The sequence below is a fragment of the Coturnix japonica genome, chromosome 1, assembly GCF_054131305.1.
Source record: "Coturnix japonica strain WE chromosome 1, WE-NBRP24, whole genome shotgun sequence".
In the NCBI taxonomy this organism is placed as follows: Eukaryota; Metazoa; Chordata; class Aves; order Galliformes; family Phasianidae; genus Coturnix; species Coturnix japonica.
The window spans coordinates 19,524,457-19,596,412 of NC_140663.1; the positions used below are offsets into that span (position 1 = coordinate 19,524,457).

Consider the following 71,956-nt stretch of genomic DNA (forward strand, 5'->3'; position numbering starts at 1 on the left):
CCAGCTTTCCATCTCCTGCTGTGTTTCTGAGTTGAGAACAACACAGAGAGCAGAAACTGCTCCTATGGCTCCCCAGGCCCAACAGTGAGCACGGTGCAATTGGAACCTCTTCCTGAACCTCTCCTTGTGCCAGCTGCAGCCCGTGGTTGCAGACAACTCCAAGAGAGCATGGAAAATCATTTCAACTTTAAAATTTGAAGAAAATTCAGACTGAGACTGAAATGAGAGGTACTGTTGGGTGCTGAACCATAACACAGCTGTTTGGGCATGCAAAACTGTTCCCATACCACTCATTAGTAAAATTATCATATGAAGATAACACTGCAGATAAGATTACATACTGGAGAACCAGTCAGGTACTCGATGCATTTGAATTATCATAGGTCTACTGAATTCACCTTGTACCCACTACAGATCTATTTGATGTATTGTAAATGTTTACCATGGGAGGAGATTGCATGCCAGCTGCACTTTAAGAGCACATTTTTCCACATGGTTTTAAATTCAACTCATCTTGTATAACTAGCAGCAACATCAAAAATCCATGTGAGAAAGTAAAGCTATTCAAAACTGTCTAAGAAAAAGCCATACCTCTTGGAAGGCCCATCTGTCCTCAGGCAATAATAGCACACCCAGAGAGCACAGCTCCATTAGACGTCCAATTGGAGTCTTAGCTGGTGCTCAGTAGAGGTTATCATGGCTAATTAACTTTAAGGTCTGCATTGGCTAAGGGCAGATTCTGTTTCCAAATATTTTAAATCTCTTACTGCTTTCTCAGAAGCACTCGTTGAAATGCAGTTCACTTGTGTAGAACATTTATTGCTTTCTGTTTGTTTGCTTGTCATAACTTTTGACATAATTTTAGCTAAGCAGTTTCACTCAGTACAGAGGAAGTTCAGCAAAACACAAACTTTGAGCTTTTCTTAGTGACTGTGCCTGTGAGGTAGAAGGGAAAGTCGGAGCAGCCAGCAACTCACAGCGAGCAGCCAGTGCTCTAAACCAACAGAGAAGTAATTACATGTAGAAATGGAAACTGTGAATAAAATTATTGCTGATTGTCAATATTAGGAAGTGTGCACTTAGAATACAAAATTCCAATAGCAGTATTTTCTAATGGTGGTAGAGCCTCAGTTCATTTTTTTTTTTTCCTACTCTCCTCTCTCCTGATAGGTGCCACTCCAAACCGTACAGGTTTTGTGCCCACAAGTACAGCTCACAACCACCTTGAGATGCCCTCCCCCACACAGCTAACAATAGGGCCACATCTGAAGCAATCTAGAGGTAGTGATAGCAGAAGGGCAAAAACAAAAATTGGCTTGAACAGTGCCTTGTGCATGGGCAGCCGTGGGCAGAAGGATTACACCAGGAGCACTGTTTCATGATCTCATAGCTGTATGCCTTGAGAGCTGCACTGAGAGTTGCCCACCACCGAGGTGAGCCCAGCCCATGCAGTGCCCGGGGCACGGACACAGGAGTGTACACAGGACTTGAGTGCCCCCTGAGGGCTGGTGCTCAGCTCTCTGCTGTTCCAGCACCCTGTCCAGTGCCTCCACATCTCCATTTTTTCAGCATACTTTGTTTGAATCATTACAGCACCACCTATGATCTCCCTAATTTCCCCCTCTATGTGTATGCTGAGTTGGATGGCTGGCCCTCATATTTGCCAAACTATTATTTCTAATTTTGGAAAAAGCCATTTCCTATATTTGTACTTTATTTTTCTGTGACAAGACGGGTGTCTGCATTTTTAAATCATTTCTAGTACGTTTGCATTTTTCACTTATAAGTTAACCAGATGTTATAAGGGTATATATGGCCAAATTCTGCAGTTACGTGAGAGTAAACTCAGCATAAATCCAAATTTATAGCTACGGGAGATACAGCAAATGTTAATGAATCCACAAAGTTAATTTAGAGGAAATTGTTTTTCTAACTTTTGTATGTTTAAAATAAGCACCAGGCGGTATTCTGATAGTTATTTGCGTTTGACTGATACACTTATTTCAAATGAAGCTTGCAAGAAAAGTATCTTGCTCAAATGGGATACTGAAAAAAAAAACTGAACACCGCAGCTTTTTACTGATGTAACAGTTGCTCTGTTCCTGTGGGCAAGCAGCATGCAGATAATTGCTGCTGGCTGGTGGGTTCTGTACCATTAGATATCCTGTCTTCCTGATGAGATGCTGGAAGTCCTAGCCTGGCAATCCCCAGCCTTATTGCATTTGCGCAGCTACACTGATTCTCTACAAGCTGTCCTCTGAGATACTGCAGCTTACTGCCTCCACAGCCAGTGGAAGAAATCTGCCCTTCAGCGTTTACAGAAGTGTATTGTTTAATAGGATTACATTTAAATTTCTATAAAGGTTGTCAATCCAACGCTTATGACTCAGAATGGAAAATTCCTCTGAGAAAGACTTCATTTAACCAGTGACCTGCAGATGCTGAACCTGTGAGCAGAACAATGAAGAGAGGTTATAAATGTTTTTAAGCTAACCAGCTTTCCACTCTGGCTGCAGCGGTCTTCTTACCTTTTATGAAATGCAATAGAGATTGCCTATTATTGGAAAGTGCTGAACAGAATGAAAAAAAACTTATTGTCAAGTCCTGTTAGATGTATTTTGCCATCTATTTTCTATTCAGAACAATTTTACCTCTGCAGACTAAACAAAGACTTAAATTAATATTAGGCAGACTTGTTTGGTGGCTACTGTCCACTGCTCTCCAACAGACGCTGAATCATTTATTACTTTTATACAACTTAAGATGGGAGATTGTGAATTCATCCAGGGACTGCTTTTATTATTACTTCTTAGACGCCTGCAAAACTCATGAGAACAGAAAAAGTAAAGACATTTTCTGAATTACTGAGTCTCATCCTGTGGTGTTAAAAGCGACTCTAAAAGCGACTAATGTCTCAAGCTCCAGGTAAAAGGTGGTTTCATCTTTTTGCCCCCACTTAACTCTGCTGTAGAAATGGTACAGACTGTCCTCACAATTAGGAATCTGCACATCTCTGTCTATATATATTCATTATTGATTTCTTAACATTTTCTTTTGAATCAATACTGCCCTTTTCTTTCAAGAAGGTATTTCTTCCCCAAGATATTTCTCATAAAGTCTCTCATCTAATAAACAAGGATGCAGTCAGCGTGGATCATTTAATAATTACTTGTATCCATAGAATGGATACAAATGTAGACCTCTCCAAGAGTAATGCCTCCTATTTATACCCATGGAAACTACAACAGCTACAAAGACTATGACAAGACAATTTGACAGAGCACATTCTCAGCTACAGAATTCATCTTCTTGAAAATAGGCAGACAGAATCATATGTGTTATTTCCAGTCAGGTACATTAGGGCCTTTACAACTGTACTAATACTCCCGTGGCTTTAGCAGCAGTCTCTCCCCTTGAAGTCCACATGGCTTGCATTTGCCCACCCAAGTCTCTATGCTGGCAGCTCTGCATCATGCTCACTTTCCTCAGCTGAAACATTTAACCACAGCACTTCTTCCTACCGAATCTCATCTCACTCCTATGACTCATCCTCAAAGCCAAAGTGTTCTTTCTGTCTGATGTTCTGATTCTCCTCATATGTGAAGACAATAAATAATAGATAAAGACAGCTCATGTTGCAAAATTAAACAGGCTGCAGGTTATGGATTGCAGCACTTCTGAAATCAAACACGTGATTATAGAGACTCTGACAAACATTCTGTATATTCAAGAACAATATTACAAACCGAGCGTGCCATTATTTTGTCAAAAATATTATTCAGTGTAAGTATGAATCGATTTTGTCTTTTCTTTTGAAGATTTACAGTTCATGCATTTATTCCAGTCAGTCTACCTTATACCATACCTTAGGCAACCAGCTAACAAGGGATTAGCGTGAAAGACATCTCCATACAACAGAGATCTGCACAGTGCAGGCTTTCAGCCTTGACCTTGCATGCAAATGTAGCCAGAGAAAGAAGCACAGACACAGTGCAACAGCCAAACACACTTACACCTGCTCCAGACACTGTGATTCAGGAATACTTGGTTTGACATTTTGGGTGATAGAGCACCACAAAACTGACCCAACTGAGTTATGCTGTGGTTGTAACCATGAATCTGGAAAAAAAAAGTGTTTTTATTTCTTGAGATGATACACTGGAATCCAGCTGGCATTCACAAGCAGGAAAATGTAGCGACTAAAGGCTGCCTTCTCCTCTCACACTAAGGTAAGATTTCTCATATTTTCTGGTTTTGAGACATTTTAGAAATGGTCACTGTAGGTAACAGAAATCATAAGAAAAGCCGACTCCAATGTTGTATTATTAAAAAGGATACTGACTTATTCCTTCTAATTTGAACAAATGAATTTCTACCACAGTTAAAAAGAACTTAGTTGCTAGTGAGTTGAGGGCAAAATTAAACCCCTCTGAAGCAAACACCAGGCAGGCTATGCTTATGGAAAATTATTCTCACAGTAATCAGCTGTACATGCTGACACACTTGTTCTTTTCTGGTTGCCTAGTTGTCTACCAACCTCCCCTGGCTCTACGCCATGACCTCTGTGAAAGAGCTGCTACAGCAGTAGCAAATATTTTCCCAGAAAGCCTCATTAACCATGCTGTGGCTTCTAGCTCTCAAATAGTTCTTGGTCTTATTGCAATTATTGTGAAAGTGTTTTAAACGAAGATACTTTGTTTCCTTTTTAAATTGACACAAGAAAATTCAAGGCCAAGAAACCTGACTGGACAGAGCAGGTCAGCACTGTACGTTGTGCAGCTTGAGCAAACACCGAATAGAAGTCCGAAGTTACAGTTTCTTACACATGCAGTTCCAGCCCTCTTAAAATCCACAAAAATACCTCATCGTTGAAAAATGACAGGTTTGAAACAGATATTTTTTAACAAAATTGATGGTTGGCTTGAAGCAGTGTGGTGCCTGCAAAAAACAACCAAACAAACAGTACAAACATATCTTCCAAAATGCATTTGTTGCAAACAAGTAAAGGGGAAAAAAAAAAAAAAAAAAGAAAAAAAAAAAAGATTAAAGAAACCTAAATAAATGTCTCTACTTCAGTTTGTAGCCAACAGTCGGCATTTATCCACACTGGTTAGCTTTAAGAGGCAAGAGGCAGATGTTCCCCTCAAAGTTTGATACCTCCTTCCTTGACACACAGCCTCTGGGTTCTCATAGGTATTTGTGAGGCAGCAGACCAGGGCAGGGCCTCATGCACTACTGTGCTACAGACACAGCAATATTTTAGTTAGTACTCACTGAAAGAAAAAAATGAGGAGTTCTCATCAAGCAAATGAGCAACTTCTGATTCATTGCAAGGAGCACGACTTTGTTGGCAAACATGAATAAAGTGGCAGATATTCACGTGATGCACTGATACCATGTCTGTGTACCATGGAAAGAGTCCTTAATTGAATGTAACAATAGGGTAGGCAGAAAAATACCAATCAGAGTAGCTTATCTACCTATGTAACTCCAGATATTTCTTAGTTCTTGCAGAAATTTGGTTAATTTTACTTACCAGGAAGCATTCAAACATAAAGATTTTTAGACTTCTTACTTCTGTGGTGAAAAACATGGCAGACTGCACGTTGTCTTGCTGATGTATTGTATACATAAGCAGCAGTGAATTGCATATAGTTTTGGAAAACAATTTGATGGCTTTCATTCATCTTCTCATAACAGTTTGCTATACTTTCCATTTCATTTTGCTTCATATTGTTAAGCTTCTCTATTTGTTAAGTGTGTTCTCTTTTTCCTCTAAAAACAATTTGGGTCACCACACCAGAGGCTGCAGTTGGCCTGGAGCTGACATAAATAATCGTGAACAAAAAAATCAGGCTGATCAAGATAAGCATGTTCTCAGTTTTGCTTTATGAGGTGGAGCAACGAGCCTTCAAAAATGATATGTAAAGACTGCTGCTTTTTTTTTTTTTCCTCTTTTCTTTTTTTCCCTTTCAACATTTGCATTAACTAGCAAAACCACACAGGCAAGATGATTAAAGAAGCTTTAACACATAAGAGACAGCTTGAAGCAGTAGTGAAGCCCTAGGTCTGGATCTTTCTGCCAGATGAAGGCTGATCCTTGATGGAATCTGGCTCTTTGACCTTACTGGAGGGCAGCAGAACAACACAGCGTACCCCAGAGCTGCAGGGAGGATCTGGTTTTGTAAGGCCCAACACACCACCATAATGAACCAAGGTACAGTTCACGCTTATTCCTTAGGGTTGTTCAGTACAGGATACAGAATTAAAGGAATAAAGAAAAAATTAAAAATGAAAAGCTACAAAAAGCAAATAAATCATCCACCAGGATACAAACTGCAACTGCTGCTGAGTTGCATTGCATATTTGACAGTTGTTCAATGACAAACCGGGTGTAGAACACTGATCTCGAGCTAGCTATCAGAGGACAAATATGAACATATTTAGCTCTACCAGTGCCAGCAAAAAGGATGAGTTTCAAATGTACTTGTCTTGCTCTACCCTCAGCTCAGTAAGGATGAGGCTTCCTGATTACAGCCATGCTGGCCAGGGTGGGAGGTCAGTCACACTGCAAACAAGCTGACATTTCAAAGCCAGAGCAAAATTTCTGTTGTTAAGGAAATGTACAGCATGACTGTACAACAGTAAGGAAAGAAAGCATTTTCCTCTTTTTTTTTTTTGTAATAATTGAGGTTCCTGAGCTGTACAGTGGCTGGTTAACGGCTGGAAAGATAATTAATTACACTGAATTTAAAAGCTATCAGGAAACTTAGGAAAGAGAGGAAGTTCTTTTTAATACCTGCAGATAAATCAAAATAAACTGAAGTACTCCATTCATGTTTATTGTTGGGTGTAAATCTCAGGACATATCTCATCTAAGGTATAAGCCAAGCAAGAAGACTAAAGAGTGTTTCAACAAACCCTGTGGCGTATTGTTTTGAAGATGAGCTATGACGATAGCTAGGCTGGGGAAGGAAAAATGTGTTCTTCTAATTTTCAGAGCAGCCATGGAACTGTTCCACTGTTACTGCAGACAACAATCATTATACTTGCACAATAAATAGGTATTAAAAGGAAAGAGAGGGTGCCCCATGTTCCACTTTGGTCTTCCTTCTCCACAGCCTTGAAAAGGACAGTAATATTTTCCTATCTTTCAGGCCACTGAGGAGCTGTAAATTAGCTCAGGAAGAGCTAGAGACCGAGACCTGTAAATGATTTCAAAGTTATTATTATTATTATTTTTCTTTTTAATAAAAAAAACCCACAACATTGGTATCTGACACCAATATATACAAAATAAAATTCTACATCCAAAGCAAAACTAATGATTTATTTTGCTGAACAAAACAGAAGAGCACAAATTACTTTCTTTCATCCTCATGTAAACAATTTATGGCTGAAAAAGAGGTCTAGAGAAGATACAAGAAACAAAGACTCAAGTAACAGGCACTACAACTGAAGAAAAAGTTCTAGCTGGCACCCACGTCAGCATTTGTGCAAGAAATGAAAGAACATATTGTCTTGCCACGTGGGTTCTCAGGCTTCAGCTTGCTCACTCTAGCGGCAAGGATGTTCTTCTGCTGGCCAGCCCTCAAATGGAGGATTCTTCTACTGACACAACACTTCTGTATTAGCAAGGAGTTAGCAGAGGCTTCACTAATTAAAATCAAACTTAATTGTCAACTTTCAAACTCAGTTGTCAACTTGAGTCCTTCTGTGACTGAAAATTATAGGATATACATTTAAGATAGAGAACAGACATGATAGGCTTCAGATCCTCTTCATTCCAGGCTGTTACCCACCTGAAACAAATGATATAAAATCTCCGTGAAAAATGAAATACAGAGACCAGACCTGAAACGAGTTGTAACTTGATTACCCTGTTCCCTTCAGAGCAGGCTGGGATTTCTGAATGCTTCATGGTTCAGTACATAGACAGTAGAAGTGAAGGAACATCTTCTGAGTAAAATAGCTAATACGTTATTCATGACTGATTCAGTATTAATTTAAGCCCAATTCTCTTAAATGAGCTCTGTGTAGAAAAAAAATAATGCGGCTTACTGAAAAAGAGAACTTGTATCTTCACAGTTCAAAAACCATTTTCAACCACAATGAGAGTTCCCTTTTTTTGGTTACCACAAGTGGTTTCGCAGTGAATGGACTGGTCTTTTCTACAGGTCCAGCCAGAAAGGGTGCTGAGAGAAAGGAGCCTTTCCTATTTTTTTTGGTCTGTCCTTCTGCCGCTCTGTTGACATACTCTCTGAGTGCAGTGACACTAATCATACATTCACAGCTGTGACCTCCCCAGCCATGTTTATGTGGTTGCTGTAGTGATGTCTGTGCCTCTACCATACTGTTTCATTTGCCATTGAATGAGATTGAAGACAGAAGTTAGTTAGGATTTATTTTTCATTTTAAATTTCATTTCCCATTAATCTTGCTTGTTCTTCAATGTAATCAACTGTCACTTCGCCTTATGGAAAATAAGAGAATCACACTGTATGACCTGAGGAAAAGAAGAAAAATCAAGATTTGAGAAACATGGTGCTGCTTGGAAAACCAACTTATTGCATTCAGACAGTTCAGAAATTCAACAAAACTCTGAAAAAGTCTACAATTTGTGGCTCCAGGGCAAGAAACAGAAGCTCTTCCTTACCTTTTTATTTCATTTTCAATTGCAGAACATTATTTCTGAAATTGGGTTGATGGTTAAGCTCTGAAACTCAAAGCGTGTAACTTTAGACTAGTTATGGAATTCAATTTTCAGCTTGCTAAAAAAATTACTGAGAACTGTAGAAGGCAAACTTCAGAGAGACAAAATTGCTGTAAAATGTAGGTCTGCCAAGGATCATAAGATCTGTTCGTTAAATAGGTATCGATATTACAGACCTGTAAAATCATGACACTTGTTTATATTCATATGAGTATATCATTTCCAACGTACTTGTTATGAAAGTTAATAGCTGCTTCCCACAAGTTTAGAGGCATCAGGAGTGGGCAACACAGTTTGAAGCTTCGTACTACAGTAGGAAATTCAGAGGGAAGCTTAGGATAAACAGTGACAGCAATTTCTCCTAAGAGGCCAGAAAGAGCATTGCAATTTCTTCAAAATATAGTCAGATAATTCTGGCTTTGCTCAACAGAATTTTACTTAAAATTGGATATTTTATTCAGGAATAACAGCTTTTTGATGATACGACTGCAAATGTAAGCACTAAAGGCATAAACCTATTTTTCTTTGGGTCCTTCTTACTCATCACCAGATACTGATATTTCCATTTCACTTCAGGACTCACCGCTTTGCTGTGATACAAAAACAGAAACAGCTTTTGCATAATTAATGAAACACGGGATCTGAAAATAGTTCTTTTTCCTTCCCTTTCCTGTCTACCCCATTAAAAAAAGCAAACAAAACCCAAACAATAGAGCCTGAAAGTTGAAGGCCCTTAAGAATAGCTACAAGCCAGCTGGTGTCAAAAGAGCAGCATGAAGCAAAAAGCGTCACAACTAAAATCAGGACTCTGTTTGAATGGAAGGATCTACACAGTGAGAAACAAAAAGTTACCAGGGATGAGGAAAAGAGCAACAAATGCATTGGGGCAGAGACATGAGGATAGTACCTGCATTTACTGTTGAAAAGTGTATTATATTCTTAGCTACTGTAACCACCAAGACAGGTACTTACATTTCCTTGAAGCAGGATCTGGCTATAAAAATAATTGTTACGCAAGGAAAAAAAAAAGAAAATGCCTTGTAAAGTGCTTCCATGTGTTTTATCTCTTTACATACGTTTTCAACCAACGGAATGCTGCCAATATTCCTTAGCTAAAATATTTCCCCTTCTAGTAAAATATGCACATACTTATATAGTAAAGAAATGAAGACTGAAGAATCTGTATCTGATAAAAATACTTTGAAAGTATCAATTCCTACTGTTTGCTTTTCCTTTACTGTAAAGGCCCATGGCACTTCTGTGAAACCTTCATGCTGAGAAGTCCTGTATATATATATATATCAGGATTTTCTACTACTCATTCTTCCTCCTGTTTTGGGACATATTTACCAGCTCTTTTAAGCATGGGAAAAGGGGCTGCCATCTGTTTGTGCCTGACCTTTTGGAAGATATGAAGAGAAGTCAGCGGAGCTTCATACAAAGATTTGTGTTAGCAGGTTTTCCCCTGGTGCTTCTGTAGTTCCCCTCCTCCTGTGCTACTTCAGTTCTTTCAATACGAAGTATATCACCATGGGGGTGTTGCTTTGTCTTCCAGATGGACAATTGATTTATCAGAGGAGGTAAAGCTGACTTTATCACAGAACTGTAGCTGTAGGAAGGGACCTCTGGGGATCATCAAGTCCAATCCTCTGCTAAAGGAAGTTCTCTCACATTTGTATGGTACTTCCCGTGTTCCTCTTTGTGCCCATTGCCACTTGTCCAGTTTCTACACAAGGCTGAAAAAAACCCCATCCATTTGACTCCCACACTTCAGATATTTATAAGCAGTGATGACATCCCCTCTCAGTCTTCTCTTCTCTGGGCTGAAAAGTCCCTGATCTTTCAGCCTTTCATCACATGGGAGATGCTCCAACCTCCTCATCATCTTCTCTCTCTAGAAGTTCCCTGTCATTCTTGAACTGAGGAGTCCAGAACTGGACACCACACTCCATTGGCCTCATCAGGGCAGAGAGAGAGGATCACCTCCTTCAGCCTGCTGGCCACACTTTCTAACACACACCAGAATCCCATTGGCGTTCACCTTTGTCCTCAAGAAGTGTGAGCACTACTTCCATACAGTCAAAGCCAGGCTGGGCACACAGCAGCTGAGCTCAGTGTCTTTGAGCTTCGAATGCCTTCAGCATTCGATACTGATGTGTGGGGTGAAGCAGGGCAACAGCTCTGCTGCCAACAGGCACTGCCTGCACACGGCATTTCTTCCCAGCATCTTCCCCCTGGGAGCTCACAGTTCCCAGCGCTGCTCGCAGTGTTTAACCTCCAGCTGCACGGAGGGCGATGGCTGACACCCACTCCGCCCCCCATTTGACTGTGCAAAGAGAGGGAATTGCTTCTGTACAGCAAGAACGCATCATTAACCCCCAACGTAACACAGCATGCGGTAATGCAATTGATTATTTGCATGGTGAGGCACAAGGAGACATTCTCCTTCTAATGACAAAAGGTCACAAAGGTTTTTGAGTTACAAATTAAATCATGCTTCACTCTAAACTGGTCAGGAGCTCAGCTCTCGAGGTGCTGCACTGCATGAAGCCGGGCTGCCCCGAGTCGCCACTGTACTGTCGAACTTCACCTAACATTACTGCCGTTTGCTGACAGCTCCTAGCAGAGACCTCCTTTCTCAACTGAATGCACCGAGGCCCCGTTAGTGCTTTCAGACCCGAGAGCTTTTCAATCAGCGAAAGGCCCGGCCGGCTGCCCCGGCGGCCTCATGAGCACTGCATCCCACGGTGCCCCTATCTCATTCCTCACTCCTTCTCCCTCCTCCTCCCGTCGCACTCCCCGCCCCGCAGCAGCCGCCCGGCCGGCCGTGCAGGTATTGCGGGCAGGTATTGCGGGCAGGTATTGCAGGCTGGTATTGCGGGCAGGGCAGTGCGGGCGGCGCTCCCCGGCAGCTGGCGGGGCGAGGAGGGGCCGGATCGGAAGGCGGCGTTGTCCCGCACGGCGCATGGTCGCGGCGGCGGCGCTCTCTCGCTCTCTCTCTCTCTCACGGCCTCCCCTCTGGCTGCCGCGCTCTGTGGTCTCGCCCGCCCCCGCTGCCATGTTGGATTGTGCGGCCGCCGGAGCCGGGCCGAAGTTGGAAGTTTAGTGCCGCTCGGAGGGGCGGGAGCCATCGGCTGCGGCGCGGAGCTGCCTCCTGCTCGGTGCCCCCCTCCGCGGGCCGCTTTCCGGGCCCCCCTACCCCTCCGCCTCCCTCCTTCCCCGGCCTCGAGAGGGAGGCTCCGCGATGCGGCTGCTGTGAGTGAGGCCGCCGCGGAGGAGGAGGAGGAGGAGGAGGAGTAGGGGGCCGCGGGCTCCAACGGTCGCAGGGCAGCGCCGTGCCGGCCCGGCCATGAGCGGCGCCCCGCAGCAGGCCCCGCAGCCGCGGCGGGTCACCAACGTCGGCTCGTTGCTGCTCACCCCGCAGGAGAACGAGAGCCTCTTCAGCTTCCTCGGCAAGAAATGCGTGGTGAGTGCCGTGTCGAGCCGAGGGGCGGCGGCGCTGCCCGGCCCCGGCCCTTCCTACCCCGCGCGCGGAGGGCCGGGGCCGCGTGAGGACGGCGGAGGGTTGCGGCCGGGCGCTGCTCTCCTCCCTCCCTGCCCCGTTCCCTCCCTGCCCCGTACGCGGCTCTCGCACGGAACTTTGTCCGGCCCGGCCTGGCTCTCTGCCCGGTTGGGGGCTTGGCGGCAGGGCCCGGCCTCTGCCCGGAGCGTAGGGGACGCAATGAATGGCGGCGGGACCGTTCGCTCGAACCCTCGGGCCGGCCTCACCTCTCCGCAGGGCGCGCGATGGGGGCTCCGAGCCGCCTGGGCCGGGACTGCGGGTGTTGCGAGGAGCCGAGCTCCGCTCACCCCTCACACCGCGGGGAAGCTCGTTGGGGCGGCATGGGGGCTCTACACGGCCCCGGGTGCACCTGCGGCACGACAAAGCGCTGGAAGGCCCGTGTCCACACCGGGCCTGCCCTGCCCCGTACTTAGTCCGTGTGCTCAGGTGCTGCACCTCCAGCTTTAGGCTCAAAATAAATCAATAATCATAAGGCAACACAGAAATCTAAGCAGAAAAACCTTCTGGTGAATGCGTTCCCAAGTATGTCACTGAGTTCTGCATTTTTGGAATACCCTCTTGCATTTTAATGTAGAGTTGTACTCATCTGCGTTTAAAAAAGAGCGACAGAAACTGCTTGAAGCCTTTAAAAGTTAGCTGCAAGTTTTAGGAGAAGTACAGCTCATCTTAAACTTTCTGTGTTTTTTGAATAAATGCTTCTCTTTTACTTTCTTTTTTTTCAAATGGCCACTTGAAGCCATTCAGAACTGTGACCTGAATGTCTTCTGATGCTTTGTGTGCAGTGCTGGGTTACTAATGCCAGGCACCCTGATGTCCTGCTGTCATGCAGTGACAGGTACGTCATGAGCATGAGCTCGTGTCTCAGAGCAGGATATCAGCACGGCCGCAATGCTTCTGCATAACTCTGGACTTTGAAATGGTGTTGTTGATCGAACTGACTCCTGTAGGAGATGCAGTAGCTGAGCAGGAAGTAGGCGATGCTGACGTTGGGTGAGTTAAATAGGATGTTGTCGTAGTAATTACACTGGAATGGGTCAGAAGATGTGATCGTGAAACACATCAAGAGGGGCTTTTTTTTTTGGAAAGCAATAAATCTGTAAGAAATCTGTAATCAAGCTGTTTTTCAGGCACACATTTCATGTGTTAAATTCCTTTGCAGAATAGTAATAATAATAAAATAGTAAAACTCTAAATTACAAAAGCACATGAATTTGTGTGAGTTTGTTTTTCTACAACTCAGAATTTCTTGTCAATGGAATGCGTTATGCTCAGCTTTAACACTCACCTACTCAAGTTCTCAACTTTCTGCATAAATAGCACTTAAGGCAGACTTATATCAGCATAGTACCTGGGTGATGTGATCTGTGGCGTGTTGATAGCTTTGTAGATGTGACTCTCTTCATGTTTTACTTGAATTTATGCATCCTTAAGGCTTCCACTGAATTTTGGATGACATTCCAGTTAAAGCTTTCCTGATTGTCCCAGCCACTTCCCTTTTGTCCCTTGTCCCATGTAGTCTCCAGGTTAAGCATAGGCTCATGTTGTAGTTGGTCTCTGCCGTATCCTTGAGGGCTCGAGTCCAGAAGCTCCAGAGATCACAGAATCACAGAATGACCCGGGTTGGAAGGGACCTCAAGGATCATGTAGTTCCAACCCCCCTGCCTGGCAGGGCCACCAAACATACACCTTTACTAGATCAGGTTGCCCAGGGCCCCATCCAACCTGGTCTTGAACACCTCCAAGGATGGGGCATCCACAACCTCCCTGGGCAGCCTGTTCCAGGGCCTAACCACTCTCCTAGTGAAGAACTTCCCCCTAACATCCAACCTAAATCTTCCCTCTTTAACTTAAAACCGTTTCCCCGTGTCCTGCTATTGTCAGCCCTTTCAAAGAGATAAACCAGACTTGTTGGGCTGAGCCAAAAAGGCGGCAGTAGGGAAACTGATTCATGAGCAAATCTAGTCTCTCTATCACAGGGGTGGCAGCCTCTATCAGAACAGTGAAATGGGCACCTGGGGATGGTCTCTGCTATCGGGTTTGAATCCAGAATGTCAGATCAGAGTCTAATGGCACTCCTGGCACTATCGACCTTCTGACTTGACTGTATCTCAGTGTTAGCATGTTGTGCTGATGAGTGCCATCTTGCTGTAATACACGTGTTATTTGATCTCTTAATATCCATGCCTGAATTATTCATGAGCAAAACTTAATAAATGGTAGGGGAGGAACAATATTGCAAGTTTCTTAGGATGCTGCAAGTTCGCTTTCGCACAGGCTGGTCCATCTGTGTTCCCAGACTGCTGCAGGTGGTGATTCTGCTGGTTCAGGGCATGGGTTTGATGCTGTGCGTGATGTTTCTGCCCTGCCAATATCACTTCAGGTTACGTTTTATATAACCCTATGTTTATGTGACTGGGGCAATGAGTGCCAGAGGAGCAGTTGAGACATGAGGCTATGATACTAGATACTCTTTTTATAGTAATAACTTGTGGTGCTCTTGTGGAGGGCATAGTGCTGTAAACAGGCCTGAGGTTCTTAGATAAGAAAGCATGTGGCCCTCTGGACCTGATCTACTTCAGCAGACTTGCCTTTGGCTGTGTTTGACTGGTTACAAGGCCAGCTACATTGAGATTGCACTACTCAGATTTTATTCTGTGGAAGAACAGTGGAATTAATCATACCGACTGAGTGTCCACAACCTATGAAGTTCAGTACTGACATAATTTCAATGACATCTTAAGTCATTATGACTGATAGATGTGATGGAAGTGGGTGAAGAGCCATAATTGTGTCTGTGTGGGTGGGACTGATACCCTTATATGGAAGACTACTGGTACTTAGGGGGTCTCGTTGTTTAGTAGGCAAATCTATGTAAAGGTTACTGATCTTGGCTTTATTTATTTATCTGTTTATTTCTTTATTTTGCTGAGATATAAAATGCTTGTCTGAATTGGTAAGCAGTTACAGCATCTTTGAAAACCTAATTTGTCAGGGGGCTAAAACAAGCCATTGACTTGCAGTCATAGCTGTAGCTAATTTAGTTTAAATAAGCCAAATGTAGAACTGCTTACAATAGGTGACAAGCATTTAGGCAGCCAGGACTTTAGGAATGGATTTAAAGGTAAAATAGTAGGTGTCCAATTAATTCTTTATAATAAAGAAGACTCTTCATTAATTTGCATGGTTAATAGTGCTAAGTAACATCACTGATGAAGAGTTAGTGTTCATGCAGAAACAGTTTTATGCTTGTTAGAGACCTCAGGAAATTAAAAAACACATGACAATTGTGTAGTTGACAATGCTGGAAGCAATGGATGGGGCATGGTTATCTTATACTGCTTAGGAGTGGGACTGAACACTTGAATAAGAGCAAGCCTAAAGACAGCTAATTTCTAACATCTTTCTGTAGTTAACGTGGTAAACAGGAACTGGTAAAGAATGCAAAAAGTGAAGTGACACAGCAGTAAACCAAGAGAACTATTTTGGCTGCTTTTAAAATGCATGTGACCAGAATGAGATAGTATGTCAGAGCCAAAGGACGAGTTTCAGGAATGCTTCAGATAAAACAGAATTAAAATGTGAATGGGAGTTTCAGTTCTTGATTGATAAGAATTAGATTTCTCCAAGAAGGGACTTGTAAGATTACTTGTGCTTATGATAGCATGAACTAAGACTTGACAGCAGACTGCAGGTCAGAGTAACGTGAAGCCTCGTGTGGCAGGGAAGTACTGGGGCTCTATCACTTTGAGTTTATGCTGTGGGCTGCACATCCGTGAGGGTACCAGAAGAGCTGAGGCTGTTGTTTGTAAAGGAGTTATCTCTTGAAGAGGTGGGAGGAAGTTAGTCATATGTTTAGATGTGCTGATTACTTCAGGTTTGTATCTGGTCTTAAGTGAGATGTGGAAGGAGAATACAAAGGGTAAAGGGTAGGGTCCTGTGAAATACAAGAGTGTTGAGTTGAGCCTGAATTTCTGTGTGTCTGTCCTATTCTATCAAAAACTGTGACTTCTTCAGATGCTTCTTTAGTATCCACTCTAGTCATATCCCTAAGCAGCATGACAGGGCCAACCTTCTAGAGAGAATCACAGTGTATTTTGACTGTTCCCCCTGAACCAAATCTGTGCCTACAAAAAGTGATTTTCACAGGACTGGGTCAGGTGGGACTTCTCAGAGCAACTCAGTGTCCTCCAACTGCTTCCTTGTATCTACAGCAGAGATGTTTATCATCCAGTGTTTCTCAATCTTATTTTCCTTACAACCTGCTATTAAACAAGGACAGTGAATTATGTAATAAATAATTTACTCATGGCTGAGACATGTTTTGAGTCCACACGTGAATGCTCTACAAGATGTTGTGTCTTGTATCTGAATGTATTTGAGAGAAAGAATTGGTTCATAAAAAGTACAGTTTAGTTCAGGATAAGAGAAATTCCAGTGTTTGTGTTCCAGAATTGTTAGTGGCGATCACTGGGTCTTACCTAAACACAAGAAAATGATTTACAGTTGTGATCTGAATTGGTCTGTTTGGCTGTAGGCACTATAAATGTCTGTTAAATCATGCTAGACACCAAATATTAGGTGTCTTGATGTGCAAAGTGAGTCCTACTTTGTTAGGAAGTCTTGTGTTTGTAGGCATAGAGGAGGAAATCTAGTAAGATTTGACTGGATTAAGTATTGCAATCCACTAAGGCTTCAGAACTCTTGCGTCCTCTTCTGAACTACTTTGTAAACCTTTTCTCTTTCACCTTTTACCTTTTGCAGGTAGTAGAGTACCAGAAGTCTCCGTGATTACTCAGCTGGTCACAGATACCTGTCATACTCCTGATAATGTGCTCTGGAATCCTGTAGGACCCAGGCACGGCAGGATGAGAGCAATTTGTAGTCGCAAGCAGTTGTGTTGTAACTTAGCTGCCCTTTGCAGCTAAGAATCAGGTGGAGGAATTTGGATGAACATTCATAAGATGTTTTGACTACAGGATTTCCACCAGGATGTCCAGCCACTGCTTGTTTAGGAGGACACCTAAGGATGAGGTAGCTCTTAGAAGATAAGACCGAGTTTATTATTTCACGCAAATATGTAAATTGGAAGACTGTAGTTTGTTGCTGCTTTAATGATGAATTTGTGATTTCTGTGTATTATCTGGTCATAAATATTGTGTTGAATCTTCTTGTCAGAGTGTTTCCTCTGGGATTTTTTCTTTCAGGAGTCTAACATGAGCTGGATTTGTCGTAGGCAGAGTGTATAAGGTCCTTCTAAACAAATCTCTTGTCAGAATTGAAAAAGTATTCCTTGTATTCCTGGAGGTTATTCATGACCTTTATTGCTCGGCTGTTGGTGTCTCCACAAACTGCAGGAATTAAGAATTTGTTTGCCACCGTTATTGCTGGTTAAGAGCAGCTGCACATGGCAGCAGCCGCTGGTAGCTCAGCACTGAGCTGGTTGAAGTGGTTTGCATCTGATGAGCGATTGTCTCTGAGAAACCTTGTAGTAGTTCAGTAACCAGAAGGACAAAGGGCTTGATTTTTGTGTCGACTTGTAGGCAGATCTGCCTACAGTGCTAATAGCTTTGGTGAGCTTTTTGATGTTTTATTTGAGAATGTTTGCAATTCACTTAAAGGAGTGTGGTAACATTTACAGTGTCCTCTCTTCTAGAGAGCATGTTTCATAGACTTGTCTCTTGAGGAATCTTTGCAGTACAGAAATAAGACTTGGTGTAGTGCAGAGCACTCGTGATTTCATGACCTAATACCTAGATAATATAAAGGAAGTAACAGAAATGTGCCATGAGCACTAGACAGAGTGCTAATAATGCTTATTAGTTGGTTAGGGTAGGATTTCCTCAAGAACGGTTGGCATTGTTTTGCTTGGGTACTGAGGAATTTTCTTAGTTGGCCAGTTTTTCCTTGTAACAGTAAATCATACAAAGTGGATTTAGGGGAATTTGAAATGTGTCTTCATGGGTGGTTTTAAACAGGAACACCGTCAGATGCTACAGAGATGATTTCGTTTCTCAGTATTATTGTGGGTATGCTACCATGCTGAATCCTGTGGCTTCCAGTCCTGTTGTTTCTTTCTGGGTAATCAGTAAAATGGGCAAAGTAGCTACACGGTTACCTTCCTGAACTTTTCGGCTACATTCTAAAACTCTCAAGTGGGCTGTGATCTTTGTGTGACAGGAGCAGAAGGGCCAAGTGGGGAAAGATGCAATGCAGGCAGCTTTTACAGAACTGCTCCCTTTCTTAATTCTTCAAGTTGAGTTGGTACTTTCATCTACCTTTGAGTTAACGGTAGGTAATTTCTGATACCTCTTCATGTCTATGCAGCACATGGCACTTTATATATGCTTAACAACACATCTTACAAATTACTCAGTTCCTGTAGATTTAATGTTCAGAAAATATCATTGCTGGCAAAGAAACAGCAGCTGCAGAACTCCATGACATGCTGACAGATCTGCAGATTTCAGCTCACCGTAGGCACTTGCTTTCATACATGCATCCACATGTTGGTGAAGCACTTTTCTCTCTAACGTTTAATCAGGTACCTTTAAAATCCTTACTCCTGGCAGCTTTTTTCTTTTTAACTTTTCTGAGAAAGTGTTAATGGGTTTTCCAGTTCTCCAGTGTGTCTAGTTTAAAGCTGAAAGATCACACTGAGGCTTGCTAATCAAGGTCATAAGCGTTTCCATTTCTGCAAGATTTCACACACTATTTCCCCCTTTAGAACTTTATGTGTAATTCAGAATTCCCCTGCGTTCATCTCATTTCCCTTCAAAGTGAATGTGTTATTTTGCCTATTTCTCCCCATTTTTAATTAGCCACTGTGCAGCATAAGAGCAGTATAGTCATACAGGAACCTTTTTGTGCTCATTAAGCATGTTTTATATGCTGAGGGTACTGTGCCTGCAGTATGAGTAACACCAGCCTACTGAAAGAAAATACAGTTTTCTGCTCTTCAGACAGCTAAGAAAACTGTATTTCATTATCTGAACAAGAGTGGAAGGATAACTGTTGCCTCTACGTTTGCAAATACTTTCAAAATACATTTGCTTTTAATGTCATTGATGATGGCTTTCCCAAAGTTACCCAAGACAATTGGGAGTATTTACAAGAGAGATTAACTTAAAGTGTGGATTCCGAAATGACATACTCTGAATATTAAGTAACCAAACCTAATACTTATCATTCTGTCTAGCAAGAATATTTGAATATGCGAGCTTGTCCCTAAATAGTAAATGCTTGAAGTGACTGCCAAGAGATTTATTTACCCATATGTGATACATGGATAAGAAAAGAACAGAGTACTAATTTTTGTTTTAGTATCTTTCTAAGGGATAAAGAAAAGTGTAAAATGTTTTATAACTTAAGACTGCTTCTGTTGTAAGTTGTACTACCAGTGGCCTTCTTAAAGAAAGTATTTTTTCTATATAGGAAATCAAACTCTGTTAAGATTTTTATATAGCAGATTACTGCGAAGTTGTTAATGATACTTGAGACATCAATTTGGTGACTGTTGCTCTTGTAAACTCTGTTCTGCCGGTTTGCTTCAACATCCTGTGCTGTGACCTTTGTCCCCTGAATTTGGTATGTTTGCATCAGGGGCTCCTTCCATTCCCTCATTACAGCATTCTTTTCTTTTAACAAGATTTCTGCCTTTTTGTACCAGCAGGAAGATCTCCCTGTTTCCTCTTTTCCATTGGTACCTCGGCTGCTTTGTGAGAATACCCCTTTTTCCCTGCAGCCCCTGCAGCCAGAATGTGCACAAAGGCATCCTGACAAAAAGGAGAGTGTCTCTTCCTCACTGTTCTTCCCTCTGCTCCCTTATCACTTTGTTCTTTATTGCACAACTGCTTTGTTCCTGCTGATGAACTGGGTGTCTCATCTGGCATGTAGCCCAAGCCATACCCAGTGCTGGGCTGGACACAGTTTGTATTCTCCTAGCTCAGCAGAGCGTTGCATGGGGAGAGGAGACAGTCGATGCTAACCAGCTGTTCTCTGCTGCTTATGTACAATGCACTTCAGCCTGAGATATGCCCATTAGCCATTTTTCCTCCTATTTCTCATTGCTGGCCCAAAGTCACTGTTAGCATTACTGTAGCAAAGAGAACTTTTGGATGAGAGAAGGAAAAGTAAAACCTAACTGTGATATTCCTCAGGCTTGCACTACCCCACCCTCCAATGCTGTTTCTCCAGGGAGGACCAAGCTCTCCAGTTTGGACGCTGCTGTTTTAAGAAACTGAATGCTGGAAGATACAGCTTCAGCAACTGCAGACTCAGATTTGAAACCACAGAATTGCTTAGTGCTGCTTTGAGTGAACTCTCAGTTATTTCCTGTTCCTCTAACATGTGACAGCTCTCTCTGAGCACAACTGAGATGTGGTCATTCTTTGTAAGTAGACATTTTTCTCTCTTGCTCCCCCTCAGTCAGCCAAAGCAAACAGAAACATCACTTTGCTTATGACACCAAATATACACAAAGACATCCAAATATACTCATCTATGTAAAACTGTTCTTGATTTTTGTGGTTCTCAGACAAGAGAGGAGAGAACGATGAACATCCTGTGGTGGTATGTGTTGTGTGCAATGCTGCAGTCAAGGGCTTCTGCACGTGTCTGCAAAGGAGGAAGCTGTAGTTTTTAACAAACTAAATGTAGGGTTGTCTTTTCTTTGTCCTTAGTTATTAGCTTCTCAGGTATGAAACTTGTTGTATAAGTCAGCACACAGGACGATTAGTAGCTATTATTTTTTTAAAATAGTTAACTGCCAGATTACTAAAAACTTACAGGTTTGGTGCTTAATTTTATGCAGCTTTTTATCAGCCAGTATTTTTTGGCTGTACAACATCATTGTCATTTGTATCTTTCATAAAGAAGTTGACTGTGTTGCACTGTAAGTTGTTTTCAGTTTGGGTAACCGGGACTTTAAATTTAGAATTGTATAAGGTTTTAAAGTGTCATCACAACTGAAAATACTTGTAGCTTTTAATTTCTAAGAACTCGGGAGTGATTCAACAAACCATCTGTCTGTTCTTTAAAAAATAATAATAATAAGGTTGAGAGATTTGTTGTGTTCAGGTGCCAGTATTTACATACTTCAGCTTACACTTAGAGCTTCTAACTGCAAAAATCCTGCCCTTCTTGCCTTAATTCAAGGCTGTGCAAGGTGCAACATGCCTAGATGCTTTTTGGTTGTTTTATAAGCTGAGTTTAGTGCCGAATGTTTTCCTATGTTATGGAGCTCTTATATCTTGGCTTTCACTTCATCTTTTTATGTCTTTTAGGAGATTTCTCAGTGTTTTAATTCTTAATTGAGACATTTCCTTAGCAGATTATTGGAATATCTGTGCCCTCTGCTGCCTGTAGACAATGCATCTGGTCTGTTCCTCTGTTCTCTATTTATAGCATTCAGAATGAGGTTTGATTATTGAACAAATGTTCTGGCTGCAGCCTCAGACTTCACCCAATGTAACCATCCCTCACACTGGCCATGTGGATGGTATGTGGTCCATATATTTCTTTCCCTGGGAGCCAGAATGGCAAGCTCAGATGTAAGATACCCATGCAGGATACATAGGAGCTTTGTGCAAGGAAAATGCATCCTGTCCTTTCCCTCACCTCTGGTCTGTCAGTCAGCCGTGCTGCTTTTATTGATGCTAACAAAACCTAAGTAGGGCAGTAACATAAACTCAGGCGCTGTCCTGTGATTGTCTGTTGTGTTTAATTTGTTGGCATGCTTCCTGGCATAGATTTAGGTTATACTAGCTAGTACTCACCCAAATTAATGAGCATGGTTTTAGGAAAGGAATGATGGTATAAACATGGTTTCTAGTAGTTGGTATGCATACGGCAATCTTTGCCCAATTAGTGCTGTGTTGGGAGTAGCGGGAGCTCAGCTGTACAGTGGTGAATTCTGCTCTACCATTTGCCATCAGGTCCAGAAAGTATCTCTGATCCTGGCTGGTGCAACCTCCAAAAGCTACCAGGAGGCAAAAGCAGTGGTAATCAGGAGAATTTAATGTCATGTCTGTTCTAGTACATCTGTTAGCATGTGTATTGTAATGGCCAGCTCTGCTGCTCTCATAAGTGTCCTGCTTTGACATCAAGTCAGAGTACTGGGAACAACAAAATTCAATCTTCTCTCTGCTCTCTGAAACTGCTTTTGGAAACCTGAGAAAATGTAGGTGACTGGAAGTTTCCAGCAGGTGAAAGCTTGCCTTTGCATGTAGCAAGCGACTGCAGTAGCTAGACTATCAAGTGCATCTCACATACTGTGAACACAAGCTCATAAGGCTCCCGATCCTGTTCTCTGATTTCAGGGAGGAAAAAAAATAAATATTTTGCTTCTTGTAACAAGATCTGTCTAACTTGTAGCTGTTCTGCAGACTACATTAGGTACAGCAGGGATGACCTTAAGGGCTGCTGCATTTCACTTACTGTACTACTTGATTACAAAGCACAGGCCTATCAAGAAAACAAATTCCCAAAAATTTCTTCTCAGGGCTTTAAATTAGACCTCACAGAAGAAGGGGGTGTGCTGCTGAGAAACAGAAGAGTCAGGGAACACTGTCACTTTAGGAGGCAGTGGAAAGAAACCTCAGATTCTGAGAGGATTTCTCCATGAAAGTAATGCATCTGAAAAAACAGCTGAAGTGCCTCTAAACCAATAGCAGGAGAAACTGGAAACCATGATGCAGTCATCACGCTCGCAGGCCCTCATCCTGATGGGGGTTTTCAACCACCCAGATATCTGCTAGGAAAACAAGATGGTGAGCTGCAAGCAGTTCAGGAGATTCAGGAGATTCTTTGAGTCAATTGGTGACACATTCCTGGTTTGAGTATTGGACAGACCTATCAGAGTTGAAACATTACTGGATATGGTGCTCACCAAAGCCGAAGAGATCATAAAAGAGGCAGCTTGGGCTACAGCGACCATGTCCTGCTTGAGTTTGTGATCTTGAAGAACACAGGCCTGGCAAAGAGCAGAGTCAGGACCCCAGACTTCAAGGAAACAAACTTCAGGCTGTTTAAGGAATTATTGTATGAGATCCCTTGGGAAACTGTCCTTAGGGACAGTGGATCAGAACAGGGCAGGCAGCACTTTAAAGATGCGTTTCTGAGAGTAAATTGCTCTTCATGCCCTAGGATAAGAAATCAGGCAGATGAAGCAGTGAATCAGCATGGCTGATCAGGTAGGGGATAAAAGGGTAGGAACAGGCAGCAGAAGCCAGGATGGGTTTCCTGGGAAGAATATATAGATGCTGTATAGATGTGCAGGGTTGGAGTCAGGAAAGCTAAGGTACAGATGGAATTGAATTTGGGGAGGGATGTGAAAAACAAGAAGGGATTCTTAAGATACAGTGAACAGAAGAGATAAGCGAAGAAGAGCATCTCTGATAAATGAAATGGGAGAACTGGTCTCGCCAGACATGGAGTTGCTTAATGAGTTCTTTACCTTGATCTTCATCTTCAGTCAGGGAACTACAGGATGCTGAGCCTCACCTCCATGCCTGGGAAGATCGTGGGGTGGATCTTACTGGAAAAGATACTTAGGCACATGCGAGATGAGGAGGTGATCAGAGATAGCCAGCACAGCTTCACCAGGGGCAGGTTGTGCCTGACCAGTCTGGTGGCCTATGGTGGGGTGACGACATTAGTGAACAAAGGAGGGACAAATGATGTTGTCTGCTTTGATCTGTGCAAGGCCTTTGAAGTGGTCTTGTGCCACATCCTTATCTCTAAATTGGAGAGATATGGATTTAGAGGTTGGACTTGGATGGTTGTTGCCAACAGCTCTATGTCCAGGTGGAGGCTGGTCATGAGTTGTGCCCCCCAGGGATCACTCTTGAGGCTGGTGCTCTTCAGCCTTGTTATCTGTGATGTAGACAGTGGAATCAAGTGTACCCTCAGAAAATTTGCTGTTGACACAACAGAAGGATCAGGGCAATGCCAGGTATAAGTACAGGATGGGAGAAGAACTTATGAGCAGCCCTGAAGAGAAGGACTTGGAGGTCCTGGTAGATGAAAAGCTGGATGTGAACCATCAGTGTGTTCTGAAGCCTGGAAGGTCAAGAGTATGCTGGGCTACATCAAAGGAGGAGTGGCCAGCAGGGCAAGAAAGATTATTGTTATGAGCCTCATCTCAAGTACTATGTCCAAGCCTGGGGCCACCAGTACAGGAGGGATACAGAACAGTTATAGCAGGTCCAGAGCAGGGTTACAAAAATGGTCAGAGGTCTGAAGCACAGCTCCTGTGAGGGTGGGTTGAGGGAGTTGAGCTTGATCAACTTAGAGAAGGCTCTGGGGGACCTCGTGGTCTTCCAGTACTTCAAGGAAGCTTATAAGCAAAATGCAGACTGACTTTTTACACAGTTTGATAGCATTAGGGGAAGGGGGGAGAGTGAAGGGCTTTAAACTGAAGGAGGGAAAACTTAGATGTTAGGAAGGAATTTTTTTTGCTCAAAGCACGGTGAGGTGCTGGAACAGGCTGCCCAGGGAGGTTGTGTGTGCCCCATTTCCGGAGGCATTTCAGGCCAGGTTGGATGGGATCCCGGGCAGCCTGATGTAGTAGTTGGCAGCTCTGCTTATGGCAGGGAGGTTGGAACTAAGTGATCTTTAAGGTCCCCTCCAACCTAATCCATTCCATGATTTTCTGATACGTGTAGTTATAAGTATTTCAAGAAGAAAGTTCCATATGTCTTCAAAGACTCTGGAGATCTGTGCTGAGGTCTCTTGAAATCTCCATTGTGGTTGCACTTTAAAGAGTTCCTGCAGCTTTCTGGAACTCAACTTATTCCCTACTTGAGATCCAGAGACCGTGCTAGGGAAGGAAATGGCATCATTAACGACAGCTTAATCACTGCACACTGTCTGTTTTTGTGTTCCACCATCATCTTTTTGTTCTGACAGGGTTGTAAATGCGTGTATGGCTTCTGTATCCACTAGGTCTGATGTTAGAAGATGTTAAAGCTGAAGTACCTAAACTCTTGAAGTTTGTAGTGTTTTCTCTAGTGTCCTGTGATTCCCGTGATTGCTCTTCTTCCCCCTCACTTTCCTTCCCCAACCCAGTCAGTGCCTGCCGTTATGTCCGTCCTGGCAGGAGCCAGCCCCCTGGTGATACTTGGTGCTGTACAAGCAGTTCTGCAGCAGCAGGCTGTCTTTGCTTCAGAGTGGAAGGGAGGTGATAACCCATCATTTATAAGCTGAATGCTTTTCGTCTTAATGTTACAATGGTGAATTGCATTTCAATTCTGGCTGCAGTAATTGCTATAGAAATGAAATGTGCAGGTATTGGTACAGTGCTATTGTTGCATCTCATTAGGAATAACTTCTGCAAGGTCACCACATGCAGGCAATCACAGATGCAGGTCTGAAATAGCAAAAGGTGTTCTGTAGTTAGCTTGAACCTAACAAACAGACCAGCCATAAATGAGATTGCCTGCTGTGTGTCATCAAGGCTGTTTCTCATATCAGATGTATTGAATACTTTATTGAAGTGCAGCACGGTATGTGCACTGTTAGAGTATTCTGATCCAAAAGTGAAGGAGCTGACATGTCACCGACTATGGAATTCTTCAGAGGACTGGAATGTCTGTTGCAGACACGCAGTGCGTGTGTGTGTGGGGATCAGCAGAGGTAGCAGTCTGAGTTCCAAATGAGCCCTGTAGAGCTCTGCAGTTCTGTGTTAACATTGCATGTCTCACGGTGGGCGGCAGAAGCCTTCTGAAGGATGCATCTTCAGTTAACAAAGCTGTTCTACAGGACACATTTGTTAGTGAAGTTGTGTGAATCTGCTTCATCTTCTGTCTTTAGTCCATCTGCCCAGGAGTGGAATTTGGTCTGGAAGAAAGGAGGGTTTTTCCACCTCAAATTCTATCAAATTCTAGCCCTTTTACTGGCATAGCCCCATTACCAGCTTTTTATAGGAAGATCAATGTTTTTACCACAGTGTTTCTGGCAGACTTAATCTAATGTTTGTAATACTGAACCTCTAGCAACTTCTTAATGCACTGATATTGTGTAGGAACCACTCTCATAGTTATTTCTTCTAACAAACTGGAAGAGATCCTATTTCTATGTGTATACCAAGGGTTAGGCTGTTTTGGGTAGGCTGCTCTATCTTAAAAGAAGTTGACTATCTGATTTTCTCAAAACTGTGTACTCCTGGGGCTGATGGTATTTTTCATAAATATCAAGAGCATTCTGTTTCTGTGCTAACAGATTGAGGCTGTTAAGTACAGAGAGCCACTGATGTGGTTAGCTGAACATGAAGGGAAGAGATATTCATGCAGAACCTAGCAATCCAGTGTCAGCTCTGGCATGAGGAACTGCTTTCAGTCACTGGATCTTAAGCTGTATCAGTGCCATAATGAAGGATTGTTGCATTTCAAAGTGTGTTATACTTCTCGAAATATGTCACTGTCATTAGTAACCTTTTTTTTTCTGTTAATTGGTTACAGCCAGTATTAATGAGCATTTTTATTCTCTTAGCAGGCATATCATTGTACTACGCTGTCTTTATACTATCATAAAAGTGCTGTAAGTGATTACATAAATGAGAGCTTCTGAAAAGTGGCAAATGTTTGACCTGACAGAAAAGCTGCTGCCAGTTGTTTGAGGCAGAGACGTTGAGTTGTTTGAGGCAGTGACGTTGAGCTGTTTGAGATAGTGATGTTGAGCAGGTTCACCTTATTGTCAGTGATCCCAGAACAGGTGGAAGGATTTGTGGAAAAAATGCAAACTGAAGTATGTAACACTTCCAATCCAATGCTTGATTGGTGATAATGGCTGATGGGCCTACCAGTGCTATACAGACCTGTTGTCTCAATATTTCATTTTCATTAGGATCAAAAGCAAAGCCGTGTTAAGGTCTTTTCCATTAAGACATTCTTTTGTTTCAACTGGCTCTATTTCAGACAGGGATCTCTTGGAAAGAGTCCAGCGGAGGGCCACAAAGATGGTGAAGGGCCCGGAGCATCTCCCCTATGAGGAGAGACTTAGGGAACTGGGTCTGTTTAGCTTTGAGAAAAGAAGGCTGAGAGGGGATTTGATCCAGGTTTATAAATACCTGAGGTGTGGGAGCCATAGTGGTGAGGCTGGTCTCTTTTCAGTAGTGCATGGGGATAGGACTAGGGGTAATGAGATGAAACGACAGCATAGGATGTTCCGCACGAATGTGCTGAAGAACTTTACGGTGAGGGTGATGAAGCACTGGAACAGGCTGCACAGGGAGGTGGTGGAGTCTCCTTCTCTGGAGATATTCAAGACCTGCTTGGACGCCTAACTGTGCAACGTGGTGTAGAGAAACTGCTTTGGCAGGGGGGTTGGACCCAATGATCTCTAGAGGACCCTTCCAACCCCTACAATTCTGTGATTCTGTGATTAATTCAGACAATGATCACTAAGAAGGCTAATGATCAGTTTCTGTCCTCCTAAAATGTTCTTCGAAACAGATTTTCTACCCTAAGATTTGAAAAATGTTTTAAACTGCTGTTTTAATGTAAATTGCATTGGTGACTTTAGAATCCATAAACTCTTATACTGATCTAGTCTAATACTGATAATCATTCTTGTAAGCTTTGCTTCTCATGCAACATGCAGCACTACTTACCTAATATTTTGGGTAGGGTAAAATTATATTATCTGCTAATTCAGACAGGTACATAGTTCTAATATGCAACTTAATATATTACTGCTGCTAGACAATGTTTAAAAGTTATACTTAAGAATGGGGAAGCAACAATGCAGAGGGGAGAATTATCCTCAGGTTTTGTGGAGTTGCTCTTCTGGCCCAATTAAACACAAATATTGAAGAATAAAAGTCACAGTGTCACTATTCCTCAGTTCTGCCTGTAGTTGCTAAATACAGCTGCTATGTGTAAGGTTGTGCTGACGGCCCGCTCCTATGATTTTAAACTGGGAATTGGTGGATTTCCTTTGAGGAGAAGAGTTGAGTGCAGAGGAGAAATCCATCCTGCTGCCCTTCCTACAAAGTTTTTGTTGTATGAATGAGCGTATTTCATTAGCTGTGAATGGGTAGATTCTTTACAGTTTTGCTGTTGTGGTTTTGCCTAGCAGAGCAGACAGCCTCGTGAGAACTGCATCTGGCACCCAGAGGAATTACAGGGGAAGAGTTGAAGCTTATGGGAAGGAGCTTTCCCATTCAACAGTCATCTGCACATTTATTTTTGGATAGTAGGTAATAAGTTTAGAAAGGAAATTGTCAACTCCATTGTCAGCAGGTTTCTATTTGCAACTGTCTTTTGTTCTTTTTTTTCTTCTTTTTTTAAGTCCTGACTTGGCAGAGGTCACTTTCATCCATTTCTTCCCTGCCCTGAAAACTGAATATTGCAAGCTCAGCAGCTTATCTTTCCTTAAGTTTTTTTTCAATCAATAAACTACACCCAACTGTTACCTTTATACTGTTCATTTGGGTGGTCCAGAGGGAACACTTAGCAGACGTACAAGTTGTGCAGGGGGGCCTTTCTGACATGGTAGAAATGTAGGGTTTGTAATACTGAGTGTGAGTGTCACAAAGAAAATCTTTAGCTGCCGAGCCCATGCTATAGCAGATGGTGAGGGTAAGCTCTTAATGCAGTTTCTAAGAGGTATTAATAGTAATGCCCAAATCCAAACTAAAATATCCCTGTATGTTTCATGCAGCCTTTTTCTTAAGAGGAAGAACCGAGGTGTATGGGGAAAATGATTACTTGTATTGAAGGGCTGTATTGGAATTAGCCTGCTCAGTTTTAGAAACTGCTGCTATCAGGTGGCTGACTAGAAAGAGATGGAAATGAATGATTTGCATTCAGGATGAGGTCTGTGTAGGCTATTTTGTGATACCAATTCAAAACTACTAGAATTTGTTTTCATTCAAGTCAATTCAAGCTCATTTTATGCTCCACAGTGCATTGGCAAATGCAGTGCTTTGAATCTGCAAAGTAGAAACTCTTGTAAGTAATGAAGTTGTAACTGTTAGCTGTAATAAATGTCATTTTAATCAAGGGTGTCCTGTATGGTGAAGGGATATCTCCATTTCCTTGTCTTCATGGTTATAGTGTATCTGAGACTTTCTAAAACAGTGAACGGGCTATCAGACAGTAATTGATGTTAAAATAGTTGTTGATATTCACACACTGTGGAGAGAAGTTTCACATTACTAGTGTAGTCAGGCATTGGAATGCACTGCCCAGGGAGGTGGTGGAGTCACTGACCATGGGAGTGTTCAAGAAACGTCTGGATGTTGTGTTGATGAATATGATTTAGCTGGGAAGTATTGGTAATGGTTGGATTAGATGATCTTCTAGGTATTTTCCAGTCTTGATAATTCTGTGATTCTGTGTTAAACTGTTTTAACCCTTGCTATTAGCAAATTAGATAATGTAGCCTTCCTCTCTACTCCTCACCCCAAGTAATGGATTTTGATCTGGCAGCATTATGCTGTTTTCATGTGCACCCTATGGAGGTGGAGGTCACGATCTCTTCCGTAATACAACCGAGAAAAATGAAACACAGGGGAGAAGTGAAGACATAGGTCACACTACTGGCTATTGGCAAGACTGAAATTAAAATAGCAGCATCCCAAGCCCTTGTTGGATGCTTTTGTAATTAGGCATATCCTCTACTGTGAAAGACCTTAGCATTGTATCCCCCAATTCAGCTTCAAATTTGGCTGAGTATCCTGCAACCATTCAATCTTCATGCTTTTTTCCTACCTAGTAGCATACCTACTTTTGAAGGCATCGAAGTGGGAATAATTTCTTTATAGTAATTACACTATTGGGCCCATGCCAACCTCATGAAGTTCAGCAAGGCCAAATGCAAAGTCCTGTATGTAGTTAAGGCAGTCTCAGATACAGTCTGGGTGGAGAATGGCTTGAGAGCAGCTCTGAGGAGAGGGATTTGGGAGTGGCAGTTTTTGAAAGATTCAGTGTTAGTTGGCAGCTTGTGCTTGCAGCCCAGAAGGCCAGCTGTACCCTGGGCTGTATCAAGAGAAGCGTGACCAGCAGGTCAAGGGAGCTGATTCTGTCTCTCTGTGCTCTTGCAAGACCTTGAGTGTTGTGTCTGCTTCTGGAGCCCCCAACACAAAAAGGACATGGAGCTGTTGGAGCAGGTCCAGAGGAGGGCCACGAAGATTATCAGAGGGCTGGAGCACCTCCCCTACAAGGACAGTCTGAGAGAGCTGGGGCTCTTCAGCCTGGATAAGAGAAGGCTTCAGGGGGACCTTATAAGTGGCCTGCCAGTATCTGAAGGGGCCTACAGAAAAGCTGGGGAGGGACTTTTTATAAGGGCATGTAGCTGCAGGAGGAGGGGAAATGGCTTTAAACTGGAAGAGGGTATTAGGAAGAAATTCTTTACTGTGAGAGTGGTGAGACACTGAAAAGTTGTCCTGTGAGGCTGTGAATGCCCCCTCCCTGGAAGCACGCAAGGCCAGGCTGGATGGGGCTGTGAGCAACCTGGTCTAGAGGGAGGTGTCCCTGCCTATAGCAGTTGTTGGGACTAGGTGATCTCAAACACTGCTTCCAACCCAAACCATTCTATGATTCTATGATTATTGATGTAAGAAAGTAAAATAAAAATCTTATTCACAATTATACGGTTGAGTTTCCTTATCTGACTTGTATTATTGTAACTGTTCTGTTGAAATGTGGACTGCTAAAGGAGCAACTAAAACATGCTTTTGTGGCATGGGGAAAATGGAAGGGGAGTTGCATCTCAACATACCCTTATATAAGTGGATTGTGTGTGTTTTAAGGGGCAGGACTCCAGTTGTGCATACCCAGTTTCAAGACCAGTTGCTGGCTATTATTCAAAGAGGTTTTACTTTTAATAGTCTTTTCTCAAATTTGTTTATATTTTGAAGGGAGTTCTTTGTTTCGTGTGGCACTAAGTGGTTTTCTTATGTAAGAGACTTTCTTTTACAATTTAAACTGTTTTGTTTGTGTTCTCTAAGCATCTCAGATACTTGTTCTACCTTCACTTGTAAAGGTCATAAGGAGAGTTCACCTGAATCATACTCTGCAAAGCAAGCTTTTTCTTTTTTAATCTGAATATGAACATTACATTTAGTAGATGCTAAAGAAAATTTTCAAGGGCTCATGAGCATTCCTGAGCTAGGATAATTCAGGAGATCCTGAGGCTTGTTCTGCAGATGTTCTTCAATCAATGTAGCTGTTGCTTTGAAGACTCTTATTTGTGGAAGGGATGATGCATATACCATTGAGTGTCTGTAAAGAACTTCTATAGATCTAACATGTTTTTAAAGCTGCCTATTTTCCTTTTTGTGAATAAAGGTTGGAACTCTAACTGTCCCTCGAAGGCATTGACATATTTTCAAAGTAGATATGAAGATCTTCTTCTGAGAGCCTGCATTAATATGAAACTGAGTATGTGTCCTCTGGAAAAATGTTAGTATTTAGAAGGTGAAATTGTTGGTCAATGCTGAAGAAAGAGGACCTGAGTGCAGGAGAGCAATAGCTGGTAGCAGAGATGAAAATGTTGGCTCAAAGCAGCTGGTTCACTTTATAGCTGGATGGGCTGTATTACAGGGCAAAATGGATTTGAGCCACAGTTATCTCCCTCAGGCTGCATGAAACTCCTGATTCTTGCCATCAGCTTATAACGCCAACTTGCAATTTCTGTGCAGGAGTATGAAATGTTCTTTTGGGAACCAGCTAATGTATGTATCTGTGCAATGTTTTATTATTTATTTATATTTACTATATAAATTTATATATTGTATATTTATATGCATTATCTCTGTAGTCTTGGAAGTCTTTATTGATTTCAAGTGTCTCAAAAGAGAGACACTGAAAAAATTCCCCTGAACTTTGACCAATATATGGCCTTGCTGTTTGGTTCTCTGGTGAACCAAAACTGAATGGTAAATGCCTGCCTTCTGCAGTGAGCGGTAATACAGGGACCGATTGATGAAAAGTCTGTGTACAGCATGCTTTCATTTGTTCTGAAGATAACTGAATGCACAGTTCTGACTACAGAACTCAAATAACTGTTTTGTTGTGTGCCTGCTGCTTGCTGACAGGCCAAGGTTTCAGTGGAGTTGAGATGCAGGCCGCAGCTGAGTAAGCCAGTAATAAGGCAGTGCAGGCAAACAGGAAGTATCAGTGTATTGGTGGCTCAGCAGTGGAAACTCCAGGTTGTATGTCATCTGGTACATCAGCTGCTCATCTGAGATGGACCAGCCTGTGCGGTGTGGTTGTGGTTATGTCATCCCTCTGGAAGGCTGAAATCTTGCATGTGTTGCTTAAGTATATGTTGTAGGATATAAAAGGTATCCTTACTGTATCTGGTAAAAGCATACTTTGTTGTTTGTTTTTTTTGCTGTTTACTTAGGTTTTGTATGCTACATTGCTTACCCACAGCTCAAGTCTCCTGCGACCCACAGCTGGACAGTGAAGGTATAGGAAGCCACCAGCTGACTGTGGCTGAACTCACGGGTTCTGGGAAGTATGAGAAGCTGAAAGATGTTCAGATAACTGAGTTATCTGTAATTGGCTGACCAAGTATTATAAGTGAAGGATCTGCCATCAAATTCCAGAAGTTCACTATTTATTTCTATGGGAAAAGGGTATAAAATCATGTCTGTAGCATCTGAAGTTGACTTTTTGCAATAAACAATTGCCTTCGGAAGTAAGTTTATAAGTATTTCCTTAAGTGTGTTTTTACTAGCTCTGATAGCTTTGAAAGTTTAAACGATTGCCTTTTACCCAGATTGCACAGAACACAGTATCCAAATCCCCAGTGAGTGAATGTTCTCAAGTGTAAGATGCATTTCTGAAGCTTCAGGAGACATCCTAGTGCTTAGATGTAAATTCTAAATGAGTCTCGGAGTTGCATAAATCTACTAAAATTTAATGCCTTAGTCTAAATATTGTAGAGCTCTTGAAAAGTATTTTTGTCTACAGAGAAGTCCATATATGGACTATCAAGGTGATATCACACACAGTTATTCTATGAGGCCTAGGAATCTGAAGTAGCCTAATCAGTGGCTGTTAAGGAATAGAGTATAAAGGTAGTCAGAATGCATCTGTTTTACTTGTCCCAGCATCCTCTTTATAAGAACTGCAGAAGTAATTTGCAGCTGATAATTGTGAATATTAAAGACAACCCCAAATTGTAGAGGCCTCAACTCTTGTGCTGCCTGAAGTGGACCTAAACCATCATAGTAGTCCCATGTGCTTGAGAAGTGGATCGAGTGCTGTCCTGGGCTTATGAACACAGCAGGCTTCTTTCTGGACTTAGCTGAGGTAAAGTTCTTAGTGTTTCTGTGGAGGAGCCAGTAGGTGTTTTCATCTAGAGTAGCAAATACCTCTGCTAATGACAATGTAGAAATTACATACTTGCATGTCATTTAAGTGGCCTAAGTAGAGATCATCTTCAGAGAGAGGCTCATTCAGTTCATTTAGGAGAGTAGTTGGGGGAGTTTGCAGAGCATGCTGTCTGTAGGATTACTCAGCGATGAGTGCGTTCACCCTGGAAGTGGGATATCAGCTCTTCCTAGCATGAAGGGAACACACTGATCTCACATGGCAGGGGACATTCACGGTGCCAAGAAAACAGCAACATTTGCTCTTAAAACAAGAAATGGAACTGCCAGGGAGTACGAGCAGAGCTGTGTCCTGTGTGGCACCAAGGGCCTTCCGTTGAGAAGGGAGGAGGTTCCAGCAGCCACTCTGGTGCAGCAGGTGTTATTTATTCTTTGTGTTAAGAGTGACGAAATAACGTGTGAGCCATGTGGAGCATAACGCTTCTGGAAGCTCCAGCTATTTCTGTCACTAAAGATGAGCTAATTACAGATTGACGTGAAGGTATTGCCAATGTCTAACTCCAGTTTTGTTCACTTTGAATAACATGGGCTTATTAAGGTGTTGACATTTAAATGTGTATTCTCTTAACCATTACTTTTTGGAGGTAAACTAAGATTTCAAGCAATGTTTCTGATCGTTTCTTTTTTCCCTGGGGAAAGATATGTCAAACATTGAGTTCTGTTAATTGCCATTTTTTTCTGTAGATTTCTTGTACTCTGTTTGATTTCTTGTAATTAGCTACCCTGCATTCTGGCTTCTATGTCTTTCTCTTTCATGATTCTTAGTGAGTTTCTTCTCCTTTTTCATGACTTGATTAATACTTGGCTAATAGCAATTTCCTCAGTAGTGAAGCTTCCTGTCCTTGCCGTGGTCAAGACTGAAGTTACACCTCACTAAGCATTTTCCACTTTGAAGTGGTACTTGACTTAGCACATCTCTGTTCTGGAACGCTGCCATCTGGGGAAGCTTGTCACTTCCCACTGTGTTTAGGGCAGATCTTTATTCTTTAATTTTAGAAGCAAACTGAATGCTACCTCAATGATCTGGCATCAAAGAAATTAGTGGCATGGGCGCATCTGGCATTACCTGGTCAAGCTTCAGTGTGTTGGCTTAGATATAGTAGGGGTTGCCACCAAAGTAGGTCTTCAGATCTCTTCAGGTACCTGCTCACCAGTCACCAGTAGTGTTGTTGATCAGGATGACTTCTTCAGATGCCTATTTTGGGGAGGGGAGTGGAACCCAAACATTTCTGTTGTTGGTTTTGGATTGCATACAACTAGCTATGTGTGAATTGCAAAGTTCGCTATAGCACTTCTCATGGAAATCCTAAAGGAGCTATTTGTGTGTGCTATGACTCGAGCTGGAATTCTTTTGTGTAGCCTCCTGCGGAAGCTGAGGGTGTCACACCAGCAGTCTTTTCCAAGATGTTACTGTGCTGGGAAACAAACCGCAGCCAGTTGTGTTCTTGCATTATAGGGTAAGGTTGTCTTTCAGTTTTATTTGCAGGATGCTTCCAGGAGCTGAGAAGGGGAGCTAAGAAAAGCAAATCTGTCACATGGGATTCAATTAATTCTTTATATATGGCTCTTCACTTTGATTTTCCAACTCAAGATTTTTCTAAGAAATGTTTTCAGTATTATTGTTAATGTGTAACACAGTGCTGAATCTTTAGAAGGATACATTATAGTTAGTTGCATTTTTACAGGCACTAAAATGGGAGTGATTCAGTGCTGAAACAAGCTCCCCCAGAGGTAATTAACTTCAAGCTTAACTGGACAAGACCTTGAGCAACTTGAGGCTTTGTAATTACCGTTGCTGTGAGCTGGAGGCTGGACTGGAAGACATGCAGAGGTCACAGGCAACCAAAGTTTCCCTGTGGTTCTTTGATGTGAGCAGCACTAGCAGTTGTTAGCTGTACATGAAGACTTGGAGATTGGTACCTCAACAGGGGATTCTTAAGAGCTGCCTAGTGTGATGGTTCTGCCTTGTTATCTGATGTGCTGCTGGCTGTTGGCTTGCTTTACAGTTTTTGAGACACACTGAGTTACTCTGAGTCATTAATTTGACAGGCTGCTGCAGCAAGTGTTCATACCAGGAGCTGATCAAAGTGCACAGATAGCTGGTGCCCAGCTGGAAGCCCTCAGTGGCTGGTATGATCACATTCTGCAGGTGTGCAGTGACTAGTTGTGGCCTTCTTTTGCAGGCAGAAGGGGCTTTTACAAGCCTTGTGCAGGTACCTCATATCCCACAGCGTGTCCAGGGATGAGACCAGCGCTGCCAGAAAGACGGACAGTGCACAGCTGACACCACCAGGGTTACTGCTTCAGAGCTAATTAGTCGTTGGGGTGTGACAGCTCTCTGGAATCAATGGCATGTCCTCCTGCAGAGTGTTGGCTGTGGCATAAATAAAGGGAACTGAGGAAGGTTGACACTCTTCTCATGGGCATTCAGTTGGTCAGCTAACTTCTTGTTTCTTGTGCACCTTTATAAAATACGTAGGTATATAAAAAGGACAGAGACCTCACCAAAAGTGCTGAGCACAGCAGTTGTATCAGCTTCAGAGTCTTTCTACTAGAAATACAGCAGTATCTTTGGGTATTAAGTAACAGATGCTTGATGAAACTCAGAAAAAACACAACACGGTAATTACTTGAAGGATTTAGTGGCACTCCCATTTGGTTCTATCTGTGAAGTCAGTGGCATGTCTTACTGTGAAGAAATACTTATGTACAGCTTTAAAGAACCCATACTTTAAAATGCAACATTATCTGCAAAATGTAAAATGATCTGCAAAACCGAGCTGTATTAATTGGCTTCAACAAGCATTGAATGTGAATGCAGAAAATGCTGTTGAATGCTTAAATTGCAGTATTTGCATAAATATTTTCAGGTGCTGCAGTTCTGCAGTTAGAATTGAAAAGGTACCGATTTGTGAGGCTTGGATTCATAACGAGTGCCAGTGGATGAAAGAGTAGAGACTGAAGTAAAATGGATTGGATTTTGTTCTCTTTATACTGTCTAAAATACAGCTTGCTTTTCTTTTTTCTGTATTATTCACTTAAATATATATATATATATATGTATATATATATAATGGAATTAATGACTGTTTTAACATGTGAAAACCTCACTGAGGTCTGTCAACATTAAGAATTTGCACAACACTAATTTTGGTAAAGTTTAAATGTAATTTAATTCTAGACTTGGTAGGCCTCAACACAACACCTTCGTTAGATTGAGTGAAGTAGTTCTCTAGCTTGCAAATTAAGCTCTAATCCTAGAGGTTGCATGAGTAAATTAAACAGATTGTGATTGTACAGAATGACAAGATGCTGGTTTTTTTGTAATACCCAGTCTGTTAACAGGGGCTTGATGCTTCAAGGTTTTATATGCAGATCTTATGGAGTCACTACAGGTACAGATTCACCAAGATAACCCAGTTGGTGCTTTTGCTGCTGGATGGAATAGAAAGCGATGGCATGAACCCCTTTCTGTTACACACTGTTCTTCTGAGCTTTGAATCAAGGTGCTGTGCCCAAAACAAATCCTTTATCAGTTGCAGTATAAGGTGAAAGTAACTTCTGTTACACCTGCAACATGGTTTGGTGCAGTATCGTGGCTAATTCAAGGTTCCCTTTTCCTCGTCTGGCAAGTTGTGATTAATTTATATAACTCTGTAGGTTCTGGGGAAGGAAACCTTGCTTTACATCCAAGGAGGGGGCTAGAAAGTGATTAATTTTCCAGGTGGATATCAGAATGGTGAGAAGTCGATCTTATTATGTACTTCTGAAGAAATGGTTGTGTAGAGGAACAGAATTATGTTTTGACTTGTGAAAATTACATCACCGTTCTTTGCCAAAGGTTATGAAGCTTCCCAAGCGAGTAGCTGTCAGTTTGGCTAATTATTTTGACTCTATCTGAACGAAACTGAAAGCTTTTTGATGAGAAAATCCCATGAAGATTAATGGATTCTGTCAGTTGTTGTAAACCAGCTGAGAAGTGTGACATAGATGATGCTGATACTTAGGTGTCAACAGATACTGATGCAGCACAAGATGTGCATTCTGGATAAGCCAGCTGTTTTGGCAAGTAGTGTTGATGAAGGTGAAGTAACACTCGTTAGAGCAGTTAAGGAAAGCCTAATATGGAGCCTGTTGCTCAAGGTGGATATTAGGAAAAAATTCTTCTCTGAAAGAGTAATCAGGTGCTGGAATGGGCTGCTCAGGGAGATGGGGGAGTCACCATCCCTGGAGGTGTTCAAGAAACATATAGATAGTATACAAAGGGACATGGTTTAGTGAGAAATATTGGTGGTATGTGGATGGTTAGACTGAATGATCTTGGAGGTCTGTTATAGTCTTGGCAATTATATGATTCAGACCAGATACCATCTTCCAGGAGAGTTCTGGGAACTGAAGTAGATACATGAAAACATCAGCTTACTGTCCCTTAGATGGAAAGTAATAAACCACTTTGATTTACAGGGAAAGTAGGAAGCAATATTACTGTGACATTTTGTTGAGCAGGCTAAGAAACTAGGTGCATACATTATAAGACTCATCCCTAATCTAAGAAGGATGTATGTAGTAGTATGCACGTGACAGTCAAGAGTAATCAAAGCAGAGATTGATATTTCTGCTATTAATTTTTTGTTGTTACAAGACCAACTTAATATTAATTCTACCAAAAGAGTAGAGTAAATGCTATGACGGAATAGTTAGAAAAGCATTTGCAGCATGGAGAGTCAAGTAAGGAACCACTGGCACTCTCTCCTGGTATTAGAACTTGGAGGGATGGTCAACTAAAACTAGCAGGTGGAAATCCTTTTAAATCAGAGGAGCTGGTTCTTCACAAAGTACAGAAGTGAACCGTGAAATATAGTCCTGTACACTACTGCAATGCCCAGAAATTCACATGGATTCAAAGAGTGGTGAGAAATTCATTAAGGAAAAACATGCTGGATAAGGAGGGCTTTGAGCTTCAGCCTGCCTTGCTGTGATGGTACATTCCCCCTGGTGTACTGTTGTACTGTTGTATTATTTCGTACGCCTCTGCTACTGTTAGAATGTAGATTCTGGGCTAGATAGCCTCTGACCTGTTACATTACAGAAACAGTAACTTCTCATCCTTATGAACTGGCTACAAAATAAGTACTCCTCTTCAGAGGCTCCAATTTTCATTCCCTCCTAACTCTCTTACAGTAAAACACAAGTTATATAAATGCTAGAAAATAAGTTCAGTAACACTCCCAAGCACGGAAGGAATCTGGTGTAGAATAATCTTAATCTTTTAATAAAATCTCTCAATTTAAAAACAGGGTTATTTCACTTTGGCAGCTGGGAAGGATTCTTGTCCTTACGCATTTTCAAGTCATGTCTAAGAATGTTCAGATGCTTGTTGGCATAGGGCAGAATCATGCCAGAGACCAGTTTAACAATTAAGCAATATAAACAGTTGCATTCCAATACCTAGGAGAGTTTCCAGGCACTGCAATTTATAGTTCCAGCTTGAATATTGCATTTCTATTCAGTTTGAAGTACTGAACAGAAAAATTCAGTAGCACAGTAGGGCTGCTGTGTGACAGCCATATTTACTGGTCTGCCTCTTACAGGCAAATTCTTTTTGCTGATTTTATGATCAAGAACAAAATGTTCCATTAGATTCCTAAGCCATCTAAATCTTGGAGTGCGGGGGGCGATAGCACAGAAGTAATTTGGGGTCATTTGAACTTGCCTGCCTTACTACCAGGAAAATCATCGTACTTGCTGCCTAGAATGAGAAACAAATGTAAGAATTACTTTCCTAAAAGATGAAATGTAAAATCTGTGTGCTTTACCTTAGAAGTAACCACTTGTTTTCTTTTCTAGACGATGTCTTCAGCTGTTGTTCAAATATATGCAGCAGATCGCAATGCCATGTGGTCAAAGAAATGCTGTGGTGTAGCTTGCCTTGTAAAGGACAATCCACAGAGGTCATATTTTATCAGAATATATGACATTAAGGTAAGTTTTTCCTTTTCACTTTGTTGTATTCATTCTCCATTTTGAATTGAATTATTTTCAGTGATTGCAGTTGCACACTTGTACAGAAATCCTCAAATAAATAGCTGTGCGCTGAGCAGTGCACTGACTGCTTATTAATAGGCTGCACAGCTTTCTTATATTCTAAATTTGAATTATTTCATAGATATTAGTTCTTACTGATCAAATAAAGATCAGATACGGTTTTCTTACAACTTGCAGAAGTAGTTCTCTACTAATTGGATTTGTGAGACTAGTGAAAATGAGTGTAGTGTCGCTGATACTGATAGCTGTGATAAGTTCAGCAGGTATTAGTACTTGTAGTAATTGGAACTTGAAGTACTTGGCTTGTAGTAACAACATAGATGCTGTGTTTCATAGGGATGAAAACAAGAATCATTTTTTATGGTGAATGTGTTTGTACGTATGAAAACTTCAGAGTAAATATACTTATTTCATATAATTTCTTTCCCACAATATGTAGTTTCATACTGGAGACCTCTGTCCTATTCTGTTATTTCGCTCAGGACAATGGGAGCTGGGAGCTTAAGTGTTCCAAGATGCATTTCCTTAATAAAATAATAGCACTGTAAAGCATATCCTACTGACTTTAACCATGGAAGCTTCTGATTCCTCCTTTAGCTAAGAGCAGCTCAGTACCTGTCAGCATCCACTTTGTGAAGTCACAGATATATTCAGGAAAGCCAATTGGTGGTTGCATTTGTGATTTGATCACTTTGTTATTAGACTTGGTGAGAAACCTGTCACTTGGGTGCTGAACCATAATGCCATTTAAATATCTGGAAGATTTTTGCTCCCTTGAAATTGATGGTTGAAATTAACTCCCTTGAAATTAACCATTTTTAGGTCAATCTTGAGAAGATAACACTGATGGAGCTCTCCTTTATTTTTACTATTAACACTATCTTTCACTGCTATCACTGGTCAGAGCTAATGCTACCAGTATAACCATAGCAGGATTATGAAACTTGAAATATGTTTTTTAAAATATGCAGGAATTAGAACAGAAGGTAGAGTGATGAAACAGTCTAATTTCTCCACATGTTCCAATATACTTGGGCTGAGCTCATTCTTGGGTAAATGGCAAATGCTTAACAATATTCAGCTTCAAACTCTTGATAGGTTCTATTATGAAAGAAGCTAAACTACAGTTTGTCTCCAAGTGTTCTATACTTACAATGCTTTGTCTATTTTTTTCCAGGATGGGAAATTATTGTGGGAGCAGGAGCTGTACAATAACTTTGTATATAATAGTCCTAGAGGATATTTTCATACCTTCGCTGGAGATGTGAGTCTCAGCATCTTTGAATACCTACCTTACAATGCCTTTTATTTGAATGGTTGCTTCTTGTAATATAATCAAGATTTCCATTTCATTCTGTGAACTCTTTTAGTGTAATATCACTTTTCCTTTTATATTTACTTATCAAAAGAGCTTTGGATTTCAGCTAGAAAAATCAATCCATTAGAGAAGGGCATTTTACATTTCTCTTTTTTTTATTTCAACTCTCATTAATAGAATAGTGAAATTGTTTTGACTTGGGTGATATTTCACAATCATCATTTATTTCTTAAAATAAATTTTCCTTCCCTCACATTTGATTCCAAGCTACAGGATTTTCCTCACATTTGTTAGAGTATGAGCTGTAGAAATCTGACTAGGAAACTGACTTTATTAAGTTAGATTATGTTTCACAGTAAGATGTATTTTTCCAGATTTACAATGGTGATTTCTTTTTCTGATTATATCTTCAGAAGTGTAAGAAGGCATGTAAGAGGAAAGCCTTTGTAACACTTTCTTAGTCACGGGTGGGGGGATATGTATTTTTTTTTCAGGCATGTCAAGTTGGTCTTAACTTTGCTAACGAAGAAGAGGCTAAACTGTTCCGCAAAACAGTAACAGATTTACTTGGACGACGGCAGAGGAAATCTGGTAAATATTCAGATTAATCTTGAATTTGGGACTGTTTCTGTTGTTCTGAGGGGAGGCAAGAAGTTATTTGTGTCTGAAAATGACTGGAAGGTTTTGCTGCTATATTTATATTTAGAAGTAATTGCATTACAAAAGTGTACTTCATCTCTGTTGTGCAAAAATATCTCCTCTGAAATAGCTTGATGCTCCTTGCTGTAAGTTTCCTAGTAAGCTGAGACTCAAAGGACGTGGTGTTTGAACATACAGAACAGAAAGAAGCAGAAAGGGTAACCTATCAGTGGGAAAACAAGAAATCTTCCTGTAAGCAATTTTCACGTTTGAATAAACCCTAGTTTAGCTCTGGGCTGTTTACAGTGAATTTGTTTAAATTCAGCCCAATTGGATTGTAACAAAGATTTTTACCATCTGGTATATTAAGTAGTTTGTGTAAATGAATTATTGGCATTGATCCAGTGCTCAGCAGAGAAATATCTTTTATTCAATACTAATGATCTTGACAGAGGCCAAGTACGTAAGACATAATGTACCTATACTACTGTCCTTAGCAGCACCAGACTGTCAGAAGTACAGCGTGCATTTTTCCAGCTTCAGAATGCCTTAGGAAAATAATCGGTGTTTCAGAGGTAGTTCAGGCTTCCTCCAGATCTTCTCTTGGTCCTTTTCCATTGAACTCATAAACAACTCGCTTGTCTGACGTTCATATGACCATGAAGAGTAGGATGATAAAAACACAGGTTGGATGCACATGGGTGTGATCAGGGTTGAAACTTGTCTCAGCTACAAGATAGTTTTTGTTGTCTGTTTTGGGATTGAATTGTACTAGCAGTACAGCATAGAAAGGGAGTGTAGTAAAGAGAAAGGCATCATAGTAAAGGGAGGAATTCCTTGGAATACCATCCTTGCAAGTATTTCATTCACGTGAAGTGGCGCAGGCACAGAGCATTTGTTCCAAACCTTGGTTGGCTTGTTTAAGACCATCTCTGCTTAGAATATGTTCATGGGATTTCTCAAGAAGTGGCATTAGTGGGTGACATTACTGGAGTAAAAGTAATCATATTAGTTTTCGTCTCATATTCTTGAAATCTCATGCTATTACACTTCTAAAACACAGTGCTGCAGTGCACCTGTGACCTGGGAGAAGGCAAATACATATTTGCATTCTTGGCCACAGTGGTTTGTTTCAAAACAGTGGTTCAGTCAAACCTCCTGTTCACAAGAGGTTCTGCATGGAGTTGTTTGTGTTTCGTCTTTGTGCAAATAGTGTTGGTTTGTTGCTCAAGTTCATACCGTAGGATGAGATTACTCCATGCACTCTTTAATATTTCTTAAAAGGAAAATAACTTTATCCCCAAAAAATGTATAACTTGAAGGCAACTTTAATTTAAAAATATATGTATAACAATTGATTTTCTTTTAGCTAAGCCATGAGATGGAGTTCTGTGTTTGTCATTGATAGGATGATATCCAATTGTGCTTCTGTAATAACAGGCTTTGCATTTGCCCAAATCAAAACTGATTTGTCGTTGGAGTGTATGTATATATTAGGCTTATCATCATCTTTTTAATATCAGACTGATCAATTAAGTTCTCAGCCTTAGATTAGGAAGAAATTACAGTAATTAGTTAATTTCTCTAGTAAGCTTACTTAAATGAGTCTCTCCCTTTACTACTTCAACAGACCCCAAATGATAGGGTGAGCAGTGTTTCCCCTCTCTGTGAGCGCAGTACATTCATACTTCTGGTATACCTTAATGTTAATACTATTAATTTTATATTTATCATATTTATATTAATCTTGCCTTATAAATGCCAAGGTACGTAAACACACAAGTATCCTCTCCACATACTGAGAGAACTTAGCCTGATTGCTAACTGCCTTTCAAAAACAGGTTTCAATTTTTTGCCTAATTCTTAGGGGCAACTTGTAGCTCATAAAGCAGGTTTCAGTTTTTGTCTAATTTTTACAAGCTTGTAGCTCATGGCTGGGAGCTCTTTTCCAGCCTTCTGAAAGCAACTGTTCCTCCAACAAGCTTTTAGCTCATGATGCCCCTCCTAGTGCACTTTAAGCTGGATGCAAACAGGTTTTTGGTTTGTTTGCTTATTTTTTACATGCAGATGAGAGCATTTTCATAGACATGGGCAGCTGGTGAAGTTGATCAGTAGATATACCTATGTCTTCAGTCAGACCTCTGGTCAGGTCATCAGCACTTTGGAAGAGGAGTTCTTATTTTCTAGCCTGAAGTGGAAACCACAGAAAAACAAATCTAGTATATTTTGGCCGCAGATTATTCTTATCTATACCCAGCAAAAATTGCAGGAAGTGTTTAAAATGTCTTGTTTTGTTCTCCACTGTTTTATCTCTTGAACTTTTTCTCCTCATGAAAGCTGTAATAATTCCCGTGATTTGGCACAAAGCCACTCAACATTTCCTATGAATGCCTACTTTTGCCAGTTTCCCATTTTTTGCTAGATGACTTGTTATCAACCCCATGCTTTCCTTTTCTGTTGTTGATACTTCTTGGATAGGACTGTAGTTATGCTCCAGAAGTTGAGCAGGCTTTTTCAAGTTCCAGCACAAATGGTTTCTTTGCCTGCATATTCAAGGAAGAGAATGTGTCTGGAAAACACCAGGGGTTAGCAGCATTTCTGAAACCTGTGAAGAGGGATCTGTTATAAATTCATTTTAAGCTCCCAGAGGAGGCCCTACTGGATTCCAGACCTGAAAGGAATGTAGTGTCTTCCATATAGACCTATGTTTTTTGGAGACAAGGTGATAAACTGTCCAAAGTCTTCTGAATGTCTGTGCAGGTACACAAATAGCCTGACTGAAACTGTGTACTGGTTTCTGTTCAACTATGTACTAGTTTTTGTTCTAGACTGTGCTTTGGAGAAAGATTGCAGGGTTGGTAAATCCTGTTTGAAGTGGGTAGAAATGAATGCTAAGTGAGGAAAGGCTCCTTCAAAGGAGAATTTACTGTTACAGGCTGAGAGTGCTGAGGTATGAAATGCCTACAAATGCATCTTAAATTGTCAAGCCAAATTCTTCATGGTCTATGAAATGGTGTGGCTTTGCAATTAAAATAGCAGTGTAAGGATATTTGAGTTCTGTTCCATGTTGTTACTTTTTGGTAACAGAAGTGTTTTGCTCCTCTGTGTCCAAGTGTCTTCACACTAACAAAAATAATTATGAAATACATGTGCTTTTCTGGAATAACGTTCCTGTATCAAAATGTTTATTGTATTTCCACATAAAACAAAGAAAGTGGAAATCATAAAGCATAACACTTAAGTATATACGTATATGTACGTATGTATATCTTACTTTGCTGGGTTGTACTGAAGCAGCTTCTTTTTGAATACTTCGCCAGTTTGGAGTCACAGTGTATGAAACAAACATAGCAGCTATTTTCTACTTCACATCAACAGTCATGATTTAAAATGGGTTTTTATGGTTCTCTAATGCTTAACGTGTTTTTTCAACTGTCCAACAAGTAGGATCTAAAGATGTTTATAGGTTAAGCCTGAGTTCAAGATCACCGAAAGTGTCAGTGGAATGCAAAGTCTAGAATGTATTTGTGCTGTGATGTCTGTGAATAATAACTCTTTTTCTTTTTTGACAGAAAAAAGACGAGACCCACCCAATGGTAAGCTTTTTGCATGAACCACTGCCTTTTAATTTCTCCAGCTACTGTCATTTCTGGTTTGTACGTAGCTTTGTTTTCGACTTGTTCAGGATAGCTATGTGGTAGCAGAAGCAGTAAACTCATATTCTGGAGGTTGCTATATTTGTTTTGTTTCTGTTCTTTGGTATTTGTTTAGTTGTAGTTGGAAGATTTGTGGCTTTTTAGCTGGCATTTGTGAAGAATGTTTTTGGAGAGGATTATGTTTTCCTGTGAATAGGACAGAGGCCCTTTAGCTGAAGCTGTGAAGAAGGCTTTGTACCTTACATTTGCAGCTCGGTCTTCAGAATATACCTATAAAGGGTAACTATACAGAACTTAGCTGAAATTAAAAGGTCAGCTGTTTGTGTAAAGGTAGGAATGGTCATGACAGTTTTTATAAAATATCTGTAAAGCTTTAACTTCTGATTTTGACTGACTTTATAACGTAACTTTCTGGCAGTATGTCGTGTGTTTGTCAATGCTGATCTTTTTTCCATGAGAGAATATTTGAATGTATTTGCCTTGCATTTCACTGGTATGAAGAAACAGATTTCTTAGGACATCCTTATGAAATTCACAGATGAAATAAAAAGAATGTATCAGTTTGATCTCAAAATTTTACCGTCTTCTCTTAAGATCAAGTGAGAGATGCTCATCAGAGATTATTGGAGTCTTTGATCTAATTATGCTTTCAACCTGAAACTAAGAAGAGATTTCTCCCGTGGCATCTCAACTGGTGCCTGATAGGTTACTGTTTGAGCAGGGATATCACCAAGTAATCGTGTAGAGACCCAGAGCCCTCTAATGCCTGAGGAGATCTGATTTTTGGTCCTGTGTGGATCCAGGAGGTGAACTCATTGATCCTTGTGTATCTTTTCCAACTGGGGATTTTCTTTGATTCTATGAGCTAGACTTGGGTTTGTTCTAACCAAGACATCCAAACCTCTCAGTCCGTCACCAAAATAGATATTCTTGTATTATTGGAACTGCAGATGTACTGCATATGCCCCATGCAGAATACTTCTTAAACAGTGAACGTGCCTTTTTCTTGCATATTACATTTTGAGGAAGTTCAGTCAGTAATCAGTTTAGTCCAGGCACTTTTTTTCTGTGTCTCTTCTTTCCACAAAGACTGACTTGCTTAGTTTTGAAACAGTCGTACTAATACCGACCGGTGATTATCTAATAGCTGCTCTGAGCTATGAGAATGTTTTAATTGTTCACTGTCTTGAGCAACATGTTTTTCCTCACCTAAAAAGTTCTTTCCTGATATTAGCATAAGGGAAGACAAACAGTGGTGGTGATGATATAGTGCCACCTACCACAACAAATCTTTAGCCTTGGAGTCTCTACTCTGAAAGTAAATATATAATATATAATATATATATAATATTATATTATTTGAAAGATAGAATATTCACATGTTTGCTTGGTGTTTCAGGTTGGTAGTCACTATTCAAAGCTCTGAGCTTCTCTGTGTTTTAGCAGAGTGTTCTGCTGGGACATTCTCTGCTCTTTCATGATCTGCCTACCTTCCTTTTCTGATGCTGTGAAGTGCTCTAATGCCAGGCTTCTCAGCTGGCACTTCACTTGGTGTTCGTGGCCTCTGTAGTCTCAGGTGTGACATGCTGAGGACACAGCTCATAGCCTCAGTTGGTTCTGGCCTTCAGACAGCTCACTTAGCAATTGGACCAGATTACAACAGATATATATATCTGGAGGGGGGGAATGAAAACAGTTGTTATAAGGTCAGATTTTTTTTTCTAGATTTAAGACTTTTTTTCCTTTTTTTTTTTTTTTCTTTTTTCTTTTTTTCCCCTTTTAGAATTGCAGGATTAAAATCAAATTGGCATTAAGAGTTATGTAAAATGTATTAGCCTGTAATTTCCTGGGATTTATGTTCTACACATTTGTTATAGCTAGGTCTCTTCATGCACATAAAGAGGACTTACTGCGGTTGAACTGACCTCACAGTGAAGTTCTGGCTGAAATAAGCATTTGTCAGAGATGGGGTTTTGAGAGGATCTTTAAGAACCATGTGGAGCAATTTTGTTTCCGCTGTTAAGTAGTTTGCATTTATTGTAGGGCTGTCTACAGTCTGAGTCAGATGTCCGGAAAGGTTCTGAAATCAAAAGAATTTCTTAGAAATTCTATTTTAAAATGTTCTGTACTACATTTTCTGGAGCCCCCTCTGAAGATGTCACAGATGCTGATATCATTGGATGCCTGAGGCCACTGTACTGTCAAGTACTTCCTAATGATGAGCTCTATATGCCTCTCTCATCTTCACTTATTGAGCTATCTACACCTGACGGGGAAAGTGCATGTGTTTTGATGGGAAAAATTTTGTTGGATATAAATATGGCCGTTCTAGAAGAAAACAGTTCTTTCCAGAGTTCTTTTATCCCTCGTGGGAATCTAAAGTCTAAGGCTGATGGTAAGAATAACTTTCATCTGGAGGAATTTACTATGATCTCTGGTATGAATATTAATATCAGAGTTAGGTATCAGTCCTTAATTTTAGCTCGGCTTAGTAAAATGTCATGGATGCTGCTTCGTACTTGTTAGAACCAGTTCCATTTAGTTTTGAGCTTTACATAGATAAGGGTATGTTTTCTAGGGTTAAACAAGGACTAAGTGGAGAAGGATATAAAACATTTGTGAGCAGTGTTCAGTGCAAGTCTCTGTGTTTCTTCTTCAATGTCAGTATAGCCTTTGAAAAGCTCTAAATTACATTGTCTTGGTGAGGAGATTTGATATGGGTAAATAAAGTGAATATGAACTCCTCAGTATTTTTTTTCTTTTTGAATCAAAATAAAATTTAAACTCTTAATTTTTCAGTTTATCCTGCAGGTTTACTTAGCCTCACGTGAAGCTTTGGGTTGATAACATTTAACTGTTGGTCAAGTTAGTCCAAGCTTTAAGCGTAACTTTCACAACCAAGTTGTGCATAGTTGTGAGCGGTCAGTTAGAAGTTTTGCATTCTGTCCGAGGACAGCTGGCTACATCAGAGCCTCTCTCAAAGCATTTCCACAGAGCAGAAAAGGCTTGAGAAATCTTGTTCTGCATTTCACATGCAGTTTCAAAACCTTGTCCTCTAAACACTGCCAGAGGTACGTAGGAGTTGTCATATGCTTTTAAATGAGTTTTGTCTATCCCAGTATCTTGTTTCTGTTAGCGTGCTGTAGTCTGGCCAGTACTGGGTGCTTCCCTTTGAAGTGTTACACTGCAAGTGTCAAATAATGTATCTGTCATATTGTCTGCTTCTCTTTTCAGGCTGTGAAAGCAGCTCGTTGTTCTTTTCAGAATGACTGGGATAACTCTGTATTATTTATATAAGATATACTTACAAAAAAATAATATCAAGGTTCTGATTCTCTTAAATCTATGAGGTGTTTTTTATCAAGTGCCCAGTAAAGCTGGATGTGTGAATCGAATTCTCATTGACTAGCTAAGCATTACTAACCCAGACTGTGCTTTTCAAACTGGTCCTGGTTAAACTGCTCTTAAATAGACTTCCTTGGTTTCATCTGTGGAAGAATGAGTTACTTATTCTTTTAATAGATTTATTTGAAAATGCACATATATGCACATATGCACATATGTGAAAGAGAGGAATACATTGCCTTACAGTGTTTAAACACCACCATCACTTATGTAAGAAAAGTTACCTTCTGTCAAAACTAAAAGAAACTGTGTGGAAAATGCCCCAGGGATGTTTATATGCTGTTATTCCAAAAGTAACACAATACTGGAATGTTAAAACTGGCCATCTGAGTGTCTGTTTACTTTGTTTCTGGTGTTGCTTTTGCTGTCTTGAGCTTTGTTTCTCATCCGGGACTTTAATTATTTTACAAACCCATCAATGGATTCTGACATCCAGGACCCAGTCAGATGCATGTAACACATACAGCTGTGGCTGAAGTGCGAGCACTTAGCTGCACATATGCACAAAAATGTGATCTTAATTAGAAGTTAAATATGGTTTTATTGATACAGTAGTTAAGGTCCTGTTCTTTGTCTTCACAGGTCCAAATCTACCAATGGCGACTGTTGATATCAAAAACCCGGAAATTACAACTAACAGATTTTACACTCCACAAGTCAACAATATTTCATATACCAAAGAAAAGAAGAAAGGAAAAACTAAAAAGAGAAGATTGACAAAGGCAGATATTGGAACACCATCTAACTTCCAGTAAGGACTTATTTTGGGGGCTTTGTCAGATCTGCATGCGAATACTCAGGACGTCCATGTGTGACTGTTGTGTGTAACCTGAACTCAAGTAAATGCTAACTGGCATTTTGTGGGATTTAAAAGCAAGTTAACTTAGACACATGGGAGTTTATCTGCAATAAAACATAACTTACCGTCCTAAAGTATCTTGACGAAGCTGTATGAAGATGGCTTGCTTAAGTGCTCAGCTCAGAGTAGATTCCTCTTTCATTTAGCCTCAGTGGTTGACTCTTAAACTCATTATTCCTCCAGCTGTGCAGTCTTTGCTGTTCCGTGTCAAACAAAATACACACATAGGTCCTGACTTTCCATACTGCAGGAATGGCATAGCTGTGTTATATCTGACTTGGTAAGCTCGGGTATGTGGGCTCATACCCACATCTTGTGATGGAAGAATGCTGTGTGTATATGCTTTTTTAGGAACAGGTTGTTTTCTCCAGTATTTAATAGATACCTTTGTTCTTTTAGAATAGTTATCTGCTGTTTTAAGCTTCACTTTGAAAGTTGGTTTTGGTCAGCTTGCTAAGTTAACCATTGTTCTTCCTAAATTATAATTTAAGCCTCTGCCTTTTAAAATAAGTGCACTTATTTTGTGCATTTATTTGCCGTGCTAAAGCAACAGCACTTTGAAGATCTTGAGTTAGTTCAGGACTGATAGCTTGCACGAACTGTAGGAAAACCAGTGTATGGTTTATATGCCAAATGAACATCTTATTCTTTCAAACCATTATCCCTCATTGCTTCCACTGACATGCTTTCCCAGGATAAAATTCCATATAAGTAATGCCAGTATTAACAGTTACAGTAATGTTTTTGCTGTACTATTTAGTGGGCAGAAGCAAAAGGAGAGAGGCTGAAGTGCCTCCCAGTTCAGATTGTGTTTAAACAGTTGAGACCTGGACCATATTATTTCCTGACATGAGCGCTGAAGTGCTGCATCTGTTAATGTCACTACTGGAAAATGAAGAATGCAGAAGAGTGAGACAAAAGGAAACTTGAACAGTGATTGGTAGCTGGTCACTGTTGTAGCTGTACTGATGCAGACTTCAGCATATGCAGGCGGGATTGCAGTTAATGATTTGTATTAGTTTAACTTAGCTCTGATCAGGATTTGTGGAAGGGTGTGCAAGAGTGAAGACAAAATTTGATGCTTTTGTTTATGTTTGTTGGGTCCTGACAATGGTGGAGCACTTCATGCACATTCATGAAATACTAAAGCAGTCATAGAAAGGCTGAGAATAAGGTAAAATATTTAATGAAGTTAAATTGAATTGCTTCTGCTAGTGAGATGTGGACATGTAGTGTTTTGAGGTACAAGTAAAACAGTGAAATTATGCATAATGTTAGTGTAGCTTGATACCTACTCTTTAGGTATTTATAAACATCCCTTTTTCTCTTCTCCAAACTGAGCAGTTCCAAGTCTCTCAGCATTTCCTCATTAAGGGAGATGCTCCAGACTGCTAATATTTTGCAACAGACCAACTAGTGGAAGAATCTAGTTTTCCACTTGATAAAAGTGGAGAATAAAAGAAGCTTTATTCTCTTCTCAAATAGGGTGCTATAGAGTAAAAAATAGTGTCTCAAGAGGCTGAAGGTAGAATCTAGTAGTAATGCAGTTACCTGTGTGTCCTGTTTATCTTCGATTACAAGGTCCTTTTTACTCCAATTAAGTGGACTTTTCTGCTTTCTTTTTTCAGACACATTGGACATGTTGGTTGGGATCCAAACACAGGTTTTGATGTAAGTAATCTTAGTATGTTGTTCAAGCTACTGAATGACGGAAGGCTGTCGAGGCTTTGTAATACAGGTTGTGAAGATTGGCATCAAATGAGTTGACCACATCAAAATAATTACTAATTGTGCAATTCCATAATAAGTCACTCCAAAATAATGCCTCCTACTTATTTCCATGGAAACTACAAGAGATGCAAGGAACACAATAACATTACAGGTTTTTTTCCTCACTACAAATGATATTTTATTAACTTCTCTTGTCAAGCTCCTAAATGTATCTGACTTGCAGGTGAACAACTTGGACCCAGAACTGAAAAACTTGTTTGATCTATGTGGAATTTCAGAGGCTCAGCTTAAAGACAAAGAAACTTCCAAGGCCATATATGATTTCATTGAAAAAACAGGAGGTGTGGAGGCAGTTAAAAATGAACTGCGCAGACAAGGTAGGATTTTATTTCCACACAAAGCTTTGTACGATGTTTTTTGGCACAGGGATTGAAATAGAAACTGTTGATGAGAAACTTGACTATTTTTTTTTTCTTTGAACTTCGTATTGCCTCAGAGGTATTGGGTTTCATGTTTCTGTGTGCCGTATTCCATGTTAAAATGTCCATGGGTGACCCATGAGAGTACTTTCTCCTTAAGGGTAAGAATGGTACCTATGTCAGTTAAATAATTGCTCGTAGCAGTGCTTGTATACATATTTCATACAAGGTTTTCAGACTGCAAAAGTAGTACATTTATTTATAAGTTTGATCTTATAAGTAAATATAAACTCTGGAAGCAATATTCCTGTCATCAGTTACAGTAGAAGTACATGACAGGTGTGTGTGGTGCCAGTCATGTCTACCCTGCCAGCATTTCAAAACTAGAAAGCTGAACTTTAATAAGTGTAAGTTTTTGGTCAGGAAATCTGATTTAACTTCCTGAGGAAAGGAAATTCTGAAATAAGCTTTTTCTTTCCTGGTCTTTGAATGTGATCTCAGCTGGTGCATTATCTACTACAGCATAACAAGTCAATCTGAACATCAGGCCATCAGTATAAAAGTTTTAAATATTTGCCTGCAACACTTCCCAGGAAAAACAGAAAACAGAATAATTAATGCCATTGAAATGATAGCGGTCTGGATAAATAGTTTGAGTGGCAGAATAGCTAAAAGTTCAGGGTACTATGACTTTGTTACATTTATTTCTAGGGCCCCCACGTTGGAGTGGTATGTACTTGAGCTGGCATGCTGTGAAGTATTCATGCTGCTGTGTGATTTCTTTCCTGGACAAGAAACCTTAGTCCACATCTGTTTGACTGCAGTGCTATAAGTTATGATCAAATATTGTACATAAATTGCAGGCAAAATTTCAATTACAGTCTTTTTCAGCAGTAAGTCTTCAAGTTCTGTGCACAGTCTAACTCTATTAAATTGACTCTATTAAAATGTGTACAAAGTTGTTGATCCCAAACTGCTGATCTTATGATTCAATTGAGAAGACTTGGCTTGAAGTCTTGTAACAAGCTTGAAATACTTTTAAAATGCCATTTTTGTTGTGTGTATTCAAGTTATGTCCACTTGCATGTATACGATTGAAAGAAAAGCCATCTCATTTTTAACATGCATGATAATAATCTACCTCTGTGCTTTTTGGTCAAGGTAGATAAAACTATTCCAGTGTTTTTATCCACAGTTACATAATACGTAGACTTGACTGATGTTTGAAGTGTTTTTTCCTCAACTCAGACACATTTTCCTGCTTTACTGCAAGAATTTCTGTGCTTAACTACTCACACCACTAGGATGCTGTGCAGAGAGTTGCCGACGCTTTGTTGTGCTGAGATAGAACTTAGTTTCTCACTTTTCCTGCCCTTTCTCTAGTTCTGATGTTGGTTGTTTGGTTTAGGTTTGTTTTGTTTTGAGGCAGCAGAAGATTTTTCCGACTTCCATGTTAGTAGCCATGTAGCACTTATAAAAACTAAGGCTTCTTTTTATTTTGCTTCTCTCATCTGTTTGGGGGGAAGGGAGTGAGGATGAGGTCATGGTGCTCCCTCCTTGCTACTCCTCCCTTTTTTGACTTTAGTTGAGTCCAGGCAAGCCTTCAGAAAACAAAGCAAAAACTTCCTGAACTGTGTTTCCTCGGCTGGGAGGTGGCATATTGCACTAGATGTGATGTAAGTGAGATCTTTTGCCACAGGAAAACTTGAGCTCTATGTTCAAAATCTGCAGACTGAAGCTTGGCTGTGTTGTGCATCATGTCTGAGATGCAGAAAACCTCCCTGTTGTGCTTGCAGTGTAAGTTGCATTTGAAAATACTGCCCTCCGATGGCCAGAAAGGAAGATACAGGCAGGATAACAAACAAGAGGAGGGCCGGGTCTTTTTTGTTTGTTTTGTTTTTAAATCAGAATGTTGGCAGTATTTCTCTTGTAGAATACATGAAGTTCGAGAGGAGATTCTCTCCTTGCTATTTCTTTTTTTAGAAAATGGGAAACATAGAGAAGTTTGTGGAATTTGGGACATAACGTGTGATTTTAGAGTGGATAAGTCTGTGAGATGAGCAGGGAAGGAAGGATGAGCACTGAGGCACCAGCGCCTTGTACTTCTTCAGAATCCCCTTGTTTTGGCCCTTGCCGTCTGTACTGCAGTGCAGGCAGCCTGTTCTGTTCTCAGTGCATGTAATAGGACAGAAGAAGTAAAGAAGCATCATCTTAAGGATAATACCCTTTTTGCTATCAAGCATATAAAATCAAGTGAGAACTTTCTTAATAATTCAGGTGCTGCCCTATGACTAAGTGGTAATGGGCAGCAACCACAACTTATATAACCACAATGGTAATGTGGTAATAGCTTGATAGAAGGGGAAATAAAGTTCTGTTATTTAAAATGCCATTAGCAAAGCAAGTACATTTCAAGGCCAAATGATACAGAAGTGATGGTGTATGTTGAAGTAGCCATGAAGTTGTTACTTTCTAAAGTCCTTTCCACGAAGGTGTTGTTGAAACTAATTTTGAATAAAGAGATTAAGAGTTTGTTTACTGAGTTTTTGAACTTTCTGGGGGAGTGGGAGGATTTCATATATATTATTCAATCACATTTTTTGAGCCTATCTAAAGGAACAACTCAGAGCAGCTGCTACTGGCAAACAAAGATTGAGCAAAAGCATATTTGCCAATGGCTGCCAGTTTTTTCAAGGTCAGTTTTTCCATATGCCCAGAATTCACATACAGTTAGAGAACTATAAGAAAGATCTTTCTCAGATGATAGTTTTATAGTTTAAAATGTGAAATAAGTTTTTAGAACTATCATGATGCGTTACTCCATTGCTACAAAGCAAGAGAAAGTCACATTATTAGGACAGTATTCCTGGATGAGTATTAGTTCATTTAGTTGCTTTGCTCTTAAAAATAGTCTTATTTGCCAGCCTGGCAAATGGTGGCAGAAAAAAAGATAACTCTCAGTAGCCATAATGGTAATTTTGTTATAGTGAGGCAGTAGTCAATGGAGAGCTTTGCAATAGTTCTCTATCCTGTTGCCTGCGAGAGGAAACTGCTTCATTAGATTGAAGTTTTGCCCTGACCTGTCACCTTGAACTTGAAATGCTGTATCAACAGTACTGTTTCATTGCTTGTCTTTGTAGAGGCTGCCACGTGGTGTTAAAGGATATGAAGGCATGCTGTTAAACACAGTAATGCAGTATGTTCATCTTTGTGTCCCCCCTATTCCTAATTGTAATGCATTCATACTTTCTAAAGCTTCATCTTCCAGTAGCAAAAACTTTGTGTCTTATTCCCTTATCAAACAATGAGTTGTTTGTAAAGTGGAAGTCCTGCATTTGTTTTAAGTGTGTTTTCTAAAATCCATTTTCCTTGCATTCTACCCTCAAAAATATCTTAGAGTATTGTTATTGTTTAGATTTTTTTTCCCCTACATCCTTTAGTGGGAAATTGAAACCTTGACTTTCAAATACACTTGTACCATGAAGGATATTACCGCCATAGTACCAAACTAGAATGGATGGCCTGGATAGTTTAGTGACCTCAGTCTTTTTCTGTTCTGCACTTGTTCCCTGCAGTGTTGCAGTGCTTTTATGAGAGTTTGCAAAGTAAGTGACAGAGCCGGGCTATATTCCACTTAATTTGGATTCATATAAGCACAGCTTATCTTCAGTGATCTTCAGCTTAATCCAGGGTTGGTAAAACTTGTACAAGCACAGAGATCCTTGCAAAAACCAAGTCAAACCCTTTTATCCTTCTTCTGCCAGTCTCTGAAAGACTTGAGAGTATTAAGTAGCGTGTAATTGTTAAATTATCTTTTGTTTCAGCTCCACCACCACCACCACCGTGCAGAGGAGGACCCCCTCCGCCTCCACCACCACCTCCCCACAGCTCGGGCCCTCCTCCTCCCCCTGCTAGGGGCCGAGGGGCACCACCTCCACCTCCCTCAAGAGCCCCAACAGCAGCACCTCCACCCCCACCTCCATCTAGACCAGGTGCCGCCGTGCCCCCACCTCCCCCCAACAGGATGTATCCTCCTCCACCACCGGTGCATTCATCCTCTGCGCCATCCGGTCCTCCTCCGCCACCGCCACCACCGGCCAGCGGTTCATCTGCTCCCCCACCACCACCTCCTCCTCCGCCGCCTCCTGGTCCTCCTCCACCACCAGGCCTTCCTTCAGAGGTCGATCACCAGCTTCCAGTTCCTGCAGGAAACAAAGCAGCACTCCTAGATCAAATCAGAGAAGGAGCCCAGTTAAAGAAAGTAGAACAGAACAGTCGACCAGTGTCTTGCTCAGGAAGAGATGCATTGTTAGATCAGATACGACAGGGGATACAGCTCAAGTCTGTAAGTGTTTCTCATTTAAGTCCCCTTGGGACTTGCAGATGGCTGCAGTATTGCAGGATGAATAATGACTTCTGGCAGTTTTTGGAATGTTGCTTTAAACAATACTACTGTATTAAGTGATTAGAAAGTGAATTTACTATGAGCGAGTATTGATATTGAATACGTCAATATGGACTAACTAAACTTATAGTGTGCTAAAAGAATATAATTAAACTTCATATTTTGAGGTGCATTTTTAACTTATAAAAGAAACTGTAGTTTTGGTCTTCCTTGTGGCTGACAGTGAACTCATTGATTTTATAACGTTTTTTGAGAAGCACACAGATTCTGTTTCACTAATAATACCAATCTAACAAATCTCTTCTCCCAAGGTATCTGATGGCCAGGAGAGTGCACCACCTACACCTGCACCCACCTCAGGAATTGTGGGTGCATTAATGGAAGTTATGCAGAAAAGGAGCAAAGCCATTCATTCTTCAGGTAAGCCTTGATGGAATTCTTCTGACCTCTGGGCATCAGTTTTTCAAGTGTTAACATCTCTACTGAACGTAAAATGTGGGGAGAAGGCATGGATTTTCAGCACGTACTTAAATACTGAATGCTCTAGGCAGACCACTGGTGGTGGTTTGAGTGGGGTGCTTTGTGCTACTTTGAATTACTGATGTATAGTACCTTGCAGTAATATTGGTTTTAAAATGACTAATCGAGGTTAGGATCCAATATAAAAAAAAAATCTTACAGCTGATTTATTTTGGAGTTATCTGAAACACTTTCCCAAAATGCTTTGAAAAGGGTTTTAATGATGTGTTTCTAGAAACCAGGGCTGTTGCAGAAAGTCACATGCTTAAAACTGCGGCTTCCTGTGTGCTTTGGGTGCCACCTGCTGGGTAACAAGCAGATAACCCACATTGCCTGACCTGTCCCATTTGAGCACTGAATCACTTTTTCAATCTTTAGTGCTTGGAAAAAGTAAAGCTGGAAGATGATTTGAATTTCTCCTTGTGATACCAGTTTATAATAAATGCAATTCAGTAGCTCCAGTGCAGCTGTTGAGGTTCATCTCTTCCTTTTAGACTTTGCTACGTGTTTTTCTTTCAGAGCTGGCATTACTATCAGATCTGTCCTTGCAGTCTGTGTACCATTTGACCATTAAATGTAGTTTAGTGGTTTGGTGCCCAGTGTCATAATCTACATTGGTTCTTCACACAAATTAAATCCCAGAAGGGTGCTACATACAGCATTTCCTGGAAGGGAAAATGCTTTTGCGAAACAATTTGTTTATGTCATTAAAATTTGTAGCATGAAAAAACTATGAATGGAGGGCTGGATAAAGTAACAAATCTGACATTGATGTGCATTACACAGTTTAGAATATTCCAGTAACCATGACAGTCCTAAGCTCACAAAAATATTTGTATCTGCTTGTACAATAAACAGCTGATAGTCCTGTTACAGAGATAACACTTCTTAGGTCCTAGAAATTAATTCACTCTGGAACAAGCTGGCTGTTCTCACGTTCTCTAAACAGGAGTAATAGAGCACACAGTGAGAATTAGACCAGTTCCTCTTGTATCCAAAAACAATATTTATTTTCCTGCAGAAAGGATAAAGATTTAACTTACATTCATTATCAACCTAAATGAATGCCACATCCAGCAATCCAGCAATCTTAAAGTATTGTATTATCAAATGTCTTGTCTGACCTCCTCGAACTGCTTGCTCCTTTTTCAGAAGGCTCTGGGAACAGTCAATAGCATTTCTGTAATGAGAATTTGATGCATACAAGCATCTTCTTTTTCCTTTTTTTTAGATGAAGATGAGGATGAAGATGATGAAGAAGACTTTGAAGATGATGACGAATGGGATGATTGATCATATATTATATTATATATATATTTTTTAAGGTGAATGATATACTAAACACTACTTTCTGTCTATGGATTCTGTAAAATTATTATGTAAATGTTCTACCAATTTGCTGTATATTTTTGTTGCCTTTTGCTTTTTTATTAATCTGTGCAATACCTCATTTAATCTGTAAAGGTTTGTCATAATCCTCTACAAAGCTACTCCCTGCTAATGTGTGCAAGTTTACACCTGAATGATCATGTACATGTGAATACTTTCCATTCCATCAGTAAGGGAGTTTAAATGTAACATGTGAGACTGACAAAAACCTTAATGTAATTTAGTTATAATGCAAGAAGGAAAACACTATTTTCATACCCTACTTTTTCTGTATCTAAATTTTCTTATTAAAACCTAGTATAGCACTATGTTCTTTAAGTGATGCAGCTCTTAGTTTATTTAGCCCCTTCATTTCAAATGCAATGCTACTTGAATGTTGAGGCTGTTTTAATACTATTGCATGGTTTCAGATACATCACAACATTGCAGTTCAAATCTTAGCAGTATACTTTTCGTAACACAAAATCACTACAGAAGTGCACAGCTAGTTGTGAAGGTTGCCTTGCCCTAACTGTAGCAATACTGACTGCTGTTGAATAGCAGGAGTTGTTGAGTACTTTAATTAGGGAACTCTCTATCTGAATTAAACAGGATGGCTTTATGTTGCGATGAAGGCATCTTTGATGCAGACCGGTTCAGTCCTTTTTTTTCCTAGTTCTTGACTTTTCAGAATGAAGAAATGTAAATTACTGGGGGCTGTTCTGAAGGCTCGCAATTGCTACAGTTTGATTTATTTTTAAAATCATTTTTATGTGGTTTTCAAGCTGAAGGGCTGCGTTTAATGCTTGCTTCAATAATGTTTAATTATCTTTAAAAATTTGTAGGGCATTGGTGTACTAATAAAGTAAACATAAGCGGGATTACTTTGCAGTCTTTGTGTTATGGTACATGGCAAATACTGAAACACCAATCCTACGTCCAAGTTGGAAAGCCAGTAACTCAACAACATATGGTTTGACGGCATACTGAACTTCATGGCAATATTCTGTGTTCATTCGTTGGCTTTATGACCAAGGGTTGTGATGAAGATCAAGACCTCTATTTAAAGGAGTAGCATTTGAATAAGTGGACAAAAAAATGGGATTCTTATTTCACAGCTTGAACATTTATACGTTGTACTTCGTAGTGCAGTAAACATCGGCATATCTGCCTATCATAAAATACTAATCTTTGCTAAGTGGGTATTTAATATCTGCAGCGTTAATTACTGTACTTACTGTAATTTTCAGGTAGTTTTGTTTTTTGTTTTTGAATATACATCTGACACAGAATGTTTAGTTAAGTCAGTCATATTTGGAACATAGTTATTGCATAGTGTCTTGGGTCCTTGGCTGTAGTCAAGGTATCAAACTCAATTTAAGTTATCAGAATTGTATTGACTGAAACCCAGTGATGACCTGAAGCTGGCAGGCTGGACCTGCACAATATGGCTTGGATTTCTAACCCAGTGATAGCCTAGTCTCTAGTGAATTAATTTAGTCATATGAGAAGAAAGGAAAGTTGCTTAAAAGTAGTGGGAGAAGTAAGGTTGTAGTTAAATTATTCAGAGGATGCTAACTTCCTCCTGAGAGTAATTTAAGCACATAACATGAGAAAAAAGAAAATCCAAGTGGTCTGATTTTCTTGCGGTAGCTTTCTTATTGCCCTCTGCTGCTGGAAACGTTTTCTACTAGCTTTGCTGCTCCAGTGGCTTGAATGTTGGATTAGGTGCAGGTGCAGCCACAGGTAGCTAATGGCAGTGGAGTTAACTGTGTAGAAGGAAAGTACTTGTATGGCTTTCATGTAACTTCTGGCACTGCTCCTTCATTGTTCTAACTGCATATAGGGCATTTTAAATTAAGCGGATGAGGCCTAGAGGTTTTCCTAACACGCTACTTACTAGATATGTTTAGCTGTTTTGTTCCCAAAGCTGGAATTTATGTAATATAGTTAGTAATTAAGCGTCATAGTTCATTAATCAATTTTCTCTTCCAGGTTTTGGGAGCTCTGAAGTTACGCTACTGAGAAAAACTTTAATTTGTAGATACTGGCCAAAGAAAGCTTTTGGTTTTTCATTTTCCTTTTCTTCATGCGAGAAGTACACCCACATTCTGTGGTGTCCAGGTTAATATTTACTTTAAAATAGTGTACGTACATGATAAATTTCAGGCATAAAGACTGCAGTGGCAGTTAAGTTAGTCATAACTGCATGCTTCAGCCCTCTGCCACTCGCACTGTGAGCAGAAGATAACATTTCATGATGCTGGTGCATTGTTGCTAAACATTGTAATGAAGGCCTCTCTTATATATTCTGGTTAAATGACTGTCCAAATAGCCTTAGCAATTAACAAACTAGCATGAGGCTTTGTATTTCAACACTCTGTGCATAGACAATTTCAGCTAGCCACTTGTATGTATGGGATCCGTAAGAACCTTCTCAATCATTCAGTTCTCCATTTATCAAACTGAAATTTTTAGTATGTGAATTTTTGAAATGTACAGTGAATAGGATGTTGCACTGGTGGCAATTCATCATGGAGCATAATAAAATTAATTTGACCCAACTAGTGTAAAACTGTGTGGTTTGTAAGTGCTAATTATGGCACGGCTTTTAAAATAGACATACATCTTGCTTATATGCTTTAGAAGTAGTTTGGGTTGCCCAGCCAAGTTCACAAAGCAGTAAATAGGGACTGTCAAGTCGCAGTAGTTTGCGCGTCTGGAAAGTTGGATTGTGCCAGTGAGTAAACACAATGAGTAAGAATGTGACACCCTCTCTCTCCTCCTGGCAGATCTCTCAGCTGCTCGCAGCTTGTCTGGAAACAGCTACTGCTGGGGGCAAGTACAACAATACAGCAACATTTCAAGGTCAAACAAATATGGCTTTGTTAATCCAGCATGAGTACTAACTGGTTAACTCTTCTCAGTGGGTGCTGTGACTTACAAGGCTTTTACAGATGTAAATCCTCATCTGCTGTGCTGCAGAGATTGGGTTCGGGGTGCTTCAGCCTGTTTCTTCTTCTAAAGTACCTGAAGGGCACCTGGTATTTCATGTTTTCAATCTGGTTTGTGCCATATTCTGAATCTTATTGCTGCTCTGATGTTCAGGTTGTAATGGAAGGCAATTTGAAACTTACTTATATGTTACTTCAACACTTTATGATTTACTCTTCGCTCAGTAAACAAACTTAAAAAATGCTTTTGAAAAGAAGCTGTTATTTTTTTGTTAGTGATTTTATTTGACAATGGTTTGCTTTCCCAAGTGAGATGTATGTGAAGAGGAAAAAGGAGATGCTCTTTTGTTTTTAAGGCTGTTACTGATGCATTGCAACTGCCTCTATCTAATCATTAGAGGAATTCCTGGTCTAATTAAAGCTACTGAAACTCAAGTACAGCGATAAGCAGCTTTATTTATAGAGAAGTGTAAATGGGTTAGGGAAGCTTAGACGATACCAAAGCTCTCAAAAGGAGCAGCACTGTCCTCTTGCACTGCAGTGGGAACGCTTCCTGCTCTGTGTTTTGCTTGTTGCCTACGTCTTTCTTCTGAGCAAAAAGGGCAGAGCGATGTGAACCTTTCTCTACTGTTTGAAAGCATGAAAGCATCTGTGCAGTTACAGAGCAGACTTTATATCAACAAGCTCTTGCAACGCATCTAGTTCTTGCTTGAAAAAATAAAGTATGAGTTGGAAATCATGGATTTGAAAGCATGAGCACACTGAGTGAGTGTTAAAATAGCATCAGTGTGTCAGTGTTAAAGTAACTTCTTGACTAATTGTATTTCGTGACGAATTTTACAGCATTTGCAGAGCAAAGTGTAGAGTGCTTTATGAGAACAGTGATTTATCTAGTATTCAGGTTCATACTCTGGTGTAGTTTTGGCTAATACCTGCAGGGCAAGTCATTAGCTTTATACATACTCTCAATGGAGAAGCTTGATATTTTGCATTTATTCCGTCTTCTCTATTAATGCTGACAAACATACATGCTTGTGCTCTGAGTTTTTAATATCTTTGAGCACAACTCTTAAGGCTCCCCAGGGAGGTGGTTGAGTCACTATCCCTTGATGTGTTTAAAACCATTTGGATGTGGTGCTCAGGGACATGATTTAGCGGAGGGTTGTTCATTAGGGTAGTATGGTTGTGTCATGGTTGGACTCGATGATCTTAAAGTCTTTTCCAACCTGAGCAATTCTATGATTCTTAAGTTGATATTTTGTCTGTTTTTCCCTCCGTGGATTTTAATTGTTTCTTCTGAGTTCATTATTCGAGCAATATGTATTTAAACTTGTTATTGAGGATTAGATGGGGAGGTGTAAGGTTTTCTGAGAAAAAGCTTCATAAGTTTTAAAAGATAGAACAGTTATTATGTTTTTATATGTGCAAGCCGAGGGACATGATAGTACCTGACGTTTAAAGCTTGACAATAAGAAATATAATGCTTGTATCATATATCAGACACAAAGCGTTTGCTTAAATGCAGTTGGCAGGCAATCGGAGTCAGCAGTTGGCTCTTCTGAATGTTGATGCCAAAAACCAGGCAACTACTGGAACAGCTGAGCTGGATTTGAAACCCTTTATTGGGAGTTGGGCCTTTCCCAGATGGTTGGGGTACCAGGTACACGGACTGCTTGAACGCTTCTATCTTTTACTTAACTCCTTGTCCCCCCGTGTCACTGAATAATGAAAGCTATGCGATTTTCTGGTTAGAATGGCCCTTTGACTGAGAACAGTGCCTGTTTGATCGAGGCAAGAAATGACCCTCAGCGTGTGTAGTCCTTTGTCAGGGTTATGCCTGTCGAACTGTCAGCAGAGAATGTCTTTTTGTCTTCAAAATGAAATGGAGAAAGCAATCTAGACCCAGTTTACATTAACCACAGAATGCTTTTTTTTTTAGTCTATGGAGGATAATTTCAGGACATTTTAGTCTCTGGAGGATTATTTCAGGACATTCAGGTTGGATGTTAGTTTCTTCTCCAAAAGAGTGGTCAGGCACTGTAATGGGCTGCCCAGGGTGGTGGTGGAGTCATCGTCCTCGGAGGTGTTCAAGAAACATGTAGAGGTTGTACTGAGAAACATGGCTTAGTGGGAAATACTGGTGGTGGTAGGTGGATGGTTGGACTGGGTGATCTTGGAGGTCTTTTCCAACCTTGGTGATTCTAAGAATCTGTTGTTTGTGTTAGGACAAAAGGCACGTGCCCAAAGCAGAAATATACAGGCTGTATGCATTCTCTTTCAAGGTGTGCCTCAAGAATGAAGTTTTCACCTGCAGGAGCTGTTTGTAACACCCTGGTCCTTGCAGTATGCATTACTGAAACTTCATTACTGTCCCCAAGATATTTAAGAGGTACTTCTGGAGAGCAGCTGAGCTACTCTGATATCGATTATGTTAAACACTGGTTGTGCCTGAGTTTGTCATCTTAAACCATGTTGACAGTGGAGTATCTAATGTGAAAACAAATGTGAGGGCTGCTCCAAAAGTAGTGCTTCTTATTTTATTACGTTGGCCCAGAGCATCAGAGGAAGTTACTGTTGGTACGGCAGTAGAGGTTGAACCTTACCACTGATATTCTGTGACATTATGTTGCCATGTGACAGATGGCAGCAGAGGGGCAGTCTGACAGAATGATGTCTGATGTGGCGGAACTGCGTATGAAGCAAAAACGTGTTGTTGAATTCCTCCATGTGGAAAAAATGGCACCCACTGACATTCGTTGACACTTAATGAATATGGAGACCAAATGGTAGAAGAGAGCACAGTGAGGCAGTGGGCGGCGTGTTTCAGCAGTTGCAACAAGTGATGCAAAAGACAAGCCACCTTCTGGACGGCCATGCACAGCTGTGACACCACAAAGAGCATTTCATCAGCTCATCCATGAGAACTGGCTAATGGTGGTGACTACGTTGAAAAAGAGTGTTTTATGGCTGAGAATTTGCTCTACCAAATAGCGTTACTACGCTCTTTGCCTCTTGTACTTTCCACAGGAATAAAGAGGAGGCATTACTTTCAGATCGACCCACCAAAATTGGTGCCATGATGACATGAAAGAGAAAATATGAGCATGGATTCTAATGTTCGGTCTGCTTTTGGAATGAAGATCCTGTCGATTAGTGCTCAGCATCACATCCAAGTCCGGTCATGTAACATGTTGCTCCATTCACATGTGAATCGGTATAATTCCTGGATGAAAAGAATAGAATATGGTCACTGGGCTTTAAACAAAGAACCCATCTTTAGATATTTCCAGATGACCTTTCAGAATCTGGCATCCATGTCTGAAGGCACGCTGTGGTTTAGAGAGGGGAGGGAACTACTGATTTTCTTGGCAGAAGGTCTCCATGCATGCCCTCTGTTCTTAGAAAAGTATTTGAATATAGCACGTTATGCTGGTGATGTATTCCTCGGCCAGATGACCTGTCACATGGTGGGTTACTGCTTATGGAGAGAATGGTTCATAATAATTTATAATGAATATATTAACTTTGTTCTTCATGAATTACTTCAATTCTAATACAAACTATGGGATAAAGCAGAATTCTTATCAGGACAGAAATGAAGGAAAATTGACAAAAAAAATTAAGATCTTGACGAGATGTCTGGGAAATGGGCACAACCCTACTGTGATTTAGTGACAAAAACTGAAATAAATCTATCCCAAGAGTGTCCAAAAAACTACAAGTCTGCAAGAGCAACAGGGTCCAGCAAAGCAAGACCGATGTATCTGGATCTGAAATTGACTTAGAGCAACATTCCTTGTACCTCATTACCACAGATCCTGGCTAACGAGACATCTTCAGCTACACCAAAGCATAGAATTTAGTGAGACCTCTGTACTGTGCCAGCTTCCAAAGACTAACCTCACTGTGCTGTTACCTGTAAGCATAAGGTATCTTATGTAACCAAATGCTCTGGTTTTTCAAGTTGCTTTTCATGTTTCACCATTGGAACAGCCTTTCTGTTAGAGCTGAAGTTGAGGAGAACAAATGAGATGCAGTATGAGATCACTGTACATCTTCATAGTTCCTGATTTTCCAATGAGAATATGTTCCTTCAAACCTCCCTTACATCCTTCCCAAAGCATTTTGTTTTACCCCAAGCAGACTCCCTTGGTGCTTTACGGAGGAGACTCCAAGGAGTGACTGTTGATGTGAGAGAGCTCAGCTATGCATCCAGGAGCCCCTAACGGAGCACTGTGTGAGCCATGTCCCCACTCCGCAGGCCCTGCTGCTCAGATCCAAAAGCACCACAGCCTATTCTACAGCAAGGCTGATCTGCAGTCCATTTTTCTTGAGATATAAAGAGGTTTGGCATACAGATCTTTTACCAAGAAATCAGCGTGGGATTCATCCTGAAGTAGGCATCTCCATTTGTCCCACTGTTCTGATGCAGTAACTCATCTCCACTGCCTGCAATGAGTATAGACCCCACTGAGCAGGCAGGCATGTACATTTTGGACACTTAGCTGTAGGTATATTACCTGAAGCCAAATCTGAATCCAGACTCAATGACGCTTCTGCCCATCAAAGGTAATGTAGAACATATCGCAGTGTGGTTGAGGTTGGGAGAGACTTTGAAGGTCATGTAATCCAACTGCCCTGCTCAAGCAAGGCAGCATTAGACCAAGGTACTGCAGTCCAAAGAAGGGACGTTTAAAGTATTTTAAATGCCTTGTTAAGATCTAATTCCCTCTGTTCACAAAACAGAAACTCTCAAGAACTGTTTCTCTATTAAGCCTGATTTTCAGAAGTGGGTGCCACTTTGTGAGTGTAAATGTTAGGTCTTACCCTACTGTTGCATTAAAACAATGCTTTTGAATATAATCTTATGTGCAATTACAGCGTTGGAAATGGCTGCAGCATGCAGTTCTCTATGGATTTAGCTTTAATAAACAACGTACGAAAGATGTGAGTTGGAATAGCATTTGGAACTTAAAGAGCAGCTGCTAATCCTGTGGAACACAAGTGAAATGCCCTCCCCAGGTTCAGCAGCACATCCCATCCCAGCGGGTCCCGTCAGGAGAACCTCACTGTGACAGACAGTGTCAGAAGCTTAACTGATCGGAACACCGAGTCCTGGCCGGCTGAGTCGCCCCAGTCCAGGAGGGCTGCAGGCTGTGCCTGTTTGAGCTGCAGGAGCTCTCCCCTATCAGGTCGCCACAGAGCTCTGCCTGTGTAATGCAGCAGGATTCACTGCTGGTTGGCCGTGAGCAGCCACACGTTTCTTTCCGAAGATGTAAAAAGCGCTTATTTTGCAGCTGTGAGTTATAAAGTCACAGGAATGGGTCAGTACACTGAACTGCACATCTGCAAGTCCAAAGGGTGCAGCAGTGCAATTGCCACGCTTCTATAAAGCTCAGGGGGCTCTGAAGGCTTGAAGCAGAGAAGGTGTTGTGTTTATGGCTCTGTGTTTGCTGGCTCCTGCGGGTTTCACCCTACTGTCTCATCTGCCTCTATCGCTGTGGTTTGAAAGGGGCCATCCTGTTTTCATCACAGTGCACTTCATTTGAGCAAAGGCAGCCAGTAGCTTTGAAGTGTGTGATAGTATTGTTGCTGCTGGGTGACAGTACTACATCATGCAGACTATCGTGGCATGTTAGGAGAAACTACTGCTGGATGCGGCTGAAGTCAGATTGCTTTATTTTCCTCTTTTGTAGTTTTACTGCTTGTACTCAGCAAATCAAGTACTGTGGCCATGTGGTAGCAATGTGTCAGCTCCCTTTCAGCTGAAGGATGCGATGTGCTCCACGCTTTGTTCCAAGTGTTGTGTTTGCCATATATTTTGGGATCCAAGTGAAGGATTTCTTAATCTTTCTGCATAATTTTGAGTGAACAGCTGCACTGTCAGTTTAGAGGCAGAGAGGTCTTCCAAGAAACACAAGAGCAAACACAGCTCTTTAAATCTGACCTCCTGGTTTTATTACTATGCAAACAGCTGGACTTCAGTTTAGTAGCATCACTTCTGCAGCATTAAAGAAGGAAAAAAAGAAACAAAACCCTCATGTTTTATGTTGCTCATTTGATCAAAACTGGCAAGATGTTCTTGTCCAGGGTAACTTCCGAGGGCCCAGCTAAAGAAAAGCTCAGACACAGTCCAGCTCCAAAGATTTCAATTCAGTTTTGATATCACCTAAGTCCTAAGTCCTGTAAGCACTTTCCTGACACTAGCCAGAGTGCACACAGGTTGTGCGAAGGGTGCAGGCAACAGAACATCGCTGCTGAGGTTACAAATGAGATTCACCACAGCTTTAGCGTAAGTTTGTGGTTGAGGTACTTCCTCCATGTTTTGCTCCTTGTATCAAGCACTGTATTTTATCCAATCACAAAAGTCCTTCAACTACGCCTTATGTAGATGCGTTAAACTGTGTGAGATCCCGGAATGGACTCAGTCAAATTCTCGGTGTGCTCTGGAAGTAGGAAGGATGGGGGGCTGCAACAGGAAACACGGTGTATGGCTCACTTAGTAGCAACGGTCTGTGGTTTAATTGGTGTGTGATGGTTCAGCCACAGGTGTGGTGAGGAATGGAGATAGCAGGTTGCTGAGAGGAAGAGTTTTATGATCTCCACTGAGCATGTGTATCATAGCTACCTGCTGGGGACATGTGCTATGAGGTTCTCTCTGCATTTCATCACTGGCTCCTCTTAAACATATGCTATCTCAGAGGAGAACGCACCTGGTGTACAAATACGTGGTTATACCAAAGACGGGAGAGCCTGAAGCAATTTGTGCAGCATCTATGATCAAAGCCCTGAAACAGCCCCAGGGCACGTGAGCTTTTGACAGAATCCATAGAGCAGAAACAAAGCCTGGAGTCACAGGCTTGAGCAGAGATTTGTCAGATATCTGAGGCGGTGACCCATTGCACAGAAAGATAACAGCATGTACAAGAATGTAGCAAGAGATCTACCAGTTCACGTTACAGTTTTGGCAATGCTTTCAACAACAGCATTAATTTACACTCTCATTGGAAGGGTCGGTTTTATTTTTCTTTATCTGCTAGATCAGCCTCTCGATTCTGCCTATCAGACTTCCAGCTACCAGGACAGAACCTCTACCTGAAGCATTCCCAGCGATTTAAAAGCCTTCCTGCAGTTTGATGTCTGCTGGGAAACGTTTTCTTCATCTGTCGTGAAAAAGAAGATGAAAAGATGTTTTATTCTTTGTTCCAGTTCAGAGCTGGTGGGAAGGAAAAGGCAGCTTGATGGAGCTTTGATTTGCTCTGTCTTGGTGGTGTTGCGCTTGCTTTTCTTTACCTCAAGGATTTACATCTCCCCTGACCTAAGCAATGCTAGATGAGGATTAAAGGGGAAAGAAAAGATTGCAGGGTGTCTTTTTACATGACAACACAGATCCCAGAACAAGTATGCGTTAGGGAAGGACTGGCACTGATGAGAGCAGTCTGAGCCCAAGCTGATAACACTTTGATCATGCTGATCGTTCTCTGAGTTATTAAACAGAAAAACGTCCCAAGGCAAGCATGGAAAAAGCAAGCCTCGTCTATGCAAAACACTGAAGTGCTTGCATGAACAGCATAAAGGCTATAGCATCCTTAGTTCCTGATGTGTTTTATGCAGCAGTCCTCTCCTGCTGCAGTGGGAGTCCTCTTCTAAAGTGTCTGTGCAGGAAACTCTGCCACTTGTCAGCGCAGGTGTTCACATTTTAAAGCATTATAAAATACCTGTTTTAAGAGATGGGAAGACAGGGTAAAGCTACAGCTTCAGCAGCATTTCCAGACTAAATCCATATTTTCATGTAAAAGCTGTCTGTAATAAATTATGCAACTCCTGTTCTACTTTCAGGTAATTCCCAGCCTGTTTCAACTAAAATAGAAGCGCTGCTTTTAAGGTATAATGGTGTATTTGAAATGACAGTTCTAAGTTTGTTATTTGCTTCTAAATGCAAGCAATGGCCCTGAAGCCCTGCTCGTGTGATCCCGGGGCTGCAGGCTGGGAAGACAAGGCTGCCATGAACACTCTTAACCCGTCAGAGTGGTGTGGATCTCAGCGTCCTTTCCTGAAACAGGAAGGCTAGAACTGAGTGGACACGCTTCTCATCTTCTTTCTCCTCTTCAGGGAGATCACTGCAGCTCTCCCAACCCCAGCCAGAGGACTGAGTGACCCCGTAGAGATTTTCCATCCCATGACTATTTGTAATCTTAACAGTTTAACCACTCTCCTCAGGAAGAAAGGAGCCCTCCATTCTTCATCACAAAGGAAATGAGAGAAAGGCCCTGAATCAGCTCAAGAGATGCATTAACACCAAAATTCAAATAATGTTACACTCAAACTGAGATTATCTTGAAGGTATTTAGGACCTGAAGGAATGGCATGGAGCTATGTCACAGGAGGATTAGTTTGGATGTTAGGAGAAGGTTCTTCACAGGAGAGCAGCGGGCATGGTACAAAGCTGCCAGAGTTCAAGAATCATATGGATAGTGCACTCAGACAAGGGTTTGATTTCTGAGTGGTATTGTGTGGAGCCAGGAGTTGGACATGATGAACCTTGTGTGCGGCAACCCTGTCTGTGGCAGAGGAGTTCGAACTAGATGGTCTTTAAGGTCCCCTCCCACCCCAAGCAATTCTATGATTCTATGATTCTTGAGGGATATTCTATGAACCTGATTCTAATCTACATGGAGACAGGGTTAAGCATTTTTTTTCAGCTTGGAAATAAGCTGATTTGGAAATCAGATATCCATTAAATTACAAAGGAGTGAAGTCCAGGAGTGTGTTTTGGGAAGTCCCTCCTGTGGGAGTCCCATCACCAAAACAGCACAGAAGATCTGCAGAGTCAGGCTGATACTCTTGTCCTAAGACATATTCCACCCCGGGGGACACTGCTGGCTCATGTTCAACTTGCCAACAGCCAGAACCCCTAGGTCTCTTTGTGGCTGCTCGTTGACAAACCAGAATCATCCGTTTTAAATGGTTTTATGGGTCCAGGGTAGATGGCACAAAAAGTAACGGACTCAACGTTCCAGTTGGGAAGACTAAGCACTAAGATAACTGTCCAGTGATAAATATAATGGAGGATTGTTGAGGCAGACTAGGAGCTCCATCTACAATGTATTTTTAATGACTGATTTAATTATGCTTGATCTTGTCTTGGAGCAATGGTATCCCTGGAAGCACTTTCTAGAAATAACTTCTGTGCTCTGCAGAAGAAGGGAGCTGGCACGACTTGCTCGATGCCCTTGAGACACACCGTGTCTGATAGCAGCAAGCCAGTGGAGTGGAATTGGAGCCAGGGATTGTCTGACACCCAGCTGTGAGCTCAGTTCTCCATGTGACCCATGGGATTCATCGCAGGAGGAACCTGAGACCAGGAGCCAGCAGCACAGCAGGGTGATGCAGGCTGCTCAGCTGTGCCAGGCTATCAACATCCACAGTTCTGTTGTCAGAGGGATCACAAAGAGCAGAGGGTATCGATCCAGAACAATCTAAGCCTACCTAAATGCATGCTGCCCAAATACCATCATCTCCCTATTTCTGACTAGAGTCTCCTCCCTGCACCAGCAGCACAGAACCTGCAATGAGTGGTTAGGGAGCCAAACCAGAATAACAGTGCTCTGTTTTTTGTTTCTAGGTTAGTTTTGTACATAGCTCCTTGCTGGGGACAAAAGTGAGTTGACTGACAGTCAAGTAACATGGCCCAGCCAGGCACCCAAGTTTGTGTGATAAATCTGGATGAAAGGCAGAAAACTTTGCACTGGCTGAGTGCTACCTGTGAAATCACACACCTTTTGGGCCAGTGTTGCTGTATGTCCCTCTTGCTTACAACATGGGCAGCATTTGCTGGTATCTGCCTGCTTTGTGCAACCAAGACCAGCCTGCTGTAGTAAGTGAAGGTGAAAATGGAAAGCTGGAAGGAAGTGTTCAGCGGTGTTTGAAACATGAGCACGGTTGCCTTTCAACTTGTTTGTGAAACACAGGAACATATGCATGTTTCACAACTTTAAAGAGAAGTAAACTGAGACCTAGCAAGAGGAGCGATCCCACTCTGTGTACACATAAACACTTCTTTCAGGTGCCTGTGAAATTCACTGCTGGACATGTAGCTCATTTACAGGCCTGAAGAACATTCATTACAAAATAAAGCCATAGCTCTAAATGTTTAATATACAAAACTTCCTGCACTTGGACATCAGCTGTGCTTCTCTTTCTTTTTACACTGACACTAATCGTATTCACTCAGCTGTTCAGTCAAAACAAATCTGCTTAAAGGAAACAAAATTAAAGAAATGCCCTGTCTTACAGGTCCCAATATCTGGAGATTTCCAAGCAAATTTGAGTCACCATGGTCATAACCTTACAAGACTTTGAGGCATATCAATACTGCTATCTCCGAGGACAAGTAAAGGCATAAGATATTAAGCAGTTCACCCAAGAGTATACAGATAGTAGAATCAGAGTCCAGAACACAGCCCCCAAACTTGGCTCTGAGATGAATGTTCTGTTCTTACCAATTTGCCAGATAATTTCTGCTCTGACAATAACGTAATGGTAAGCAAGTTTCCACGTGTCAGAGTTTCCATCTGTAGAAAATGATTCACTTGCGCTATTAAAAAGGCTTATTAAAAATCAAATTCATTTCGAACTGAAAAGGTAAAATGTTACAGACAGAAATAAATACACCTGAGAAAGAGGCTGTTGCCATGGTTTCAATAAAGAAAGAATTCTTCTATATTTCTATTTTTCTTCTGGACCATCCATCCTTTTCACACTGAGTAGTTACACACAGCCGCTGGTTGGTGTTTGCCACCCCCATCACGATAAAGTAAGGCCTCTACCTCTGGGGTTTGCTGTGCATTAGCTTCTGTTCACTGCTTCACCTCCGAATTTCAGTGCAAGGCTTCATCCTCCCTGTCATGTTCTCTTGGTTGCAGGTTTCCTGCTCGTGTGTAGGTCACCAGAGTCAAGGGCCTAGTCAAGAACTGGAAGTTCAGAATGAAGACATTGCGCTGGTTGTTCAACTCGTAAC

The 71,956-nt window shown here is 41.0% G+C and overlaps 1 protein-coding gene and 1 long non-coding RNA gene across 5 annotated transcripts; one reads left to right on the plus strand and one right to left on the minus strand.

Moving 5' to 3' along the window:
- Positions 1-7,309: 7,309 nt before the first annotated feature.
- On the minus strand, positions 7,310-11,635 carry LOC146762305 (uncharacterized). The gene is made up of 2 exons (XR_014937057.1): positions 10,113-11,635; positions 7,310-8,506 (listed from the first exon to the last, which is right to left on the minus strand). It is a non-coding gene; the product is annotated as an uncharacterized LOC146762305 (long non-coding RNA).
- Positions 11,636-11,799: 164 nt separating this feature from the next.
- On the plus strand, positions 11,800-60,546 carry WASL (WASP like actin nucleation promoting factor). 4 transcript variants are annotated; one of them, XM_015853133.3, is made up of 13 exons: positions 11,800-12,179; positions 39,466-39,600; positions 40,841-40,927; positions 41,476-41,572; positions 45,193-45,216; positions 49,264-49,432; positions 51,169-51,211; positions 51,495-51,648; positions 52,402-52,419; positions 55,515-56,035; positions 56,407-56,515; positions 57,846-57,939; positions 59,978-60,546. In XM_015853133.3, the coding sequence occupies exons 1-12, from the start codon at positions 12,063-12,065 to the stop codon at positions 57,905-57,907; spliced, it is 1,536 nt and encodes a 511-aa protein (XP_015708619.1). In that variant the 5' UTR covers positions 11,800-12,062; the 3' UTR covers positions 57,908-57,939; positions 59,978-60,546. The 4 variants fall into 4 exon arrangements, with proteins under 4 accessions (XP_015708619.1, XP_015708608.1, XP_085379156.1 ...); XM_015853122.3 differs by having other exon boundaries at positions 57,846-60,546; XM_085523030.1 differs by lacking the exon at positions 52,402-52,419.
- Positions 60,547-71,956: the final 11,410 nt, after the last annotated feature.

What these genes read in the sequence shown, in the direction of transcription:
- WASL (XM_015853122.3), top strand. Translation starts at nt 12,063, where the DNA reads ATGAGCGGCGCCCCGCAGCAGGCCCCGCAGCCGCGGCGGGTCACCAAC. An exon ending in TCCTCGGCAAGAAATGCGTG is followed by an intron (nt 12,180 to 39,465) that starts GTGAGTGCCGTG and finishes TTTCTTTTCTAG; the next exon opens with ACGATGTCTTCAGCTGTTGT. An exon ending in TTCATACCTTCGCTGGAGAT is followed by an intron (nt 40,928 to 41,475) that starts GTGAGTCTCAGC and finishes TTTTTTTTTCAG; the next exon opens with GCATGTCAAGTTGGTCTTAA.